This window comes from Gossypium arboreum, chromosome 11, assembly GCF_025698485.1.
Source record: "Gossypium arboreum isolate Shixiya-1 chromosome 11, ASM2569848v2, whole genome shotgun sequence".
Taxonomy (NCBI): Eukaryota; Viridiplantae; Streptophyta; class Magnoliopsida; order Malvales; family Malvaceae; genus Gossypium; species Gossypium arboreum.
Genome location: NC_069080.1, coordinates 122041929 through 122107617, shown reverse-complemented (window position 1 = coordinate 122107617; position 65689 = coordinate 122041929). Strand labels below are relative to the sequence as shown.

At 34.0% G+C, this 65689-nt stretch overlaps 2 protein-coding genes and 1 pseudogene across 5 annotated transcripts; 1 reads left to right on the top strand and 2 right to left on the bottom strand.

Annotated features, from left to right (window-relative positions):
• Positions 1 to 1169: 1169 nt before the first annotated feature.
• LOC108471798 (eukaryotic translation initiation factor 3 subunit A-like) lies at positions 1170 to 6603 on the bottom strand (annotated as a pseudogene).
• A 38055-nt stretch (positions 6604 to 44658) lies between these two features.
• LOC108471797 (uncharacterized protein At4g02000-like) lies at positions 44659 to 45339 on the bottom strand. Its single transcript, XM_017773366.1, has one exon. It carries the CDS (start codon positions 45337 to 45339, stop codon positions 44659 to 44661), a length of 681 nt encoding a protein of 226 aa, XP_017628855.1.
• Positions 45340 to 46156: 817 nt separating this feature from the next.
• Positions 46157 to 50035, top strand: LOC108472593 (CST complex subunit TEN1). Of its 4 annotated transcripts, none has more exons than XM_053022084.1 (4): positions 46157 to 46254; positions 46465 to 46610; positions 48843 to 48996; positions 49093 to 49551. In XM_053022084.1, the coding sequence occupies exons 2-4, from the start codon at positions 46507 to 46509 to the stop codon at positions 49210 to 49212; spliced, it is 378 nt and encodes a 125-aa protein (XP_052878044.1). In that variant the 5' UTR covers positions 46157 to 46254; positions 46465 to 46506; the 3' UTR covers positions 49213 to 49551. The 4 variants fall into 4 exon arrangements, with proteins under 4 accessions (XP_052878044.1, XP_052878046.1, XP_017629625.1 ...); XM_053022086.1 differs by adding an exon at positions 49719 to 50035 and having other exon boundaries at positions 46191 to 46610; positions 49093 to 49253; XM_017774136.2 differs by adding an exon at positions 49710 to 50035 and having other exon boundaries at positions 46191 to 46610; positions 49093 to 49253.
• Positions 50036 to 65689: the final 15654 nt, after the last annotated feature.

Genomic DNA, 65689 nt, shown 5'->3' with positions numbered 1-65689 from the left:
AACATGGAGGTCAAGTTTACAGGTTTTTGACGATGCGCCAAATGAAGTTTTGAATATTCTGCAATAAGATCAAGTTAGTGGAACTTTTGCTCAAATTAATTTAATGTAATTGTTTTATCTTGATTTTTTTTACCAAAAAAAAAGAACTAATTCATATGCTCAAATGGGATTGAATATCAACTTAATTTAAGAATAAGATAAATTATTTAGTTGTCACCGCCATTATAATAATTTATCGTTTTGATTATCCATCCGTTTTCTCATCAACGGAAACAAATGTGACATGACATGTAATTTTCTAATCAATTTTAGCCTCCAATCATTTTATTATATGGGTTAGAAAATTTTGTTAACGAAAACCCAATTGAGTGTTAAAAAAACAGGTTGTTGGGAAAATTTTAACCCAAAACCAAATAAACTAATGCATCAGAAATTTTAACCGAAAACCTCCAAAAGAAGTAAATTTTGGATTGAAAGCCGATTTCCATAAACAACAATCAGAAGACTTTTGTCTAATTAGGAGCAAACATTGAAACTTAAGGGAGAGGTGAAGAAAAGAGAAGCATAAACATCATCTATGTGCAGTTCATGAAGCTAGAAAATAAAACCTGGTTCAAACAAACCCTAGAGAGCTGTGTAGCGGAATATCAGTAAAAGAGCCTTTAATTATTAATTTTAAATTTATAAAATGTAAAAAAGTTATAAATTATAAATATTTAAGAATTTCTTAAAATAATTTAAATTTTAGAAAATAAAAAATATAAAACAATTTAAATTGTTCATAAAATTATAAAAGAAAAAATAAAACTTTGGGGAAAAACCCAAGACTAAATATGTTTTTGTTGAAATTTCATATCAAATCATAAACGAAGACTCACTTCATATTTAAAGCCCAAATTAAATTTGTAACTTTTAATTTGGTATTTTCAATTTTATTTTATCACGATTTTCTACTATTATTTTTGAGAAGTTTCACTTTTAAGCATTTGTTTTATGCTACTTTCTAATATCATATATTTCTATAAACAAAATTTAACAAATAATATTTTAATAAATTGTCATATTATATCCAAATTATTAGGTGTAAAGCAAAGCCTAACAAGCAGATAGGTAAGTGCAGTAATTTCACATTTGGAGGGCCGACCCTTTGTAGGATTCGCATTTGCTACTTCTTTTATGTTGGAAAAGATTGATTATAAATCTAAATAGTATTGTTTTAAGGTGCTTCAATTAAACTTTTCTACGGATAAATCCAGATATGTGTTGAGGAGTTTATTTTTCAATAATCATTCTCAGCAACTCTCTACATACATATGTACTGCCAAATCGATCAGAATCCTGCACTAGCGCTCTACTGCCACTACTCCAGCGATCAGATTGTGGTGGAGGGGCCCTGCTGCCAGCAGCCCGCAGATCAGGTTCTGAAGATGTAGGTGGACCAGAGCTTTCCTTTCTTTGTTGCCGAAACCTAGGGACATATTTCCTAGTAGCTGGAGCAGCATTCCCAGGCTCAGTTATCCGGGACCCAGCAAGTGGCTCAGAAGGTTGCCCCTCTGTTGACCTTCCCAAGAGAGCTTCTCGCCTCAGCCTCTCTTTCTCTGCCAATTCTCATTCTCTTTGCCTCTGCTTTTCAGCAATCTCATCCATTTTTGCTTTGTCTTCAGCTTCTTCTTTCCTTCGTCTCTCAGCCTCTGCAAATTTTGAAGTGCCAATAAATAATAAGTTCAGATGAAAGCATAAATTTATAGCTTCATAACCGTAGACAAAAACTTACAAAATATCCTTCCATTCAAAGGAACCTTTCAAAAGGAAAGGCAACCAAAATAGAAGGTAAGATGGTTATGACAAAAGGGAAATTTTGATAATCAACTAAATCAATTGTCCAGAGAAAAAAATATCTGAGGCAGTTCAAAATTAGAATATCATTTCAGGGTCAAGTAATTATTAAAAAAAATAATCAAATGAGTATATAAAATTACATACCTTCACGTTTGCGTGCTTCCTCTTATTCTCTCCTCTTCAGACCTCACATAGAATATTTTCTTCGTCTTGATATCCCTTTCCTGCTTCCGGGCCTGAATAATTTGCTTAATTCTCTCCTCTCTCTCTAATCTCTGTTGGTCAAACTCAGCTTGCCGACGACTTATTACTCTTTCCTGGAATATCATCTGTGGAAAAGCAGAAACCAAAATTTTCTATGTTAAATAGCCGATACTGTCTAAGAGACTGAGAGCAAGGGAAACTCTCTCATGAGCATAACGCCTCATATCCTGAAATTGAATTGGTACTGACCTTGTTTTCTAACATGCGTGCCAACCTACTCTTCTCTTTCAAGTCCCCATCATGGTGCTGCCTACTCAACTCAACTTCCAGCTACAACATAGAAAAACAGAATTATGAATGATTATATCAAAAAGGTTGACAATGGCAAAAATACAAAACAAAAAAAAACCTCTCATAAAGAAAGACTGTAACATATAAACACTTCCCTTCCTTTCAAGATATGGAAATGCAAATGAAGATAGAACATCTGTTGAGGCAGACTTAAGATAACAGATCAAAGTATTTGATATGTTTATAAAACATGAAAGGTCAATATGTTACAAGACCTCGAAAGAGGAGCACTCAAAACAAAGTACTTCTTTCAACTGCAAAACAGGGAATTAAAATTTTACCTGTTGTTCACGTTCATGAAGCACCTTCTCTTCTACCAGTCATCGTTGAAAAGCAGCTTCAATCAAAGGTGCTGCTTCCTCTCTCTTTGCTCTTTCCAGATGGTCCATTGTTTTGGCAACCTTCTGTAGTCTCTTCTCTTGTTCCTGCCTCTCCTTTAGCTGCAGACTCATCGCCTGCTCAAGCAAGGCTTGCTTTGTTAATTTCTCCTGGACACATGCATAGTCAGAACTCAAATAAAAATAAAGAACAGCTTATAGGAGTCGGAAACTTAATGAAAATAAATGGCTGTTCACCCCCTCTAAAATTGGCTTCCTTTTCCCTCTTTTCAAATGCTTTTCAGTTTCCTGTAGAAGCGCCTGTGCCTCTTCAAGCTCCCGCTCCTCTATTTCCTTATGGATTCTTTCAGCTCGCTGTTGCTCAAATACAGCAGCAAGCCTCTTTTTCTCAGCTTCTTCAGTCTTCTTCTGCAACATCTGCCTCTTTGACTCTTCCTCACATTCCTAGTTGATCAAAAATAAATAAATAAATAAAAGCAGTGGCACAAGTACACGAACTCAATTCCACTACTTTTATAATGAAACTTCACGCAAGCCACAAAACTAGTCACTTATACAGCAATACCAGTTGACGTTCTTGTTCTTCCTTTTCTAGATGATTGATTTCCGAGCAGGAAGTCTTTTGTCTTCCTTATCTACAATCTCTTCCAGACCTGGTAAAACCTCACTCAGCTTTGATGCCTTCTTGGTAGAGGGGTATATCATGGCTCTTGCTTTATTCAAAGATTCAGCAAAAAGAGTCAGGTGGTCATGAAGCTTGTCAGATTCAAGTCTCTGAAAAAACCAAAATAAGGAAAAGTAGATGCTATGCAGATTTGTTTTAATATGAAGAAAGCAAATTAATACTTAGCAGTGTCCACAAAGAAATAAGAATAAACAACCTACAGTCCTTACCATATTACCAAACAGCACAACACCCTTCACGCGGTCAACTTTCATGGCTATGAACTTATGTTTCACAGCATCAACAGAAATCTTCTCCACCATAAAAAATTAAAAGAAGGGGATTATCTGAGACATACTGTCAATTTTCATTGTCTGGTAAACATGGGACATCTGATGAAGAGGGAAGAGACATTGAGAAAATCAGGAATAAATAAACAATGAAAATAAGCACAAACACCTGCTTAAGCAACCTTAGGGTAAGCTTTTCAAGGGCAGGAACATATTTAGAGAGTTGAACTTCTGTTACAGATGAAGCTGAAGCCAACTTCCCACCAAGTTTTGATATTTTCAGCAACAGAGGCTGTATCTTCGACGCAGAATCCACAGGAAGAAAATCATGTTCTAAAAGATGGTAAAGATCTTTCACTTCTTGAGTCGCACAATTAAGTACACCCTTGGAGACCTAACGGAAGAGGAATAAGACAGACAGTTTGGTCAGAAAGATGAGGACATCAAAAGTTTATAGATACATAAACATAGAGCCAGTGCACCTGTAGTATCCCATAAGATTATACAAGAGAGAGACTCAATCAAGCCTAACTTGCAAAACTGGGTAGACTTAGTTCATGTTAAAGAAGATAGAAAAGAAAGACCAAGTCACTTCATGAATAGAAATATTATGGACCTCAAAGAGATCCAGGTACAGGACAGATTCTTCAGGCTACAATCACCTATAATAAAGTTAGGTCCACTTAGCAATTGGTTATATAGCCTTAGCTGACTGGAATGGAGAAACTAAGCCCTTTAGTCAACCACAACTATTTTGTGACTAAGGGCTTAGCGGGACTGATTTCCATTATACTAAAATGGGTTTAAGAAAACATCATTCTTAACACATATAAGCAACTAGAAATTAACAACATCATTCATGCCTTTTTTTTCTTTTTTCTTTTTTTTTCAAAAGGCCTCTTGATTCTTGAACTATTTAAACTTTGAGAATTCATTAGAAACAAGCAATCAAATCAGTAAAAGTTTAAAACAGGAAAGAAGAAAAAATATAAAAAGAACTCACAAAATTTGAACATACCAGTTCAGTGAGAAGTAATGACCTTGAAAACTGTAAAAAAGGCAACATGTCAGAATAGATAACATCAAGAAAACAAAAAATCAGAGCAAGTCAAATTAAATAGAACATACAACTTCTCTGTTCTCAAGTTTAGTTTCAAGATTAAATCCTATAAGATTTGCCATTCGAATATTGCGCTCTTTCTCATTTTCAAGTTCCAAATGTGATGTACCATGTATTTGATCAACGGGAGCACTGACAGTGCAGCCAAAATAACTGATGATGCTATCAACTGCAAATCCTTCTGGCTTAGATTTTTATTGAAGCTTTTATGAAGTGTAAATAGCTTCAACCATGCATAACCATGATAAACATGGCTGCCTGAAATCCAGAATATTTCAGTCAACTTGGCATAATAAACCACCATCAAGGAAGCCTTTGTTGTTTTCTTGACAATGGACATCAATCCGTGGATATCTTCAACAGAACGAAAAGCTTCCTGCAATGGAAATCACAAGCAACAATCATAAGCATGTAAGATCTACCCAGAAACGGCCTCAATCGTGCTAGCCCCTCTTGTGAACAAATGCCAGTTACAGCCCAGCTGTACGGCACTGGCACTGGCACCAACTGTTGGTACTGCATGAAGCCTACATGTCTACCGTAAAGGGCTGCTGGCCAATACCAAGATCAATTTTTGTAGTCATATTCTCGTTTTTCCAGCAACCTGGTGACCTTCGCAATTCACCTGATCACAACTTAAGTCCCATATTCCTTAAAATTTATCCTTTAAAGCGTATATGTTCCAATACAAAAAACAACAAACCATTGGTTCTTAATACTAAATCAATTAACTGTTCAGCTCATCCACCAGCGAAAGACTTTCTGAACAAATTCAGATAAACCACCAATAATCCTTAAGGTAAAGCAGTAAAGGGCCATGTACTTAAACTGAACTAGATAAACACGAAACTAGTGATCCAGCTATCTTGACGCCAAAAACGAGATCATCAACATCAAGAGCTTCTTCTAGGGCTTGTGCCTGAGTACGAGCCTGCTCAGCTTTCTCAGTAGAGAGGTGCATAAAGTGCTTGATCACCTCCTCCAAAGAAGAAACATTTACTTGCTGAAATACAATTCGGTATTGAATCAGACCATCCTTGGCAAACCGACCCTTTCGCATGTCAACACACAACTCTACATATTTGAACATTATCCTTTCGAGTGGCTTTTGCTAAGCTCTGTATCTCTTTGAAGTTATTAGATTGTGAAATGCCTGCAAAGCATCTTGCTTCTGCCCAACATTAATCAACTCTGCATCAATCAAATCACAAAGTCAGTGCAAACACATCTTTCATGAAAATAAATTATCAAAACTGAAGGCAATGCCTCCACAACCCAGATGCACATTAACAGCTGACAATTATTTTAAAGCAAAAAAGCAATTAGCAAAAACAACAAACAAAAAACCAAGCCTAAAAAATAAAAACTTTTATTTCTAACCTTCTGCTCGCTTCAAGGCATTCTCTGGTTTGGCAAAGTTCGCCATGTTTTCGATCAAATTCTTAACACCGCCTGGAACAAACAACGCAGAAGTTTTACCAATAACTTGGAAAGCTTAAAACCCTAGTTATCTTCAAGCACCGATTTCGTCTGGGTTAAGCCCAAATCAAGCTCGGATTGAGTTCGAATTTCATGACAATTAGTTTATTATTCTGTAGTAGTTTTATTGTTGTTTATTATATTTAAAATTGGGAGATGCCTTAGAATTTCGCTCTCCATCGAATCATGTAAAAAGATTTCGAATGGATTATGCTTAATCAAGTAAAAAGATTTTGAATTGATTATGTTGAGGAGTTTTATTTTATTATTTAACTTGATTTGAAAATAGTTTGAGGCCGAAGCTAAACATGTGCTCGGGAAATAGGTGTTCATATAAATAGGTGTTTATACCTTGACAAGGAATGTATGGATTATCGAGAAGAGAGAGTCGTGGTGGTTCCCTCAGACCGCCCAGATCACACAAGTGAATGGAAACTTATATCTACATTGGAACTCACTTGAATCGCCTCATCTATCATCCTGATGAGAACTTCAGTTTCAAACTCCGATTTGAACACGAGAAGTACGCCATGCTAATGTGCGCTGATGAGCACATTGAACTATCCATGTAGCTGAGAGCCCTCACAGCCCAGGCACAACAATGTAATTATTAGGTGTGCGCTCTACCACTGAGCTAATAACCCATTGTGCGGGCCTCTACTATGCTAAAAGCGAGAGAAACCCTATCACTCTCTTTCCTTTTTATGCCCCTATGTCGCCACATGGGAGGGACCTGAGGGCGTAAAAAGGGATTCTATCAATTTATTCGATCTAAGATAATAAGCTCATGGGCTTGGTTTTACTTTACCGTCGAGAAATGAAAGAAGGCTTCCATCTCCAAGTTTAATTCAGACGTAGCTCGTTTCTTTTTGGGTGTGAAGCAATGTCAAACCAAAATACCCAACAAACATTAGCTCTCCCTGAAAGAAGGTAATCCAGTCACACCTTCCAATACAGCTACCTTGTTACGACTTCACTCCAATCACTAGCCCTGCCTTTGGTATCTCTCCCCTTGCGGTTAAGATAACAACTTCGGGCATGGCCAAATCCCATAGTGTGATAAGTAGTGTGTATAAGGCCTGGGAATGAATTCACCACCATATGTCTAACTAGCGATTACTAGCGATTTTAGCTTCATACAGACGAGTTGCAGCCTGCAATCTGAACTGAGGATGGGGATTTGGAGTTAGCTTATCCTCACGGGATTACAACCCTTTGTCCCGTCCATTGTAGCAAGAGTGTCGCCTAAGGCATAAAGGGCATGATGACTTGACATCATCCTCACCTTCCTCTGGCTTATCACCGGTAGTCTGCTCAGGGTTCCAAACTCAACAATGGCAACTAAACACGAGGGTTGCACTCGTTGCGAGACTTAACCCAACACCTTATGACACAAGCTGATGACAGCCATGCACCACCTGTATTCGCATTTTCGAAGGCACTCCTCTCTTTTAAGAGGATTCGCGGAATGTCAAGCCCTGGTAAGGTTCTTCGCTTTGCATCGAATTAAACTACATGCTCCACTGCTTGCATAGGCCCCTCTCAATTCCTTTGAGTTTCATTCTTGCTAATGTACTCCCCAGGCGGGACACTTAATGCGTTATCTACAGCACTACACGGGTCGGTATGCACAACGCCTAGTATCCATCGTTTACGGCTAGGAACTATTGGGCTATCTGATCCTATTCGCTCTCCTAGCTTTCGTTTCTCAGTGTCAGTGTCGACCCAATAGAGTGCTTTCGCCGTTGGTGCTCTTTTCGATCTCTACATATTTCATCGCTCCATCGGAAATTCCCTTTTCCCCTACCGTACTCTAGCTTGGTAGTTTCCACTGCCTATTTAGGGTTGAGCTCTGGGATTTGACGGTGAACTTAAAAAGCCACCTACAAACGCTTTACGCCAATCATTCCGGATAAAACTTGCGTCCTCTGTATTACCACGGTTGCTGGCACAAATTTAGCCGATGCTTATTCCCTAGATATCGTCATTGCTTCTTCTCCAGGAAAAGAAATTCACCACTCGTGGGCCTTCTACCTGCATGCGGCATTACTCCGTCAGACTTTTGCCCATTGTGAAAAATTCCCCACTATTGCCTTCGGTAGGAGTTTAACCAATAACTAATTCTATGTTATAGCACATAAATTTGAAACATTATATATTTGAAAACTTTTTCAAAGTAAAACAAGATACTTTAATATGATAAATTTGAATCATTAATTAACTTATTTAGGTCTAAAATTATTATTTGAGAAATTTTTATTTTATATATATATTCTTTAGATTTTTTTAAATTTTTATATTTTTAAAAATATAAATTCTAGAATTTTATAAATATTTTAATTTTTTTTTGTAAATTTTGTTGAGAGAAATACCAATTTACTCATTTTCAAAATTGACAATGACCAATGAAGTATTTACACCAATTCGTTATTCGAATTATTAGAGTTATTTGAATTGTAAAATTCAACTTGACTCAAACTCGAAACTTGAAACTCGAATTATTTATTTGAGTTGACTCAAAAAAATCGAATAATTGCAATAACTCAATTTGATTAATTCGAAGTTCGATTTTTTTTAATGAAGCCGAGTTTTGTTGATAACTAATGTATTTGCTTATTTGTACATTGATTTTCTGTAACAGCCTAATTTTCAGTGGTATCGGGAATAGAGATTTGAGATCACTAAATCCGACGGGTGAGTTAAAAATTTAATAAATTAATACCTATGAGTCAAATGTGAATATAAAAGCATTTTTGAATTAGTGAATTTGGTGATTTAAAAGAATTAATTAGGTAAATTGGGTCGAGAATGAGGTATCGAGACCTCAACTTCATAAATCGAGCCATAAATATTTTTAGAAATATTTATGGAGTGTTGGTGAGGTAGTGTTAAAATTTAGTCAGAAAATTTTTACATTTGGGTGGTTAATTAAATAAAAAGGACTAAATTGAAAAGGGTGTAAAAGTTGCTAGAAGGATTAAATAGCTCAATTGTCAAATGAGGAAGGACCTAAAGTGAAAATAGTCCTAAAGGTGATATTTTGGGCGGCAATAGCTGAGAAAAATCAGGAAATGGATGAAATAAGGGCAAAATTGGAAAATTGCCAAAATTGGCTAAATAAAAATGGGACTAAATTGGAATATCTAGAATTCTCTTCATTTCTCTTCATATTCATCAGCTGAAAAACAGCCATGGAGGAGGGTTCAAGCTGATTTTCATACTCTAGCTTCATGTAAGTTTAATTCTTGCTTTCTCCTTGAAATTTTTATGTTTTTGTGACTTTTACAACTAGGTCCACTTGTTGAATTCATTAGTTTTGATTCTATGAAAGAAATTGAAAGTTGTTATGAATATGTGCTGGAAGTATATGATGATTTGGCATGGAATTAGAGCTTTAAATTATTTATATGCTGATTTTATTGAAAGAATTGAATAGAAAGTGAATGTTTGGGACCTAACTGTAAAAGAGGTTGAAGTTAAAGTTTCATATGGAAATTCTGAATTTCAAAATTATGAAATAACTTATAATGTCTAGAAAAGTGTTAATTGAGAAAATTATCTTAATTGAGGGGTTAATTGAGCAAGGACTGAATTGTATGAATTGTGAAATTTGGGGCAAAATGGAAATAAACATTTTGCACTAAAACTGTTTTAGACAGCAGCAGTAGTCTAACTTTGAAAAATCACTAAAAATTATAGAAATCGAATTAGAGGATGAATAAAATATGAAATTAAAGCTTATTGAGTGTAGTTTCTTATAAAAGAAATTATGTAAGCAATGAAATTGTAAATCATCAGATACAATAACTTTTGTGAGACAAGGTCAGAATGATTTCGAGTTCCCCTATTCTGACTTTGGAAAATCATAAAAAATTGGATAAAAATAATTATGGGCTTAAATTTATATGTTTAGAATCCTGAATGAGTCTATTTTCAAGAGAAACAAACGAGGACATTATTCGAATCCTGTACAAGAAGATAATTAATTTTTAGTGAAGAAGGGTCGGAACTGTCAGACAGCAGAACAGGGGAGACTTAAATGAATAAACTGTATTAATTGGCCCAACCAAAAATTATGAAATTTTTATGGTAAGAAGGTATATGAGTCTAGTTTCAGAAAAAATTAACGGATCTTAATTTGGAGTTCTATAGCTCAAGATGAAAATAATTTAGTGACTATGACACAGATGGATAGCTTGAATATTCACATAAGTAGATAATGAAAATTATGGATAATGTACTTACAAGTGTGTTGTTTATACTAAGGATGTGGATGGAGAGGAGGAGGAGGAAAAATATACATATATATGAATGACTCGTGTATAAATTGATCACATGCCCAGTTATAATCGATGAGTGTTGGATTAGAAATGATATAATGTTTTATTTGGAATATTTATTATGAAATTATGATTATCGTTATAATACAAAAATTGAACTTGTGAGTTTATATGGCTAAATTTTAGTGATTATTTGTTAATTTTATGAATTTTATGATGAGTTATTTCATATGTATTGATGATAAAATCGTGAATAATGTAAAAGCATGAAAATTGAATAAATGATCAAATTGAGCATTTCAGTTCAGTGACAAGATAAATTGAAGGAAAAGACCATGGTTGGACCATGGAAACAAGTGATAAGTGATAGCTTCGGCTACACTTATCTGATCAAGGACAAATGAAAGTGATAAGTAATAACTTCGGCTACACTTATCGATTAAGGACAAGTGAAAGTGATAAGTGATAGCTTGGCTACACTTATTTGATCAATGGCAAATGACAATGAAAAGTGGTAGCTTCACTACGATCGATGAAAAGTGGTAGTTTCACTACGATCGGTGAAAAGTGGTAGCTTCGCTACCTAATCGATGAAAAGTGGTAGCCGGCTACGATCGATGAAAAGTGGTAGCTCGGCCACGATCGATGAAAATGGTAGCACCAACTACGATCGATGAATAGTGGTAGCTTTGGCTACAAGTGACAAGTGACAAGTGACAAGTGATTTCAGATAAGACCATATCGGGATATGGCATCGGTGTGATATTGCTATCAGATAAGACCATATCGGGATATGACATCGATGAGATATGTGATTACGTGTAAGACCATAGTGGGCTATGGCATCATTATGTAAAGATGTGTAAGACCATAGTTGAACTATAGCATCGAAAAAATGAAGTACTCAATTCGTAAGATGTTCACTAATTTGAAGAAGTTTGGTAAGTATTACATGGAATTATGTGACATAAGGAAATACGAGTTGATGAGACATGAGCATAAAACTTGGTTGATGGATGAATTCATTTGTGATTATATATTTCTACGCCTTGAGTGTATTATCCGTATGAATTGGTACTCCAAATGAGTTAATGAGAAAACTTCTAGTATGAAATAATCTGAGTTCGAAATGAAATATCATGAAAACGCATACTTGAAATACATTGGTATGTATTGTATATGCTATTTGAATTCATAAATGTGGAAAGCAAATGTATGTGGAAATATAAGATGATGATATTTGTACATGGAATTTATTGATGAATACGTACATCAAAATTTATATGATAAATTTTAGTGAACATTGAAATTGGGCTCAATAAGTGATTTGGCAATTTAAATCGTAATTGGTAGGAAGAGTTAATGAATTGCATATTTATGAATTGTTACACGTATTTGTCTGAAATACGAGGAAGTGATGGTAATTGATACATGGAAATATGAAACTATGATATATATAAAAACATGGAATATGTTTGATAAATGTGTTCATTCATAATTATAGAATTATGTACCTCATGTGTGCTATTTGCATAAAGATGATATTTCAAATACTTTAGTGAATAAAGCTTAAATATGAAATAGTATGAAATCTAAACAAATTGTTATGAAAATGTATTTAAATTATCTGTAAGTGTTTCGTGCTTCTCGGTAATACCTCGTACTCTATTCCGGCGACAGATACGGGTAGGGGGTGTTACATTTTCAATAGATTTAAATCTTGCATTTCATTTGGTTCTTTATGATAGTTTCCAATTTATCAAAGTTGTGTTTAGGCATGTTCAAATGACTCACTTTTACAATTTAAAAGTAATAAAATATTAAAACATATATAATTTCATATTACTATTTATATATTTTTAATTAAATTTAAATAAAAGATTTTAAATTTGTGTAGATCCAAGGATAAAAATTCTAACTTAAAGCTAGGGTCGAGTAGAGATGCAACTTAACTCGTAGACAAATCTAATTTAAAGCACCTTTTATATTTAATATGTTATATGTATAATTATAATATTTAATTTAATTTAATTTATATTATTATTTAAGTCTTTTAGTGAGTTGGTGTCATGGATTAATTTGATTTCAATTCAATTATTATAAAATTAATATACTCTTTCTATTAAATGGTTTTTATTATTATTTTGATGGCGTTTTATCTTTTTATATTTTTACATAATTTTTAAATAAAAAACTAAAATTAACATATTCAAAGTTCGAACACCTATTTAATGAATTCATAAAGAAGTTCTATGCCACTATACCAATAATCGTTATTGAGAAAAAAATTGTGTAGACAAAATGATTTCTCTCACCCACATCGTGCATGTATGCTATTAGTTAAATCCTTAATCGAGTTGGTATCACGAGTTAACGAATGTCAACTAAATTAAGAAAAGACAAATATACCATTTTATTAAATGATTAATACTATTATTTTGATAGTGTTTTTGTCTTTTTATATTTTTATATAATATTTAAATAAAAGAATTAAAATTAACATATCTTAAGATCAAACACATTGTCAAATGATTTATAAACAAGTATTTTACCACTACACTAATAATCACTATTTTATCACTACATAGAAGATATTCTACATACTCTTAGATATTGTTCCACGATCAAAGAAATTTGGCTTAGCATTACTCATCCAAGTTGGCAAATCCAGTTCCTTTCAAATGATAATATTTTCGACTGGGTGGAGGAAAACTTAAAGCATAACGAGTGGCTCATATGGGCCAATACTTCATGGCCTACCCTTTTCGGGATAGTCGCATGGCGAATATGAAAAAATAGGAACTTATTTGTGCACCAAGGATTAACATGGAGCTTATCAGAAACTATCAAGACTTCTGTCTGCTGGGCGAGCCAGTATGCCAACTTACATTTGCGGGATCCAACTCAAGACTCAAGTAGAGAAATTGAGCAAACTTTAGGAACAGTTGATTGAATAAAGTATATTGATTTAGGTTTTATTTTTTTAATTTAATTTATTTTTTACACCAAAAAAATAATCATTATTGAGTAAAATTTTAAAAAATAAATTGTTTACGTAAAATGTTTCCTTTCACCCACATTTTGTACATAGATAACGTCGTTAATTGAGTTGGTGTCACAAGCCAACTCAATATCAATTCAATTAAAATGACAATACCATGATAAACAAATGGAATCCATTTAACATTCTTGACATGATGTATTTACATATTTAAATTTCTTTTTTACTCCCAATTTAAACATTAATATAAATTGGTTATGGATCTTAACATGGGAGAAGCTAAAAATTTTCTGAAGCGAAATTAAGTTGTATATTTTATGAGAGCTAAAGTGCAATTTCAAAATTTTAATAACTTATATCTTTATAAAATTTAAATGACTAAATTAAAATTTTATCATTTTTGAGATGTCAAAGTGTAATTTTACCTTTTATTCAAAAAATTTTATTAAATTGGATGGTGTGACATTTTGAAATAAAGAAAAATACTCATTTGATATCAATGTAACTAAAAAAATGACATTGCAATGAACTTAAACTTAACAAAGTAATTCCAATCATGCTAATGGTTGGACATGAACTTTAAAATATGACAACTAGAGAGATTAAATTCCTAAAAGTAAAAGTATATGGACTAAATTTTAAATTTACAAAGAGTATAAAAACTTATAATATATTTTTAATTTTGTTTAATAAAATAAGATCGAAAAAGAAAAGAGCCCAAGAACAACTTAGGAAACTCCATTTCCGTTGATCCACAATCCAAACAAAACCAATATATTATCTTTTTTAGCTTTTTTTAGCTTTTCTAATATGGCTAGTAAAGGATTAATTTCCACTTTAGACAGATAGGTCCTAATTTTAGAGATATGCTTTAGCTTTAACCTTTTCGTTTATCCTCCTCATTTCTAAATTACAAGGAAGTGACAAAACTCTTTTAAACTCAATCCACTTTCTATTTTCTTGTTACATTTTTTTTTCTTGATGATAATATGGTTGTTCATCCCAATATGACAGAAAAAACTCATGAAAATTTTGGGGTTTTTTTTCCACCAAAACTACACCATTCATATGTTGTCACCATCACTCTTCCTCAACCAACCATTAGAATCAAGATTCCAAGGGTATTCATTAAGGCTGTGCAAAGTAGAAGAAACCAAAGCGTGAGTGAAAATGGTAGTAAGAGCATGAAGAAACATTGGAAGAAGGTTGGTTCTATGTTTTCCAAGGTGTTTGGTAAGAAGAAGACTGTGGCAAAGTCAGATTCCAAGGCTGAAAGTGAAAGCTTTGAGCTCCATAGCAACGGAGATGATGGTGATGGTGATGATGATGATGGGGAGATGGAGAAGTTAAAGAATATGTTTGAAAGAGTTGAGAATGATAGTAGTATTGTTGATGATATTGATCCAAATGTTGCTTGTAATGTAGGTGAGAAAAGTGGGAATACCATCAATGGAAGGAAGGGGATTGTTTGCATGAAAAAGACAGGGGGCTTCAATGGTTCGGCTAGCTTTCGATCGAATACGAGGAGGAGCTTCCATGGGAAGCTTAAGACTGCTTGGTGGATGAAGAAGATGGGAAGGAAAACAGAGAAAATTGAGCTTTGCAAGAAAAGGATTTTAATGGGAGGAAAGTGCAGGCCCCTTGAATGATTTTTGGTATAATTCAATAAACAATAGGCTTTTGTCGCCAAAGAGAAACAGCAAATATGATACTGCCCCCCTTTAAAAAAGTCAGATATTTTGTTATAATTTTTAATGTTTTTTTACTCTCTTTTTTAATAATTTTCATTTAGATTATTTGCTTGGTGTTCAAACAAGTAATAAGAAGGATTATACAAGAACTGGGGCATTCATTCTAATCTACATTTGATACAATACAGACTTTTTCAATACTATATAAAAGGTGTGTCTCATCTTTGTAACTGATCAGGTGTGTGACTGCTTGTGGTAGATGATGATTTCGTTTTACCATTCAGTACACCATGATCCACCGGCGGACTCACTCCCCATTTCCCTTCGGATTCGGATGGTTCCATCACCTAACCTGATTGCGAATTGGTTTGCCTATATCGGATGTACGGCCACAACTAGTGGGTATACAGCTTGGAATGCCAAGAAGGTTGAAGCTAGAGTAGACATGAATGTTGTCATTACCTGCATTTATTAGCATGCCAAACATGAAATACATTCAATACACAAGTAAATGATACGTTCACATCTCAAAAATTGAGTTAAAAGGTTATGTTCGTGCGATTATAACAAGAATAAGTTTTAGCATAGTGGTTAAAATTTTTCTTGTGACTTGAGTTTGATTTCCCTTATTTGAGCTTTTTACCATCCATATTCTAGCTAATCTGTTCAGATTTCAATCTAACTGAAACACTTAAAATCTTTTAATTAACTTGAAAAAAAATATTTTATCTGATTTATCAAAAACACTATCAATTTTTTTATAAAAAGATTAAATTAATTTTTTGTTGAGGGCTTTTTATTATTTTATTTTTCCTCCCTTTGTTGTCCCTTTCACTTCCCCTCTCCATTCATATTGCAATCTAATTCAAACACTGAAAACCTTTTGATTAACTTGAATAAAAAAATATTTTATTTGATTTATCAAGAAAACTATCAATTTTTTTTAAAAAAAGATTAAACTAAATTTTTGTTAAGGGCTTTTTATTATTTTCTTTTTCATTCTTTTTCCTCTCTTTGCAGTCTCCCTTTCACTTCCCCTCTCCATTTCCCTCTTTTTTCTTCCATTTTTCACCATTGTTGAATCCCCTAGACACTAGTTTTTATTTTCTGTTTGTGCCGCCCCTTTGCCTATCACTTATCTACTTTATTTGGCTGAATCATTGCCTTTTTAACATCAATATTTTGTCTATAAGTTGCTGCCATTTTTTATTCTCCATTGTCGCCCAGTCCTCCTTCTTCTATTGTTGCACATTGACGCTTTTGTTGCTCTCATAATTTCTGCATGCCACACCATCTAAGTTTCATCTTGTCATCATTATTTCTCTTATTTTGCTCTTGATTTTGTACATATTCTTACTCCTTGACAAACTCTCTTAGTATGGTTAATGAGTATTCATTTTTGTTGATCTACTGTTAACACAGATCTTTAAACCGGTGTAATGTAAGTTGATCCAATCAATTAGATTTCATTGTTACAAGTGATGTAACACTCTCAAACCCGGCCTATACGTTATGACCGGATCTTGAAGGTCACATTAACATTTCCAAAACATTTGAACATAATATCATGTTTATTTAAAGTGTCATGCTATAGATTTTATTTATTTCTTTCATAAAAACTCATTTTCTCAATTAAAAATTTGCATCAAAAAAATCTTTAACTTGTTTAATTTGAGAACGATGTTCAAAATTTAGGTTACGAAAATCATTTAGTATATTGTTTAGCTTAATAAAACCAATAAACCAACCAAAAACCCATAATGTTAATAATGTCCAAAAACCTATCAACAGTCTTAAATAAAAGTCCATAAAGCTTAATTAAAAATAAAAATTTAACCAACTTATGAGAGAATGTTCAATCTGAACTTCCGAACGTTGCCCAAACCTAAGTCTAGGGACCACATGAGAAAATAGTTTAATTGGGTGAGATAGAAAGCTCAGTTTATGCCTTGGCCTATAAACAAAATCATATACAAAAACATGCTCATATGCACATATTAGAACAAACAAATTAGATATTATAACATGTTTAGCATAGCAAAGTCATTCAGAATAATCATACCCCCAATCGCTGCACACCAACTCCGTCCATCCAATCACACCAATTAGTGCTACTAGAACTCATTCATCCATCACACCAAGTTGTGGTCATATCTCACTCAAATGATATGCAGTTGTGCTGCCAAATATATTGCAAAAATATCGCCAGAATTATTTAACGCAGTATAACTACCAAAATCAAATTTTCTCCATAACATAACCATATCCTACCCCAATGCATGTGCAAAGTTATACTCTGTGATCATTCAATAACAATCAACATGCTATATATACTCATAACAAATCAAAAACATGTCATTCATATGTAAGAGCTAACATAACCAAAATTAGCTTACACAAAGTTTTACTGATCAGAAACATACTTATGTTGACGTACGTACGCACAAATTTATAGATTTACATAACCTAGCATGCTTACAGAATATTTACACCTAGTGTTATTTACAAGTTAGAATCCAAAATTTTACATTTAGCCTAGAACATAGCCCAATTAACCGTTCAAAAAGGACCCACACGCCCTACTTGGCTCAACCGTGTGTACCTATACGCCTTACTTGATTAGCCCATGTGACTCACATGCCCGTATGGCTCACACGAACTAGCACATGACTAGGCACATGCCCATGTGTCGTTAACTACCACGTTTGATTTTTCCTACAATTTCTAATTTTCCATGAATTTTCCAGAATTTTACGGGTTAAAACACACACTTGATTGTAACGAGATGCCGACACTACAACAACACTTCTTGTTCTTACATACGACATTCGGCCTTGACAAAAAAAATTAGTCCCTAACTAAGGCATACAGTCCCTTACCCTTAAAAAGAAAGTCAATGACAACCTCAATTCACCGAAGAAGTATTTGTCGCACGATCTTCACCTAATAGGATTAAAAAAACAATCAGACCATACACCAGTTTACCCACTAAAAATGCAACCTACCACTATGAGAACCGGAAGAATAAAACTACATCACTGAAATGTGTGCAACAAACACTTACCAATAGGTGTAACCCCAAGTCAGCCCTCCAATCACTCTCACACTGCCTGGACGAACAGAAATAAAATGTCAACCAGCAAAGGCCAAGGATGACAAAAGAGATGGAAGAAATAGCCAGAAGAAAAAGAGGAAAGAAAAATAAGAGTTGCTATTGAAAAGTTATGGAAACCGAAAAAAGGAAAGAAGAAAAAGAAAATAAGAAAACAAAAAAAAAAACAAAAGAACAAAGGAAGTGAACAATAAGGAAAATGTTTCAATCCAAAAATGGGAAAATAAAAAAAAAAGATGGAGAAAGTGGGGGAAAGGGGACGACAACCAAAAGATGATTTTTAGGAGACGATATATATTTTTAGTTAATTTTTTTAAAACAAAAATAAAGGTAAATCTAAACAAATCCTTTCTAATCTACTCAGAGTTTGAAATCTACCAACATACTGATAATTTGGGCAGCACAACAAAGAAGGAACAAAAACTAAATCAATTTTGAGCACCACGGGATTCAAACTTGGGAACACAATGAATGCTAAGTCTTAATCATTGAACCAACAAACTCATTCTTACTAATAACTCACAGAAAATTAACGATAACCTCAACGTGATCAGCTAGGTGTAAGAACAAAAATACTCAAAATTCAATGAAAAGGAATCGAACACAAAACTTCAAGCATATAACTAAAGCACTTAACCACTGACCCATATTGAATCACATGATACAAATACTTATCCAGAAATTAAACAATTTTGGGGAGTTACAAATTGTTAAACTAAGACTTATTTGATAATATGTTTTGATATAACAAATTAAAGTGTTTTTGAATAAAAGTTAAGTTGAATAAATTGATAAAATCAAGTTGAAATGGTTTCAATTAAATCAGCATTTTCTATTATATTTTAACTATTTTTAGACAAGTTAGTATTGCTTTAAGACAAAGGACAAAAAATATCGATACTTTTTGTCCAAGTATCGATAGTTTTGAAGATGTCGATACCCATTCTAAAATCGATACCAAATTGATATTTTGTTTTCAAATTACACAAAAAGTATTGATACCTTTACAAAAAGTATTGATAGCTTTTACCAGGTTTCGATAATTTTTCTTTGGTATCGTTATAAACTGATTTCAACAGTAACTAAATTAGACATTAAATGTTAATAGTACCGATACTCATAGAAAAAGTATCGATACCTTATGTTGTAGGTAAATTAAATGAACTGGTATTTTCATCCCAACGGCTATATTCACTTTCCCAACCAATCACAACGGTTGGAAATCAATTATAGGGTATAAATACCATCTTCCAAAGGTCCTGCAACAACAAGAGGTATATGCAAAGCTTAAAGATCAATCAAAACAACCTAAAAGCTTAATTTTTTCATACCTTTTCTTGTAAACACTTGTGAGCTTTCATTATATTCATTTAACTCAAGTGTTCTTCTTTGTATTAGTGCTTAATTAGCAAACATTCTAATCTTATAATGGTTACTTATGTAACAACCCTAACCCGTCGCTATTGCCAGAGTAGGGTTATGAAGTATTACCGTACAATTTCAAACAAGCAATATTAAATAACATCAAATTTGCACATTATTTATCGACATTCATAAATCATTTATATTGCAGTAAAACATACACTTATAGGCCTTAAATCTAGCCTACAAGGCCTTAAAAATAATTTAGAAACAATCAGGGACCAATTTGAAGCAAATCAAAAAGTTTAGGAAAAATTTAAAATAATTTTAGAATAGGGGTCACACAGACGTGTGTCTAGGCCGTGTGATAGAGCCCAAACTATGTGGCTCTTGACATGGCCGTGTGGCTACTTCACACACTCATGTAATTGCTTCACATGCCCTTGTATATAGACCATGTAACTCATTGTGCCTGTGTAATATAAATTCACGCGACCATGTCGCACCGTGTGGCTCTTGACGTGGCCGTGTGGCTGCTCCACACACCTATGTGACTGCTTCACATGCCCATGTACGTAAGCCATGTAACTCACTGTGCCCGTGTAATATAAAGTCATACGGCCGTGTCGCCAGGCCGTGTAACTCTCTGTGACCGTGTAGCTTAAGGTCACATAGTCGTGTCGTCAGGCTGTGTAACTCTCTGTGCCCATGTGGACCAATCTCATACCTAACACGCTAGTGGCACACGTCCATGTGGATTTGCCCGTACGTGTCACACGGTCATGTGGCAGCTCGTGCCCCAGGCTGTATGTGACCAAAAATGACCCAAATCATACCATTTTCACACCCAATTCCTAAGTACCTAAACATATTCAAGAGCACATGTTCTAAAGATTTTAAAGAGCTTTCAAAATCACTCAAAACTTTCCAAAACATCAACCTGAAGTCTAACCAATGTATCATCGATGATACCACAATTCAATCACTTAGCATATAACTACCTTAGCTACATTATACAAGCCACATAATATATACAAAACAAATTACTTTCAATTCGAACATACCATGCCTAAATAATTTCAAACTTACCATTTCATGCTTGCCTATTTGTGCTTAAACTTGGTATTAAACCATGCATGCCACATTTAGTTACTCATATCATAATATCAAATACACACAACACACATTATAAGTACTTAGGAACTTTTACATACATAACCAAATGCCCTTATTACACGCCATATAAGCCAAATGTAATTTAAAATCTACCAAAAGATCCTCGGATAGTGTGATTCTTCAACTTGATCTGATCTTCCGATTCCTATAAAATGCATCTACAAAGAAAAGATAAATAACACGAGTAAGCTTTCATGAAGCTTAGTAAGTTCGTCGATTAAACGATAAAGCTTATATAATTAAACTTAATAATTCAATTAACAAGATTAGTAAATAGAGTTCATGTCATTCACAGTTTACAACAGTTGAGTAATACTCAAACAACAATACAAATACATTTCCACATTTCAATGACATTCAAAAATCAATAAAACATCGCTCAATAAACAATATACGGATATGAGTACATGGTTAACCATCCAAAACACATCAAATGCTCATACGAGCCAGTCCAAGCGATAACACACCTTGACACTAAGCATTTAGACCGTAGGCAATCATCCTCCCCCGTAACACACTAGAAAAATACTGTAATATAACATGATAGTTCGCAACAAATGCAGGACCTCGGTATATTCAATGAATAGAAATATACAAAAGTCATCATCACATCTCATACAAATCTCACTGTGTGCAAAATAACCTATTGACATGGCAACCGTACTCTATCCTACATTCATTCGACTCAGGGCATTTCATCAACGATCAAACGATAATAACTTATTAAACTTTTTTTCCATGTATAAGCATTAATTCATTAATCAACATTCAATAACTGAGTCTATATAACAAGCATTTAAATTTGTATTACAATTAAACCGAATGAACTTACCAGACTAAACTACAGAGATGTCAAAAGTACATGGACTATTCTGTAATTTTCTCTTTTCCATGATTATCAACTCATTCTTAATCTAGAATAATAATTTTATTCAATTAACTAATTTTGACAACAAAATTAAATAATTTATACAATTAAGTTTAAAGTTAGTATAGAGAAGTAAAGACACCAATGATCTAGGTGAAAAGTTTTTGTGTAGTAATATTAAAATGTACTAAAAACTTAAAATAAAGTTTTAGTTGAAGTGGTGAAATTGAGATTTTATAAATGTTAGTGGCATGAGTTAAAATCTCTATATGTAAATTTTTATTTATTTTATTAAAAAATATAAAAAAGATAAAAGTACTCTCGTAGTAATATAACTTATCTTAAATATGGAAGTGTATTTTATAATTTCTCTAATTGAGTTGGTATCTTATTGACTTGTAACACCAGTTCTGTTAGGGGTTTAAAATTAGTAGAGAAGATATACAATCGATGTGGGTGAAAAAAATTGCATAATAATATTAAAATGTAAAAACAAAAAATAAAATAAAACTTTGGTTGAAGCAAAAGCGATAAAGTTGAAGTTTTATAAATGTTAGTGGCATGTGTTTAAATCTCATTATATGCAAAATTTTTATTTATTTTTAACTAAAACAAAGTACCCTCTAAATAATAAGCATATTTTAAATATAGAATAATTTTTGTAATTTCACAAACCGAGTTGATGCAACGATGTGGGTGAAATTGTTTTATGTAATAATATGAAAATTGTATAAAAATCAAAATAAAATTTTGGTTGAGGTGATAAATTTGAAGGTTTATAAATATTAGTTCCATCAGTTCAAATCTCTTTATATGCAATTTTTATTAGTTTGATTAGAAATATAAAAGATAAAAATATTATCATAATAAATAACTTATTTTAAATATGAAAGGATATTTTATAATTTTTTCAACAGAGCGGGTGTTTGGTTTATTCGTGACACTAACTTAGTTGGAAAGTTAAAAGCTAGTAAAAATGTTTGAGAAATAATACGAAAATATTAAAAAAAAACTTTGGTTAAAATGGCAATTTTGAGGTTTTATAAAAACTAATGACATGAGTTCAAATATATTTATATACAATTTTTTTATAATTAATTTTATTAGAAATATATAAAAAATAAAACATCTTTATAACAACATAATTATTTTTTTTTTGAACGTTTCAACTGATGCTCTTATTGATGGGATTTTAGCCAATGCCTTACACAAACAATAAATACTTCCTACAGCTGTCGTATTCTAATTAACAGCCTAATCGGTGTTTAGGGAAAATGAAAACAAGAAATAAATGAATCAGTCTTTACAATTGCCAATACAAATGAAACCAATTAAGCAAAAAAAAAATGAAAAGCCAATCCCCCGAGCCCCCTTTCTTGTTGCATCAGTTGCTACTAAGACTCTTCCTCTGAATCGTCATCAGCAAATAACTTTTCAATCCCAAGCCTCTAGTTATTTCACGGGTTCATCAAATCACATTCTCATTTCTCGATCCGGACTCGTCATGAACGCCTCATCCGCCATTGTTGCTATTTCGGTCCCTATTAACCAGATCCTCCATCTCGCTAGGAACCTCTTCCATCCAGTACTGTGGGTCATCGAATTTCCAGCCCTCCTTTGCCAGTCCGTGTGCTACTCTGTTAGCCTTGTAATAACCTAAATTTGCCCGGGCCTTAAACAAAAAGTAAAAAATAAATGAATGTTTACTGTTTTAAATAGTTCATATACAGAGCCTAAAAATTTAAGTCTACCCGAGGCCCAATTACAAGGTAATACCTAGCTAACCCAAAACCCAGTTACACCCAAGCCCAAAGCCCGTTACACTTGTGACCCAATTAGCCTAAAACCTTATGCCCGGTTACAACCCCGTAAGCCTACCACTACCCTATACCCATTACACCATTGACCCAACTCAACGACCTAAAATTAACAAGGCCCAACGCCTAAACAGAATCTGGAAACCCTAGGGTTTCCAGAAGCTTCGCGCCGCAAGCACCCCAAGAGTCGTGCCTCTTCAAATTCCGTCGTTTCAGCTACCCTTTGTCAATGCTGTGATTCTAAGCCCTGTCTTATGCCGTAATCGACGCGCAAATCAACGTCGGTGGTCTACTCTCCTTGAAGACCTGCAAAAATGGAAAGAAAACGACAGAAACGAAACAAATATGGCAGGAAATAAATCAAAGATTGTAAATATTTTTCTTTTTCTTTTTCAGTGGCTATAAAAAGCCCGAATCGAAAGGATGTAAGGGACGGTTTTTTTGGGGGAATACACACACAGATTTAATAAAAAGTTTATTTCTACATATATATACAGAAAAAGTACCACAGTCGATCGAGATACACAAAGGTGAATATTTTTTAAATATATATATTGCGAACAATAAAAAAGAAAAGGAAAACGTACCATTCTGATTCGCGTCGGAAAAAGGAAATTTTTCGGTTTCCGACCACCGTATGTGGCGGCGTAGACAGGGGAGCGTGAGCGCGTGCAAACCCCTGGACGGAGGCACGACTGTACTCCGAGACCAGCCCCAAGTCTTCTTTTAGAGGATTTCTTTACTTTTTTTTTACTAACCGGGTGCAAAAATAATTTTAAAGCTCAGAATTTGGCTTATATAGCCCAAATGAAACGATGTCGCTTTAGTTTAACTCAATAAGCATAAAACGGCGTTGTTTCAAGGCTCAGGATCCGCGCGTTGACCTGATTACCCGGGGAGGATCCGCGTGTTTTCGTAAAGTGGGTTAATTGTCCAATTGGTCCTCTCGCCTTTTTAATTTTTTTTAAATTTCGTCTTATATTTTTTTTAATTTAACTCTAATGTTCTAATTTCGTTTCAATTTAATCCTCATAGTAACTTTAAAATTGTATTTGGAGAAACGGTGTCGTTTTGGGATTAGGGCAAATTGCCCAGTGAGTCCTTCGGCTTTAGTCTGTATTCTAATTTGGCCCAGTTTTCTTTATTTATTTGTGATTAACCCTAAATTCCTTAATTAAATTTAATTTTAATCCTTATATACCTTTAATTTAATTTATTTAAAATACTTTATATATATTTTTAATAAACATTAGTTATGTATATAATAATATATTATTTTATTTATATTATTTGTAACATTATATATATAAATTTTATTATATGTTATATATTTTATTATATTATTGATTTTATTATATTTTTATATGTAAAATATTTGTTACATTATTATTATTGTTATTATACACATTTCATATTATATTTCATTATATTTATTTAAGTTTTTATTACATATATATTATCTATATTATTATCATGCATTAGTAAATATTGTATTTTAATTATATATGTATATTTTTTAAATAATTACTCACCTTATTTTGTATTTTAATATGTATTAAATCTTTTATATATTGTTATATTTTATATCATTTATATATTAAATGCTAGTTTCATAATATTATTAAGTGTTGTTTGTTTGATATATATATGTTACTACATTATTATTATTTTTTATATATTATCACATTTGTTTTGTATATGTATTTATATGTTTAATTGTACATCATGCACAGTTTTTAAATTAATTATTACTTTGTATGTTCGTATATTTTGCTTATTCATCTTCAATATATGCTATGTATATCTTAATATGTATGTTGTTATGTAACTAAAATTTGCTATATTTATGTATGTATCTAGTATAGGACCTTTATATTATTGCTATCATATTATTTAAATGCATGTTTTAGCTACCTATTATTGTAATATGCTATCTTACATGTTATAATGTATATATATGGTTCTTCATGCATTAATTAAAAGCGAGATTCAAAAGTTTTCAAAAATAAAAAGGCAATGCTTGGTATTTGGAAACTTCAAGAAAGGTAATGCCCTAACTTACTGGGTTGCGACTTTTCTCGTTGAGTTCGAATAGTCAAGCACCCTTCTAAGTTTTTAAGGTTTTCAAAATACGAGCAACTGTCTTGGAATTTCAAAGCATTGTGTCCTAACTTACTGGATATGACGTTTTGTCATTTTGAGATAAGGATTTTCAAAAAGGGCTAGCTTAGCTTCGAATGTCTTAAAAATATTGCTTCCTAACTTATTGGATGTAATATTTTGATTCATTTGATACAAGTGAACCCTAATTTTCAAAATTAAAATATTCTAATGAGGATTGCATCTTAAGAATTTTAAACTTCTGACATTAAAGACATTTGATAGTCAATTAGGTACCAATTTTTAGGCGTTACGAGGGTGCTTAACCCTTCCTCGTTCTTAACTGACTCCCGAACCCGTTTTCTTGATTTCGTAGACCAAAACTAATGATTTTAAAACAAAATGTTTTAGAGGTAATCCAATCACACCTAAAAAGATTAGTGGCGACTCTCGTTTTGTTTCTCTTAAAGACGATTCCCATTTTCCAAAACTCGATTTAAAAATGGTCTCGACAGCTTGGCGACTCCGCTGGGGACTAATAAGAGAGTCAAGCCGTGTAATTGATTATTTCTTGTCTTAATGTCGGAAATTAAAAATTTTAAAATTTAATCCTCTTTGCATTACATGTGTTTGTATTATTACATATGTTGCTATATTCTGATACGCACTGTATTTGCACGACCGTTGTGGTCACACCCTTAAGTGGGAGTGAGAAACTACGCCTTCGTGAGGTTTTCACCTCCGTGCAGGATAGTGGATCACTTTCAGGATACATCCATACCTGTGGTTTCGTGAGATTTTCATCTCCGTGTAGCCATAGGGAAATGTATTCCCCTGAACTGAACTTGATTCAAATGAGCCTATAATGGGTGAGGATTGAGGAATCTGCTGGTTCGGGTACCTTAAACTTTAGAACTAAAACCTCATATAGAAAAACCGTAGGAGCTCAATTTGGATAGTGGTACTCTAGATTATTACCCTTATAAGTTATTTATCATATGATACTGACAATTTGTTTTTCTTTATTTTGTTGCATGTCATATTACATCTAAAAAGTATCGATTCACGGTTAGTTTCTAAGTTAGGAAATTTTATTATGGAAAACAGACTTCTTGATAGAGTGGAAGGCAACGCTAACGTCCATAGATGGTCTGAGCAAACTCAGCTAGGAAAAAGGGTAGCATAACTGTGGGATATATGTCGAAGCTGTCAGACTACACTCGCATCAGTGTCACACAGAATAATCTGGAGGAGCTTAAGGCGATTTGGGTTCAGTAAGGCAATGAGACCAAGCAATCATTCTACGGTAAGTACGGAGATTTGCCCTATTTGTTTGATATTCAGGTTGATGAGAACTTGTTTCGAGCTCTCGCCCAGTTTTGGAACCCAGCATATAGTTGTTTTACCTTTGGGGAGGTAGATTTAGTGCCTACTGTGGAGGAGTACACAGCCTTACTTCGGTGTCCTAGATTTCAATGTGATAGGATTTATTCTCGAGCTGTTTGTGTCCCAACCTTTGGTAAGAAGTTGATGACCATTACGGGGATGAACGAGCAGTGGATCATGGCTAGAATTAAGGAAAAGGGTGAGAGTAAGTGCATTCCGTGGGGAGCTTTGAAAGATCTGATCCAGACACATCCAGACGAGGCGAAGAGGGTAGACATCTTTGCCTTAAGCTTATACGGATTGATGGTTTTCTCTAGGGCCTTGGGATATGTGGACGAGGCAACCACGGATCTCTTTCATAGATTTAGCAAATGGGTCACTCCTGTTCTTGCGATTTTGGCGGAGACATTCAGGTCCTTGAATGCATGTAGGAGGGCCAATGCGGGCAGGTTTGTTGGTTGTGCTCAGTTACTTTTAGCTTGGTTCTACAGTCACTTCCGATTGATAGATAGGGTGGTTTGTAGGGTCTTCTTTGAGGATTACCCCCCGTTGAAGGACATAGCAGCTTCAACTAGGAAAGTTGATGTTCCTAAAAAAATTGGATAGCACTACTTCAAAATCTGCAGTCAATAGACGTAGAGTGGAAGGCTCCATGGATGATTCCTGGTGAGATTCTTTACCGATGCGGCAGTTTTGATTGGGTCCCTCTATTGAGAATTCGGGGTGCCATTGGTTATGCCCCTTTACTTGTGCTGAGGCAACATGGATTGAGGCAGTTCATACCGGTAACTTACGGTTTGGTTCAGAGTGAGTTCATGTATAGAGGAGCTGACTACAAGAGGAAGGTCAGTGAGATCTCTAGTGCTTGGAACAAGACTTGTCGATTAAAATGAGTAGTTATTAAGCCTGCTACGACTTCAGAGTACGTCGAGTGGAGAGATAGAAGGATTAATGATAACATCCCTAAGCCAAGTGTGGAAAGAGCTCGACCGATAAAGGAATATTTGCAAGTGACACCCTCGGAGTTAGAAATTATAAAGTAAGAGTTCGAGAGAAAGAACTTGGAGTTCGAGAAGAAGATAGCAAAGCTCGAAGAAGATAGCAAAGCTCGAAGAAGAAAAGATGTATTTGAGCCTAAACGTCGACGTTTAAAAGATAGAGGTCGAGAAAGAGAAGAAAGAAAAAAGGAAGATCGAGGAGGACCGAGACGATTTAAAGGAGCACTATAAAAGGGCACAAATAACTTTGAAGAGAGTAAGACTAGGAAGGTTTTCGGATCAGGGGCAGAAAGAGGTCCAAGAGGAAAAAGCTAAAGTCGAATATTGGGAGAAGAAGTTTCAAGAGATGCAATCGCAAAATTTGACCTTAGAAAAAGAAAATCAAGGTTTAAAGACTAAAGTAACCGAGCTCGAGCGATCCCTTCATCTGCATCGAAGTCGTGATTCTACAGTTGAGGTAAAGAAATTAAAAGGCAAAGTTGAGGAGTTCGAATCAGCATTGCAGGATAGTAAGCTCCTAATCGAGCAACTTGGGGTACGAGAAGATCATTTGAAGGGAGAGCTTCATCAGTCTAGAGGACAGGTCAGAGAAAGGGATCACGTCATTGGAGAAGCCGTAGCCCAGATTCGAGAGGTCGCTGAACACGTACAAGACTTGGCAATACGGGCTGATGTATTGAGTTTGATGTATGAGTCATCATCGGATATAGGACGAGAGTTAGCCCTTTTATTAGATAGAGTTAAAACTTTGGGCATTAGGGCGAAAGCGTATTTGTAATCCTTTTATATGTAAAGATATTCTTTTTCTAAATAAAGTTTTCTAAATGAGATTGAATCAGAATTGATGTCCTTTTGGCATTCATGCATTTACATCTCATAACATTTCATCGCATCATTTGCATTCAAAGTTATAAAAAGACCGTAATTAGTTAAAATTACCACAGAAGTAGAAAAGAAAATCTGGAAACCACGCATCAGTACGGAACTCGTGCAAAATTTAGGAATATGGATCAAAGATTTGAACAGCTACAAAAGGACATGCAGGACCAATTGCAAGAACAATTGGCCAAGATGCAAAGCGACATGAGGGAGCAAATGCTAGAGGCTCAGAGGAATATGATGACTGAGATGGCTCAATTGCTGAGGGCCACTAATAAGGGAAAAGCCCCTATGGCAATCACTGGTAAGGAGGAAGAGGATTATCCTCCAAGCTTTACTCTACCCCACGGGCCTACACAAACCGAGGTACTTCGTAAGAGGTCGTCTATCACTATAAGGCCTCAACATGGACCGGTTGATGCTGGGATCCACATGAATAACCCAACTGGTTCGGGATTCAATTTGGGTGAAAACCCTACCAATCCTCTCATTCTTGACTTGGACGTGGCTGAAAAGGAAAATTTAAGAGCTGAAGCTGCAAAATAGTTGGAGGAACATTGTAGATGGTTGGAGGAGAAATTTAAGGATCTAAAGAGTGCTGATGGGCATCATGGAGTTGATGCCAAAGGCTTGAGTTTGGTCCCAGACCTGGTGCTTCCCTATAAATTCAAAATGCCGGAGTTTGAAAAGTACAACGGGACTACTTGCCCAGAGGCCCACATTACGATGGTCTGTAGGAGGATGACCGGATATGTAAACAATGATCAACAGTTGACTCATTGTTTTCAAGATAGCATAGTGGGAGCAGCAGCCAGGTGGTACAATCAGTTGAGCCGGGCCAGAATAAATTCATGGAGGGATCTTGCACAAGCCTTCATGTAACAGTACAATCATGTGACTGACATGACGCCGGATAGGATCACGCTGCAAAACATGGAGAAAAAGCCTAATGAAAATTTTAGGCAATATGGTCAAAGATGGAGAGAGGTTACCATGCAAGTTCAACCACTATTGATGGAGAATGAGATCATCATGTTGTTCATCAACACTCTGAAGGCTCCATTCATTACTCACATGATTGGAAGCACTGCCAAAAGTTTTGCGGACATAGTCATGGCGGAAGAGATGATTGAGAACGCCATAAGAGGTGGCAAAATTGAGGGGGAAACGGTCAAAAGATCAGCCCCAAGGAGAAAAGACAATGAGGTGAACAACACAAGTAGCTTCAACTCGAAGGCAGTCACAGTTGGTCAACCCGAAGTAGCTGCGGTTAGGCAACAGGGTTCTCAAAGACAGGAATCAGGCACAAGGCACGAGAGGATGCAATTCACACCTATCCCTGTGACATATCGTAAGCTTTATTAAAACTTATACGATGCACATGCTATTACTCCTTTCCACTTGAAACCATTACAGCCTCCATATCCTAAATGGTATGATGCAAACGCCAGATGCGAGTACCACGCTGGAATATCGGGGCACTTAATTGAAAATTGTACTGGATTCAAGAAGGTCATGGAGAGGTTGATCAAGATGGGGGTTGTGAAATTTGATAGTACCCCAAATACTGAAAACCCTTTGCCAAATCACGACAATCAAGAAGTGAATACCATTGGCGAAGCTAGTGAGAGAAGGATGAAGGAAAATGTTGCTGAGGTGAGGATGCCTATGAAGGTGATTTGGGAGGAGATGATGAAGAGAGAGATGATAACCTCTAGGAGAGAAAGAGAAAAAACGGGGAACTACTGTGAGTTCCATGAGAAAGAAGGATATGAAACTCAGGACTGTGAAGAATTCAAGGCCTTGGTGTAAGGCTTTATAGACAATAAAGAGCTACAGATTTTTGAAGGTAGCTCTAGTGAAAAACAAGTATGTGTGCTGGACGATGAACAGCAAAGAATCAGTCGGCCAAGGATTATTATTTCCTTACAGGGGAGTAATGAAGTAGGGGCACAAACGGTGCCTAAGGTCATAATCCATAAACCTGTGTCCTTTCATTATAAGGATAACAAGAGGGTACCATGGAGTTATAACTGTCAAGTGTCAATACCGGAGAAGGAGGATATAGCCAGTACGTCTAAGGATGTACAAGTTGAGGGTTCCCATACACGGAGTGGGAAGCGGTATGATACGGTGAACGTCATAGAGGAGGCTACAAAAGCAAAGGGTGTTAGTACTGAGAAGGAGAAAGTGGCTGAAATGCCTGTCAAGGTGCCAGTAAAGGAAGAGGAGGCTAAGAAATTTCTAAAGTCCCTTAAGCATAGCAAGTATAGCGTGGTTGAGCAGTTGCATAAGCAGTCGGCTTACATATCAGTTTGGCTCTACTTTTGAGTTCTGAGGCGCATAGGGAGGCATTGATGAAGGTGCTTAACGAAACATATGTCACCCATGACATATTCGTTAATAAGCTGGACCGATTGGTGAGCAACATTAGTGCAGATAATTTTATCTACTTTAATGATGATGAAATCCCACCGAGGGGCAGAGGGTCAACTAAGGCCTTACACATTACCACTCAATGCAAGGGGTACACATTTCTAAGCGTGCTCGTTGATAATGGATCGGCTTTAAATATTCTACCATTGTCTACATTAAACAGATTACCTATTGACGATTCTCATATGAACACATGTCAAAAAGTGGTAAGAGCCTTCGAAGGTACAGAAAGGAATGTGATGGGAAGAATTGACATTAACATGTATGAAGTAGACTTCTTGGTAATGGATGTCAAGCCTTCCTACAATTGCTTATTAGGCAGGCCATGGATACACTCAGCAGGAGCGGTGCCATCGTCATTGCACCAGAAATTGAAATTAGTAACCGATGGACGGTTAATAACCGTCAATGCGGAGGAGGACATTATAGCCGCAGTCACTAGCAAGGCCCCTTATGTCGAGATGAACGAAGAGTCTATTGAGTGCTCCTTCCACTCTTTAGAATTCGTAAATGTAACCTTCATTTCAGAAGGGAGTGAGCTATCGGTGCCAAAGATAGTAAGAGCTACGAGGATGGCTCTACAAATGATGGCGGGGAAGGGAGCCTTACCAAGAAAAGGGTTAGGAAGGTACCTGCAATGAGGGACTCAAATCCCAGAACTTAAAGAGAAGAGAGATTGTTTTGGTCTGGGATTTAAACCAAACTATAAGCAAAGGATGAAGGAAATTGAGAAGTGTCAAGAAGGAAGAAGGGCGCGCCTCAATAGAAGAGAAGTAGAGTGGGAGCCGATGACATTCCCTCCAATATCCCGAACCTTCATATCGAGAGGGTTACTCATAGAAAGAAGTCATCAAGTTAATACTATACAAGATGAAGAATCAAAGCAAGGAAACCTTGTGGCCATTCGCCCTTACGAATCAGGAAGCTCTCTGAACAATTAGACTGCGGAGGAACTTTCTGTATTCTTTAGGAATTTTTCAGAGTAATTCTCGAAACATTCTTGTTACTCTAGAGCCTAGGAGTAATAGAATTACATTTGTGAAATAGGTTTATGATCATCTATTATCTTTTTAATAAAACATAACTTTTATCAATTCAACGAGTATTGTTTCATTTTTATCAACCAATATTTCGTTAAAATTTTGACAATTCTTATTCTTTCATTCATAGTACATAAATAATCATTCTTAAATTCATTCATTCTTTGTATATTATTTTATACTTCACAGGTCTCTAGATATCAATGACATGAGCATTGATATTACAAATCCTGATTTCTCTCGCAAGCAAAACATATGTTTAGAGGAACCTCAGGATTTTGAAGATGTCCAGGATAGTGATGTGTCTCCAGATCTGTTGAGAATGGTAAAATAGGAGGAGAAATAAATTATGGCCCATGAGAAAGAGACAATAGAGAATGTAGCCCTTGAGGAAGGAAAAGAGGTGAAAATTGGGACACTTATTACCAAGGACACAAGGCAAGGACTGATTGAGTTGTTACGTGAATTCAAGGATATCTTCGCATGGTCCTATCAAGATATGCCAGGGTTGAGTACAGATATTGTAGTACATCGTCTTCTAATAAGACAGGATTGCAAGCCAGTCCAACAAAAGTTGCAAAGAATGAGGCCAAATATTGTACTGAAAATAAAGGACGAGGTTAAGAAGCAGTTTAATGCAGGATTCTTACAAGAGGTCAAGTACTCTGAATGGGTAGCTAATATTGTACCAGTCCCTAAGAAGGATGGGAAGGTACGAATGTGTGTTGATTACAGAAATCTGAACAAAGCTAGCCCGAAGGATAATTTTCCTTTGCCACACATCGACACTTTGGTGGACAACACCGCAGGATATTCATTGTTCTCTTTCATGGATGGTTTCTCGAGGTACAACTAGATAAAGATGCGTCTTGAGGACATGGATAAAACTACTTGCATAACTTTGTGGGGTACCTTCTGCTACAAAGTAATGCCATTTGGATTGAAGAATGCAGGGGCAACATACCAACGGGCCATGGTGAACTTATTCCACGTATGATGCACAAGGAAATTGAGGTGTATGTTGATGATATGATTGTCAAATCTCGATCAGAGGAGGAACATATTGAAGTTTTAAGGAAACTATTCTTGAGATTAAGGAAGTTTCAGTTAAAACTTAATCCGGCAAAGTGTACTTTCAGAGCTAGGTCAGGGAAATTACTAGGCTTTATGGTCAGTGAAAAGGGAATAGAAGTTGACTCAGAGAAAGTTAGAGCCATACGAGATTTGCCTCCGCCACGCACTCAGAAAGAAGTTCGAGGTTTTCTTAGAAGGTTAAATTATATTGCTTGGTTTATTTCACAATTAACTGAGAAATGTGACCCTATATTTCGCCTCCTTAGAAAACACAACCAAGGTACTTGGAATGAAGAGTGCCAGAATGCCTTCGATAGAGTTAAGCAATACTTGTTAAACGCTCCAGTACTATCTCCACCTAGTCTAGATAAACCATTAATTCTATACTTGTCGGTGTTTATTAATTCCATGGGATGTGTGATTGGTCAACATAATGAGTCGGGAAGAAAGGAGAAAGCGATATACTACCTCAGTAAGAAATTTACAGAGTGTGAGATGAGATATTCGCCGATTGAGAAATTGTGTTGCGCTTTAATCTGGACGACTCGAAGGCTAAGACAGTACATGCTATATCATACTACCTGGCTTATTTCAAAACTTGACCTTTTGAAGTATATGATGGAGTCAATAGCGTTGAATGGGATAATGGCGAGATGGAAAATTCTGCTTTCAGAGTTTGACATAGTCTATGTGAGTCAGAAAGCTATAAAAGGAAGCGCGATAGAGGAATTTCTGGCTAGTAGAGCTCTAGAGGATTATGAACCGTTGAATTTTGATTTCCCAAATGAGGAATTGATGTGTGTAGCAACTACAGAGGATTATTCTTGGAGGATGAGCTTTGATGGGGCATCCAATGTAGTAGGAAATGGAATTAGGGCAGTCCTAGTATCCCCGAATGGCAATTATCATCCATTCATATGCAAGTTGGATTTTGATTGCACAAACAATATGGCTGAGTATGAAGCATGCATTATGGGACTCCGAGTGGCTATAGAACGAAGAATAAGAACCTTAGAAGTATATGGAGACTTTGCATTGGTGATTTACCAGCTTAGAGAAGAATAGGAGACAAGGGATCCTAAATTGATTAATTATCGAAAGGTAGTTTTGGGGTTACTTGAGGAGTTCGATGACGTCACTTTCAACTATATCCCACGAGATGAAAACCAAATGGCAGATGCTCTAGCAACCTTGGCTTCAATGATTAAAGTGAATAAAGAGGAAGAGATGAGACCCATTCAGATGAGTATCTTTGAGGCTCTAACTCACTGTTGTAACATTAAGGAAGAAGAAAAGGATGATAACCCTTGGTATCAGGATATATTACGATATGTGAGAGATTGTAAATACCTAGAACAAGCAACTGAAAATGATAAACGAACTCTAAGGAGATTAGCTTGCGATTATGTTTTGGACGGGGACATTTTGTACAAAAGAAGAAAGGACCAAGTACTGTTGAGATGTGTTGACGCTGTGGAAGCTAAGTTAATCTTGAAAGAAGTTCACGAGGGTGTTTGTGGGACACACGCTAACGATTTCAGGATGGCTAGACAAATCATGAGGTTTGGATATTATTGGTCTACTATGGAAGGGGATTGTATCAATTACGCCAAAAAATGCCATAAATGTCAGATTTATAGAGACAAGATTCATGTACCACCTTCACCTCTACATGTTATGGCTTCTCCATGGCCTTTTTCTATGTGGGGCATGGATGTCATTGGGCCAATATCACCAAAAGCTTTAAATGGACATCGCTTTATTTTCGTGGTCATTGATTACTTCACGAAGTGGGTAGAGGCTGCTTCTTATGCAAATGTTACTAAATCAGCTGTAAATCAGTTTTTGAAAAAAGAGATCATTTGTCGGTATAGGATGCCTGAAAGGATCATATCAGACAATGCATTGAACTTGAACAATAAAACGATAGCAGAAGTTTGTAGTCAGTTCAAGATTAAGCATCATAATTCCTCTCCATATTGCCCAAAGATGAATGGGGCAGTAGAAGCTGCTAACAAAAACATCAAGAAGATAGTGGGGAAAATGACTGAAACCTACAGAGATTGGCATGAGAAGTTACCATTTGCACTCTTAGCTTATCGAACGTCCATCAGAACTTCTACTGGGGCAACCTCTTTCTCGTTGGTATATGAAATGGAGACAGTGTTACCCATTGAAGTTGAAATACCTTCTCTTCGAGTTTTATAGGAGATAAAGTTGGATGAAGCAGAGTGGATTCAATCGCGATATAACCAGTTGAACTTGATTGAGGAAAAGAGGCTAAGGGCCATTCGTCATGGTCAGATGTATCAGAAGCGAATGATGCTGGCTTATGACAAGAAAGTGCGACCAATAGAATTCCATGAGGGGGATCTTGTGTTAAAAAATATTCTTCCCATTCAGAAGGATTTTAGAGGAAAATGGATGCCAAATTGGAAAGGGCCGTATGTCGTGAAAAAAGGCCTTCTCTGGGGGTGCATTGATCTTGACAGAAATGGATGGGAAAAGTTTACCCAATCCAGTGAATTCAGACTCAGTCAAAAAGTAATTTGTCTAAAGGAGAGAGGAATTTAGGGTGAAAACCTGCAAAGGGCGCCTTGAGTTTTCAAAAAAAAAAATGGAGAGGCCAAGGTGAAAACCCGCAAAGGTCGCCTTGTGACCAAAGGGGTTTTTAAGTTGAAAACCCGAAAGGGCAGCTCAAATTTTGAAGAGCACAAAGTAATCTTGCTATATCTGATTCAACGAAGAGTGAAGCGCGTTGCATATTGGAGCATCGACAAAGTACTTTGGGTCTTTTAAACACATGTTGAACTCAAGAAAGTCTTCAAGGAGCTGGCATATAAACGCTCAAACGGCGATATCTAGGGCATCTAACTTTTGTCCTGTTTGCTATCTTTAGATTCTTATTCTTCTTAAAGATAGGCTTTCAGATTAATTTCCTTTGTATTTTTGACAAATTTATTCAAATCTAATTATTCTCAAGAATAAATTTATCTTCCATTATTCTTAAAGTGTGTTGCATTAAATAATGATAGATGAACTAAATAATTTTCACAAATGAAGTTTTGTTCATTACTCTGGAAATTTCTAGATAATACAAGAAACTAAAATAGGACAATTGTTCGAGAAATTCGCGTAAGGGAGGGTTGAAAGAACTTGAGGAATTTCTTTCTTCCAGTCTGAAATGATGATTGAAAAAAAAAGATTATCTTACAGATATTCTCAGCGGGTCGTAGCATTTGAAGAATGATACAAGCCTACAGGCTGAGCAAGAATAATACTTTGAGAGAAGTAAAGATAAACGAAGGAATGAGTGGTGACGTCTGGAATAGGAGTCATATTCATAACATTTTGCATCATAACATGTCTAGTTAGGAGCATTTAACTCACTTCGATTATAGCATCCTAATCATCAGGCATGAGCACATATGCATTCTACAGGTTATGTAAATCAAAGATGATGCGCCTTAACCCCCTAAGTAGTAGGGTAACAGACCAAAACATAGCAGATCTGACCTTCACATGTTTACACTGAAGCAGATCCAAGATAACAAGATTTGGTTTCTCTATCTTCGACGAGAAGCAAATTGAAGACATAGCAGATCTGACTTTTAGATGTTTTCACATCAAAGCAGATCCAAGATAACAGATCTGGCATCTCCATTTTGACGGAGAGCAGGTACATAGCAGGTCTAACCTTCAGATGTTTATACTGAAGCAGATCAAAAATGATTTGGGCATTCTTGTGTTTACAAGGAACAAATCGAAGACATAGCAGATTTGACTTTTGGATGTTCTCACACCAAAGCAGATCCAAGATAACAGATCTGGCATCTCTATTTCTACGGAGAGCAGAGACATAGCAGATCTAACATTCAGATAATTTTACTGAAGCAGATCCAAGATGATTTGGCATCCTTGTGTTCACAAGGAGCAAATCGAAGACACAACAGATTTGGATTTCACGTGTTTATGCTGAAGCAAATCTAAGATGATTTGGCATCTTTGTATTATCAGGGAACAAATCGAAGAAGCAGATTTGGCGTCTCTGTGTTCGAAGGAGAGCAGATCGAAGATATCAACATGACAGTCATGAGTTTGCAAGGAGCAAATTGAGGAATCCTGATCTGATAAAGTCGGGCAAATTTGGCCTTTTATAGTCTTTGCTCGATTCCTATTATATATAAATGAGCAAAGAGGGGCAGCTGTAATAACCTAAATTTGCCCGGGCCTTAAACAAAAAATAAAAAATAAATGAATGTTTACTGTTTTAAATAGTCCATATACAGAGCCTAAAAATTTAAGTCTACCTGAGGCCCAATTACAAGGTAATACCCAGCTAACCCAGAACCCGATTACACCCAAGCCCAAAGCCCATTACACTTGTGACCCAATTAGCCTAAAACCTTATTCCCAATTACAACCCCGTAAGCCTACCACTACCCTATACCCATTACACCCTTGACCCAACTCAACGGCCTAAAATTAACAACGCCCAACGCCTAAACAGAATTTGGAAACCCTAGGGTTTCCAGAAGCTTCGCGCCTCAAGCACCCCAAGAGTCGTGCCTCTTCAAATTCCGTCGTTTCAGCTACCCTTCGTCGGTGCCGTGATTCTAGGCCTCATCTTATGCCGTAATCGATGCGCAAATCAAAGCCAGTGGTATACTCTCCTTGAACACCTGTAAAAATGGAAAGAAAACGACAGAAACGAAACAAATTTGGCAGGAAATAAATCAAAGATTATAAATATTTTTCTTTTTCTTTTTCAGTGGCTATAAAAAGCCCGAATTGAAAGGATGTAAGGGACGGTTTTTTGGGGGGAATACATACACAGATTCAATAAAAATTTTATTTCTACATATATATACAGAAAAAGTACCACAGTCGATCAAGATACACAAAGGTGAATATTTTTAATTATATATTACGAACAATAAAAAAGAAAAGGAAAACGTACCATTCTAATTCGCGTCGAAAAAAGGAAATTTTTCAGTTTTCGACCACCGTATGTGGCGGTGTAGACAGGGGCACGTGAGCGCGTGCAAACCCCTGGACGGAGGCACGACGGTACTCCGAGACCGGTCCCAAGTCTTCTTTCAAAGGATTTCTCTTTTTTTTTTCTAACGAGGTGCAAAAATGATTTTAAAGCTCAAAATTTGGCTTATATAGCCCAAATGAAACGATGTCGTTTTAGTTTAACTCAATAAGCATAAAACGGCGACGTTTCAAGGCTCAGGATCCGCGTGTTGACCCTATTACAAGGGAGGATCCGCATGTTTTCGTAAAGTGGGTTAATTGCCCAATTGGTCCTCTCGTCTTTTTAATTTTTTTTAAATTTCATCTTATATATTTTTTTAATTTAGCTCTAATGTTCTAATTTTGTTTCAATTTAATCCTCATAGTAACTTTAAAATTGTATTTGGAGAAACGGTGTCGTTTTGGAATTAGGGCAAATTGCCCAGTGAGTCCTTCGGCTTTAGTCCGTGTTCCAATTTGGCCCAGTTTTCTTTATTTATTTGTGATTAACCCTAAATTCCTTAATTAAATTTAATTTTAATCCTTATATACCTTTAATTTAATTTATTTAAAATACTTTATATATATTTTAATAAACATTAGTTATGTATATAATAATATATTATTTTATTTATATTATTTGTAACATTATATATATAAATTTTATGTTATGTTATATATTTTTATTATATTTTATATGTAAAATATTTGTTACATTATTATTATTATTATACACATTTCATATTATATTTCATTATATTTATTTAAGTTTTTATTACATATATATTATCTATATTATTATCATGCATTAGTAAATATTGTATTTTAATTATTTATGTATATTTTTTAAATAATTACTCACCTTATTTTATATTTTAATATGTATTAAATCTTTTATATATTGTTATATTTTATATCATTTATATATTAAATGCTAGTTTCATAATATTATTAAGTGTTGTTTGTTTGATATATATATGTTACTACATTATTATTATTATTTATATATTATCACATTTGTTTTGTATATGTATTTATATGTTTAATTGTACATCATGCACCGCTTTTTAAATTAATTATTACTTTGTATGTTCGTATATTTTGCTTATTCATCTTCAATATATGCTATGTATATCTTAATATGTATGTTGTTATGTAACTAAAATTTGTTATATTTATGTATGTATCTAGTATAGGACCTTTATATTATTGCTATCATATTATTTAAATGCATGTTTTAGCTACCTATTATTGTAATATGCTATCTTACATGTTATAATGTATATAAATGGTTCTTCATGCATTAATTAAAAGCGAGATTCAAAAGTTTTCAAAAATAAAAAGGCAATGCTTGGTATTTGGAAACTTCAAGAAATGTAATGCCCTAACTTACTGGGTTGCGACTTTTCTCGTTGAGTTCGAATAGTCAAACACCCTTCTAAGTTTTTAAGGTTTTCAAAATACGAGCAACTGTCTTGGAATTTCAAAGCATTGTATCCTAACTTACTGGATATGGTGTTTTGCCGTTTTGAGATAAGGATTTTCAAAAAGGGCTAGCTTAGCTTCAAATGTCTTAAAAGTATTGCTTCCTAACTTATTGGATGTAATATTTTGATTCATTTGATACAAGTGAACCCTAATTTTCAAAATTAAAATATTCTAAAGAGGATTGCATCTTAAAAATTTTAAACTTCTGACATTAAAGACATTTGATAGTCAATTAGGTACCAATTTTTGGGCGTTACGAGGGTGCTAACCCTTCCTCATTCGTAACCGACTCCCGAACCCGTTTTCTTGATTTCGTAGACCAAAACTAATGATTTTAAAACAAAATGTTTCAGAGGTAATCCAATCACACCTAAAAAGATTGGTGGCGACTCTCGTTTTTGTTTCTCTTAAAGACGATTCCCATTTTCCAAAACTCGATTTAAAAATGGTCTTGACAACCCTCTCTCTGTATGTGCAAAAACTTTATGCTTCTAAAACTACCTGCTTTTCTTTTTATTTCTTGGATATAACCTCGGATATAAGATCTGTCCTCTGATTCCAGGTTTATTTTCTGAATAACTGTCAACGCGTCGCCCTCAACATCTACCTCTTGAAATCCCAGTTCTTCTGCCATGTTGACTGCCTGTAAACACCCTCTAGCCTCGGCCGTAGTCGGATCTACCATATTCACACCTGGGTAAGTGCATGAATCCATAACCTCTCCATCATTGTTTCTCGCGGTGATTCTAGAAACCAATTTATGTTAACTCTTATTGAAAGCTGTATCAAAATTGATTTTTATTCTGTCTCCTCTGGGTGGCTGCCATGTTTTATTGCAAATCTCATTTCTGCTTTTCAACACTTCACTCATGTGTACAATTTCGGCATAATATGCATTAATAAATCACACGGTTTCATACACTTGAGCCCTACATCCCTCATGATACACTTTGTTTCTATTATGCCAAATAGCCCATAAAAGAATAGTTCTTTTTGTACACTCCTCTTCGGTAAGATGTTCAAATACCTACGCTAACCAAAAGTTCCAATTTGTTTCCTTGTTGCATGTTGAGGAACTACATCCTAGCTCCCACGAGACTTGTCGAGTAAAAGAACAATCCTGGAAGATATGGCTCACTGTCTCCTCCTCTCTTTTGCACACTGGGCACAATGTGTTATTCACCAGTTTGCAGATTCTCAGATTATACAGAACCGGCACATACTCCTTGGCACCTTAATGACCCAAAGTCTTTTGTAAAACTTAGCCAAAGGATTTTGCTGTGTATTGGAAACTTCTATTGTATTGCTCCATTTGTATCCATTTTTTGCTGTATATACCCCTATATTATCCCTCTCCAAACTAAGGCATCTTGTGACTCGCTATTCCCAGTGGAATTACGATAATTCTCTGCGTTTGTTCTTCCCCAAATAAAGATCGGATTTCCTTTTGTTTCCAGGTAACAGAATCTCTATCAATTAAATCTGACACCTTAGAATACCTTATATCGATTTGCTGACATTGAACTCTGCCATTTCCAGCTCCCAGGATCCATGCATCATTCCATATATTGATGCCCTGACCATTCCCGATTCTCCAGCCAATCCCCTCTTCCAGTAGTCGTCGGGCTCCCCAGATGCTACGCCAGGTAAACGAAGGGTAAGAACCTATTCTTGCACTCAAAAACTCCCCTTGTAGGAAGTACTTCGCTTTCATTACTTGTGCAAATAAACAATCCGGTTGCATAATGATCTTCCAGCCCTGCTTTGCTAAAAGGGTCGTATTAAACATAGATAGGTTTTTAAAACCCAACCTACCCTTTGATTTAGGAATGCACATATCACTCTACTTACACCAATGAATGCCTCTATTATTCTTAGAGTTGCGCCACCAAAATTTGCTTATAATATTTTTAAGATCTTGGCAAAATGAAACCGGTAATTTAAAGCATTGCATCATATATATTGGAATAGCCTGTAAAACGAATTTGATAAATACCTCATTTCTTTCAGACGACAAAACCCAAACACCCCAATTGTTGATCAATTTGACAAAACGATCTTTCATCTCAGAGAACGCCTATTTTTTCCTTCTGCCCACTATTGTAGGGAGCCTCAAATATCTCTCCGGATTATTAGAAATTTGCACTCCCAAAATGCCCCAACCCGTTCCTGGACTTCTTGTTCGACATTTCCACTAAAATAAATCAATGTTTTGTCAAAATTATCCTATTGTCCAGATACTGCTTCGTACTCATTAATTATAATTTTCATTTGATTAGCACCCTCAGTTGATACCTCCCCGAACAGCACGCTATCATCAGCAAAGAATAGATACGTTATTGAAATATTACTTCTACCAATCCTAGCCCCAAAAATCCTCCCATCGCGCTTCGCTTTATCAAGTATTCGTGAAAATCCTTTCGCACAAATAAGGAATAAGTACGGGCTCAGCGGGTCTCCTTGCCTTAATCCTCTTGCAGGTCGAAATTCTTCCCCATTTTCCCATTAGTCACCACTGTGTACTTGACACTAGTTATACACCTCATTATAAGTGTAATCCATTCTCTACAAAATCCTAGTCGCTGCATCATTCTTTCAACAAAGCACCATTCAATCTGGTCGTTTGTTTTACTCATGTCGAGTTTTAAAGCAAAACTTTTATTCGAACCTCCTCTTCTTTTCTTGAATGGGTGTAGAATCTCATACGCCACCAATATATTATCTGTGATCTGCCTTCCTGGCACAAATGCCCCTTAACTCTCATCGATACAACAGTGCAGAATAAGACGAAATCTGTTGACTATCACCTTTGGAATTATCTTATAAATCACCTTACAAATACTAATGGGACGAAACTGACCCATAGTTTTCGGTAAAGTCACCTTTGGAATTCGGACTATACTCGTCTGATTCACCTCCTCCATACTCCTTTGACCATTGAGGACCTGCAAACAGTACCTAGTAACATCCTCCCCCACGATATTCTAATATTTTTAAAAGAAGACCGCAGGAAACCCATCGATCCCTGAAGCTTTTAGCGGGGTAATAGATTTTATTACTTCCAAAATCTCTTATGCTTGAAATTCCTTTATCAAATTTTCATTGATTTCCTCCATAATACAAGGAAGTATTTCCGCGCTTAAATTATCACTTCTACTAACTGCACTTGATGAAAATAGATTTTTAAAATAATCTGTTGCTGTTTTAGAGATTTCATTAGCCTCAGTCACCCATCTACCAGAGTTATCCTCAAGCCCTTTAATTCTATTTTTTCTGCCGATACGAAGCCCATCTGTGAAAGAAAGCAGTATTTTTATCTTTCATGTGTAACCAATTCACTCTCACCCTTTGTTCCCAGAAAAGCTCTTCCCTATCAGCTTCCAGATTCATCTCCAATCCAATCTCTATCATCTCTGCTAATACTTCATCGTTGATGTCTTTGGCACTCAAATTTAGCAATCTACTGTTCAACACCTTTGAACGATGTTCCCTAACCCCTCTTTCTTTCTTTGCCCAATTACTTAAACGTACCCCCAATTCTTTGAGCTTCATCAAAATGTCCTCATCGTTTGACAACCACCCCTATTTGACTTGCTCCTCTATTTCTCCACTCAACAACCAATCGGTGTTAAATCTAAATTGCCTTTGCCCATCAATTGCTTGTAGGCTCGCATCCCTTCTCGTATCAACTAACACCGGGCAATGATCTGATAAGCCATGTTGTAAATGTTGTACCGAATAAGTATTGAAAAGACTCCACCATTCTTGGTTAGCAACCCCTCTGTCCAACTGTTCCTTAATATTATTCCCAGCCACTCTACTTCTTGCCTAAGTGTACCACTGCCAAGAAAACCCCATATCATTCAAATCACATTCTTCAAGAGCTGTTCTAAAAGCATTCATCTATCTTTCCTCTCTTATACGCCCCCTTGTTTTTCGTGTGCAAATAGAATTTTGTTGAAGTCCCCCAATACTAGCCACGCCTTATCGTTCCTATGCTTCAGCTGTAGCAACAAATTCCATGACTCTTTTCAATTTCTCCATAAGCACTCCGTAAAACCCTGTAAATCTTCACACTATTGATTCATCATCTTCCTCCACTTCTACATCTATGTGAGATTTTGAATAACTTTTCAACGTTAAATTCATTCCATCTCTTCACTCTAATGAAAAACCTCCTTTAGTCCCCTCCGCATCAATATCAATACCATGCTCAAAACCGCATTTCTTCCTTATTATCTCCATACACTTCCTATTAACCTTTGTTTCCATTAGAAATAAAATTTGGGGCTGAATGCATCTCAATTTATTTTTGAGATGATTTATAGCTCGTGGCTGCCCCAAACCACGAACATTCCAACTGAGGATTTTCATTGTGCTCGGTCGGCTTACTTAAAAACGACCGCCGATAATGCATTATTTAATCATTCCTCCACCGATCCCCAACTAATGTCAATACAACTTCCTTCTGTGTTGTGTCTTTGCCTTTTCTTTCCGTCCACATAATCCATAGCCATGTCTTTCAATTCGGCATCCACCCCCCTCTCCTCAAGCATTCCCATCTCATCGTCCCTCCTCTACTCTATTGATTTCTTTGTATGACTCCTAGCTCGCCCCTCTACCCCCAAACCCTCCCAATTATCTTTCTAGTTCGTCACATCATCTTCGAATCTTCTTGTCCTCGGTTCCCCCTCTAACTCCATACGTGTCCATCTTCCTTCATTAGTATCATCCCTTAGCCATCTACTTACCACTTGCCCTCCCCTCATTGGTGTTGCCCTTAGTGAAATATCCCATCCAAACTCCACTTGTTGATCACTCAAAGCTAGTCGAATAGGACAAAAATTCTCCCCATGCCCAAGCCGCCCACATAAGAAACAAAACAATGGTAATTTTTCGTACTGGAATAACACATATATGCATTGATTTCTCCCTATACTTATCTTTTTCTTCCTTTTGAGTGGGCTCCGCACATCCAATAGAACATGTATCCGCATGTATTTAGTCACCCCCTTCGTAATCAATGCTGCATCATACTCATAAAATATCCCAATAAAATTCCCCAGTTGTCGCGCCATGCCTTCTGTAAAGAATCCCGGCGGTAAATTATGAACCTGCACCCAGAATATCGTGGTCCACAATGGAACCGCTGATGGAATCTCCCCCTTTTGTACTCTATGGAATACTATTAAATGTCGGTTAAAAAACCATGGCATGCCATCCACCACCCGTTTCAAATCAACTTTACTATAAAATCTAAAAAGAATTCGCCTGTCCTCCATCTCTGTAATCGAAACCCCTTGTAAAGGATGCCACAGATCTGCCATCGTATTTTTTAACGATGGAAAATTAAAAATACTTTCGGTAAATACCCTCCCTACCAGACATAACTCATAGTTTAAATCGGTAGAAACCGCATCTCCGTTCAATACCAAAGGCTCATCTTCCTCTTCCATAATCTGGAGATTTGCTAGATCTGTCCCCACCACGTTCACTTCATTTATATTCTCCCCCAGATCCGAAACCTAATTTTTAATGTCACTGAACCCTAGAAAATCCCTGAAAACTATACTCGTGCCACAATGCAGACAAACCTTAAAACGTGCCACAACAATATAATTATTTTAAATATGAAGGAATATTTGTTTTTGAGGAGTCCTCCAACCTAATCACTGCCCACACCTTATTTTTAATCCATCAATTAAAATTCAACTTTTAACTTAATAAAAGAAAACTTTTAAATAAACTACACCATTCTTTTAAATAATAAAATAGGAAGTTGAACCTTTAGAATTCTACTGAACTTGAAATAAAATTTAGTTATTAGATTTTTACTTTGAATTTAAAGATAATTTTGTTAAAAAGAACATTCACGAATCCTAAAATAAATCGTAAAAACTTAAACTATAAATAAAAAATAAAAACACAGAAAAAAGGGTATATTATTAATAAAATTCTTGTGTTGGTGTCACTAAATTATGGAAATTTCATATTGATATTTTTATAAAAAATTTAATATGGTAAATTTACTATTTTCACCGGTTGAAAGAGATGTTCTTCTCTTGTTGTTGGGTGTACCGTTAAAAAGAAAAGAGAAAAAGAAAAAGGGATTCACTTGATTAATAATTGGAAACTTGTTTTTTTTTTTTTTTTTCAGAAATTGGGTGGGCTTCAAAGATTATTTTGTGGGCAAGAATAAGCAAACAATACTGGGCTCAAGTTCCTAGGCTAGGTTGGTTTAGGTTCGTAAATTTAGTTTCTTTGTTATTACCGGGCTGCATGCACATACATTGTTCGATCATTTGCCCCGGAGAACTTTGATATTTTTTTTTTTGTTCGTCCGTTTACACAAATTTTCCTCCAGTTGTTTAAGCAGCAAAGAAAAAAGAAAAGCCCGCCATTATTTATTTTGGGTTTTGCTCAACGATCATAGAATTTTATTGATCTTACAGGATTCAAATTTGTTTCAATAGAGTGGAGGTGGTAGTAGTTTAATGGCGTCCAATGCAATTAAATCAGGGGCATTGGTTACTTTACCAGAGCTTCAACCATCATCTGAGTTTTTTAAGGAAGGAGCTTCACTTAGAGTAACCGGAAAGTAAGGATTCCGCTCTACAAACTTTTATCTGTCTTTTTTTACTCTACATTTCTCTAAAATTTTATTATCTGTTCCAATTTTCTCTTAGTTGGCAAAATAATACTAGTAACCTTTCACGTTGTTTTGTTCTATTGTCGTTATAATTGAATTAGCTGTTGTTACCTAGTTGAGAGAATTAAGGACCAAGGTAACAGAAAGGAGGAAGGTTGAGGGTGGGTAGACTAGAATCACTAGATGTTGACGATGATTAGTTGTTAAACTGGTTGAATCATGTGATAGTGCGATGAAGGTGCTCCTGGAGGTCTAAATATAGTGACAATGCTGGCTTGGTAACACTTTGGTTGTCAGAGCGGTGTGGGTTGCATGCTTTTTGCTGATTTGGTTGTGGCTGTGGAAATGGTGGTTTGAGGTGTTGTCTTCTTAACCAATAGGTTGCTTACCATTGTGGCTTTAATTTCATTATTGAAGCATTGAGTAAGGAAGGAGTTCCAGTGCTGGCAAAGTGGCAATGCATCAATGGACTGACCAAGGCACTAATGCAAAGCATGGAGGGAATATTTGGGGAATTGGAATTAGAGTTTGTCCTAATGAGAAAGGTTTTATAAGAAGAGAGATATTAAGGATTTATTAACAGGAGAAAAAGGCAAAGAGATTAAAAATAATTAAATCAATTGGAAGAATTTGGCTAAAAAAGGCTGTTGATGAAGGTGGGGATTCAGATGAAAACACGGGTGAATTTATTGCTAAAGCACTTTGAGATTAGGATGTATCATTTTTGAATGATTAAGTTAGAATTTATGATCACTAGTTGCATATCAGCTGCAAATCAAATCTGCACTTGCTGCATGGTTTCATGAATAAGCGTTGCTGAAAATACAATGCATGAGAAACTGAGAATCAATAAAGACAAACTAATTGTGCAGGAGATGCAGTGACGGGATTCCAAATGATACTGGACCTTTGATTTTTTTCACTGGTTAGTGGAGGTGGAGGTGGTAAAGTATGGTGGTGTTAGAGACACAGAATCTCAGCATGAACATGTAAGGCAGCTGGATATTGGTGGTGACTATGGTGCAGTATTTGTTGGTTGGAAATGTCAATTGAGTCAGTATGATGTTGGTGGAAGTTGTGGCCTTGGTTGTTTGGAAATAACAATTGAAAGGATGGGAAATGATAAAGTTCATGATGGATTTTAGTTAAAAGAATTGATGCAAGAATGCCTCTAGTTGTGCACCCCAGATAAAAGAAAAAGATTACCTATGAAAGGCTGGTAAAAGGAAAGAAAAGAATAAAACAGGAAATGAACATGTACAGAGAATATTTAATAAGGTTTTCTAGTAGCATGCTGTGTGTTATGGCCCATTATTTGTTTTAAGTACTTGCTTGTCGGGTGTTATTGGCTGTGATTTCTTAAATAGTATTATTCTCTGGTTCTTTTATCATACCATCTGCCTGAAATTAGTTGTGATCTTGGATGATAATCCTTATATCCAAAAGGTTTATTTCAGATCATTCAAACGTCTGGTTTGGAGATTGTCCTTTTAAAAAAGAAAATTATTGGAAGCAAACTCTAATTATACACTATGCAGCTTAACAGAAAAGATTGATGCCCCATGAGTAAGCATATTCATGTGTTATGTTATAACTCAAGACTTTCTTCTCTACGAAATTAATGCCTAAAACCAAAGCTTGAAAGAGCTGACATGCTTCAGTATTACTCTTATTGAGATATCAAATCAAATGATGTTCTTTCTCTCAACTGTTATTGCTGTAAAATATTCTCAAGTTTGGAGATCATCTTGCATGGGGATATGAAGGGATGAGTGGGGAATAGTAATGCTAGAAAAAGCATTGGTTACTTTTTTCTTAAAGGGTGGTAAAATGGGTAATATCTAATTTCTTTTTGTCCAGCTAGATTGCCCTTTGGCCCAGGAGATGTCTATGGCTGATGCCAATGATTTGGGGTAAAACGGTGTCTTTTTTGTTAATTTTTAGCATTGGAGATGGTTTAGGTACAACTGAGATTAATTGCCAGAAATATATCAATGATTTTAAACAATTATTTAACGCCTTACCAATTATGTACTGGTTTTCTTGATTTATTTGCTGGATTATTGCACCACCAGTGTATTATTTTTATTTGTTAGTTGGTTGATCTTTATGATGTCATGTCATATCCATATTAAGAAAGGAATGTCACAAGAGAACTTACATATCTTCATTTGTCCCTAGGCTGCAAGAGTATTCCGTGGAGACTGCCATAGCTGTTATTGCTGATCAAGGTGCCACCCTAAAGGTAGATACTCAGCACTTGAGGGAACTTAGCTTCCGAATTGGCTCCATATTCCAATTCATTGGTGAACTCAATATTCAACCCAACTATGAGGTAAATTCCTATACGCTCAGGTTAAATTCGTTTTTCTTTGCTCGTTGTCTCCCCCATCTAAGGCTAATAATATGTCCTGGTTATGATTTATTTCAGGCAATCCTGCAAGCACGTACTGGTAGGAATGTTGATGGTATTGACCTTGATCTCTATTATCAGTCTTTGCAGCAATTAAGACAGTTCCAAGCCAAACACATGAAAAATGCAACTACTTAAATGAAGTTTTAGATTTGAATGGACTAGCTAGTGATTTCAAGGTACTGAAGTAAACTACTTCTGAACTTACTATGTCTGTCAGAAATAGGAGAAAAATTTTATTTTTGGTTCTTCTAATTGTTATGCCATCGAATTGAATAACATTTTCATCAACCGCCCAACAAAGTAATTCATCTGAAGTCTTATTTTAGCTTTATACTATGTCTCTAGGCGTCTTTTCTTCATATCCTTCAATGCTTGTTTGTGACGGATTACTTTGGTAAACCTATGTACAGCACGGATAATTTTGTTATCCAGTTGAACTTTAGAGCTATTCTAGCACTATTCCAATTGTCCAAAGCATCTTATTAGGTTGACTTTCCTCAAGTAACCCTTTTTTAATGGACTAGCACTTGAGAGTTAAATAGCATTTCACTGTAGCACAGAGGCTAGCATAGTGTGGTGCACTAATCTTGTTCTTTTGTTGCTTCTTTGGAACAAACATGATCATATTTTAGTACAACCAGGTAAGCTGGCACATCAAATTTGGGTTGCTCTTACAGTAGTGATGCTGTCAGGATCTATCGATGATTGATGCAAAACATGGTTTTTCTTTGTTGGCCACACAACACATGGATTGGTTTTATTCTGCATTTTTATAGAGAAAATATCTTCTGTCATCTTGTTTGTTGTCATATGGCCTTTAGTGATGTATTCTAGTAGATAAAGCAATCAAAAGCATGACTTATGTGCTTATTTTGATGATTTCAGAACTGAATTAAACCTTGGTTAAATCTTCTTAGGTCAAATCTTAGAGATTGCCATGAGAGTGTGGTTTTTTGCTCGCCCCGACTCGACTTTTATGCCTCCTGCCTTGACTCGACTTTTATGCCTCCTGCTTTAACCATGTCGTGAATCTATTCGTATCTAAAGCTTTAACACCCGAACCCAACTCCGAGAAATGGAAAACTCTCCTGCAACTTGACCTATCCCGAAATATTACATAATTTCTTTATGTTATATTAATTATCACAAGATTAAATAAGATATTTATTATAAAATCTTATAAAAAATTTCTCTTTAGAATATATAAAAAATAGTTAAGATGCTATAACAAAAAAAGTTTATCCAATTGTACAAAAATATGTTCATGTGCATCTTGACATTTTTTATACAGTTTAACAAAAAAAAGTTTGTCCAATTGTACAAAAATATCAAAGGTGATAAGGTGTATGTATGATGGGATTAGTATTTTAGTCTCGCAACCCATGCGGTCTTAAGCGATTTCTTGATTTCAAATCCGTCTAAGTTAGTTTAAATCAGCCTTAGGCACCAAAAATTAAAACGGATGCAACTCAAAACAAAATAGCAATGAAAGAACAAAAAAATAGAAAGAAAGTAAAAACACATCAAGTGTTTGAGTAAATGCTCTCAATAGTATTCAATTACTATAAAGAATTACAATCGAGTATCCTAGGATGATTACAAATAAAGAGGAAGGCTTCTATTTATAGTTAAGCTTTCCCAAAATCAACGATACAAATTGAGTTACATTGATGGTCGAGGTTAAAACCTATCTACAACTAAGATTCTTAAGGGATTGGCTGAAGATTACAAAATTAAATCTTATTAGATTACAAATTTTCTAATATTACTTTCCATATTTACCAAGATAACCCTAATTTTCTGTAAATACTTCACTGGGCCACCAAGATTTTAAGTAAATGGGTTTCTTTACATGTTTCATAAGTTGTGTCAGTTCAATTGGATTGAATGAGGGTCAATTTAATATTGCTTCTAAGAAGCACTTTTAGGACAAAAAACACTTTTGAGCTAAAAGCATTGCTAAACAATATGCTTTTGAGTTTTTCAAAAGTACTTTGGGGACAAAAAAATGCTTTGCAAAATCACTTTTGAGAAGTAAGGCTAAACTAAGCTTGAGTCTCATTTCATCAATTAATATCTATGGGTCTTTCTTTGCGTATTCATCATGGACTTTGATCTGTGGTTCGTGACATATGTTACATCATCACAAATTTTAAAAAATAAATCACCTGAAGATATTTGACAAAATTAGTGGAAAATAAGTTATCTCATGATTAAAAATAAGCTTAAAGATAAATTTAGCCACTAACGTTTGCATATTTTGTCAAAATTACCCTAATTGTATTTTTTTAGCATTTTTTGGCCATTAGCGTTTGATTTCTTTTCAAATTACTTTTCTAATAGGTTTAATGAATAAATCCAAGATTTCAATATTTAATACGTTTGTTTACTGAGAGGTTTTTCTATTGAGTTAAATGTTTTTAGATAATTATATTTATTTTCTTTAAATTAAGAGTTATTTTTTAATTGCATGTATTATTTATTTTTTCATTATTTTTCACATGTAATTTTCTTATAGGATTATTTAAGTAATAAATTACATCTCATTAAAAACATTCCACATATAAAATTTTATATCATCTCGTTAACTTTTTCAATAATACTTTGATCAAATATGTTAAAAGAAACAATTTGAAAAAAGAGCAAAATTGATGGTAAAAAAAGGCTTAAAAATACTATTAAGACCATATTAACAAACCATACAAATGTTAGTGGTTAAATTTATCATTAAACCTTAAAAATATAAATATAGATGGTTCAAATTATAGTAAAAAGTTTGTCAAAATGTGTACTATAAGGACTTGAAGCGTTAAAAGAGAGAAATTTTGGTAAAGTTTTAGGGGTAGGAGGGTAGATTTAATCTAAACCCACCCGACCTAGTTTTCACAAAGAAAAAATCCGCCCTTATATAGTAGGGTCAGACTAATACCCATTGGGTTGGACTTATTTTGTGATTCCTAACAGCATCTTGAGTTTCCATTTACTAGAGTGACCCAAAAGGGCATTTTGATGCATTCTAGACATTTATCCTATGAACATTTTTTCCCCTCTGTTGATAATTGTTTTGAGTTAGTAACTTAACTAGCTGCCGAATTGGGATTTGTCAGTCTCCTAGATTTTACATGGTCACTATTAGGGTCCACTCTCACATGTCATATTAGACAGCGATGTGGAGATTACCTTGTCATTCGCTTTCATACAGATTTTTGTATCTTAACAAAATGGGGTGAACACAATTTTGGGCATTTTCAATACAAATATATATATTGAAATTTTTTGTATTCAATAGTCATATTGAATTCAACCATTTTTTAAGTTGAGCTGAGTTTTTAAATTCGTAGGTGAGCTGATATAAGTTTATTTAAAGGGGCTTATTTAGTGAAAACCCGAAGTCTCTTTTGCCTATAGTTTTTTCCTTTCGAGGGTTTTCCATATAAAATATATGTATTCGTTATTCTTTATTTTTACTAATATTATTTTGTCGGTAGTATTATTGAGTGATATTTGCAGATCTAATTTGTAGATTATCTTTTAACCTTTAATCTAAAATTTATTTTATTTAATTAAACAAATTTAGAATAATTTTATTCAAACAAAGAATAATTATTTGATACACTGTAAAACTTAAAATGATAATACATAAGAAAGTCTGATAAAAATTATATAAATATAATAATATTAAAACTCTATTTATGATATTAAAAAAATATTGAGAAAAAAGACTTTTTAAAGTAGTGGTTTTAAGTCCACAAATGTGATTCGTGGAAATGTTTTGACTTTTGAGTGGGGGAAGGGTAAAAAGTGGGAAAAAGCCAAGCTGTGCCGTTTGCATGTCGCAATCCAGTGCGGCGCCCACCACAGGAGATTGTTGAGATAATTAGGTGTCGATTTGTGATTAGTTGGATAGGTGGTCGGACCATGATCCGTTAATGATAGAACGGCTTTACCATTTGCCACCGACTTCAGCCTGGTGTCTTATAGTGGGTCCTCGCCACGTTTGATTTAGTTTATATTATTTATCAATAGGATTTTAATTTAGTTTTGAAATTTTTAAAAAAATTATTATTTTTATAAAATAATAAATATTATTTTAAAAATATTTTTATTTTATATAAAATTTTAAAAAATATACCTAATGAGTTTCTTATAACATCTTATTATAAATTATGATAATATTTATTCTTTTTGACATAATGCCTAAAACTATCCGTAGTCTCTTCTTAACACATAAATAAAAGGATAATGCACTTTAGAACACTCGAACCCACGTTTTCTTATATTGACAACAATACCAATACTAATTAAGTTAAGACTCAACCGACATACACATTATGAATTTTAAATCTTTTTACTATTTCAATTTTATTATTTCAACTAAAATTACATTTATATTTCATATGTTTTTTTATAATTTTGTTTTATCTACAAAATGCGTGTGCAATAATTATATATATATATATAATATGCACTTTGTTAGATAAAACTAATCAAAGTTTGAACAGTTGAATTTTGGTTTTTTTTAAATCAATTAATTATTTTATAAAGAAAATAAATTGATTGAATTGGTAATAAAATTATATTAAAAATAATATAAATGAATAATTATTAAAAACCATAAAAAATAAGAAGTTAGACAAAATAATTAAAAAATGAAAATAAAACAAAACATGATTTTTAAAGATATGGAATTATTTAAAATAAAGAAAATCATTTTATCAGTTTTAATACGATTTTTGAGTTCTAGATTTTTAATATGATTTGATGAATAAAATTATAGGATTTTTATAAAATTAATGACATGCATATATACTTAAATTAAGGGTGGGTTATGAAGATTTAATGATAATGATGATGATTATTTTCCTTGAATATTGTGACATAATGAGGATGATTATTTTGTTTGAATCATAATTAATCATGATTATCATTAGCCGTGCTTATAATCTTGATGGACCAAAATCCCATCATCATCATCATCATTCACCCAAAACCAATGGTTGGGAAGGATTGATTTCTTTTCAAGTTATCCAATTTTTAGTTATATTCTATATAAAGCAACACATTTAATTTATATCATTTAAAACTTATATATAATATCACTTTCAATATCATGAGTTGAATCATACCCACTCCATGATTCACGACAACAAATCTGCAGATAAAAATACAATAAAACCAATAAAATCTTAAAAGAAAATTAACTTAGGATAATTATGTTTTTTTTTCTAAATTTTCATAAAAAAGAATTACTAATTTTAAACCTTATTTAGTTAAAAATTCAATTCTTAATTAAATTATCACTATTAATTAGTTACATAATATATATATATATATATATATAAATTACGAGTTTGGAAAAACTTTTAAACTATCAAGGTATTATTTATTTTTCATCATATTACTAAATTAACATATAAAAATTATTATAATCTAATAAAAGTTATGATAATTACACATTTAAAAATAACTATTAGTTAAAAAGTTGTGATAATGTTAAATTAAAGTTATTACTTGAATAGAACTTAGACTTGTCCATGGGTCAAGCCACCGACTCGATTCAAAAGCGCTTGAAAAGTTAGAGTTTGAGCAAAAATATAGGCTCCTAAATGGGTTTGAATAAAAAAATAAGACATATTTTCTAAATAGGCCAAGCCTCGGACAAACTTTTTTTGGTCCGGCTCAACTTAACCCGAATTTTTAAAAATGTTTTTTCATTGTTTTGCTATAATTTCGCTATCATATTGCTATTATTTTTATTGTTATTGTTTAAATATTGTGTAACTATTGTTTTATTATTAATTTTGTTATTATTTTAAATGTATTTGCTTGTTAAATTGCATTTATCTTAGTGTTATTTAAAATATTTTTAAATTTTTTCCATTTGTTGGAAAATATTTATTTTAATGTTTTTAGTGTATTTGATGTATTATATTTTTAAAATTTATTTTATATAAAAATAATATAAATTTTTTAATACAAGTAAATTTGAGTCAAGCTCGGTTTTAACATATTTATCCAAGTCATACTTAGACAAAATTTTAGACCTATTTTTTGGGTCAAGCCAAACCCATGCATATAAAACAGGCTTAATTTTTTTTACTTGGCTTGACCCCGGCCCATGGACAACTCTAAATAGAACTCTATATTAAATATTATTATTTTGAAGAATATTACTTTGTATTAACTGCATAAAATGAAACTCTATTATTTAGATTGATAAATTAATATATTTTAATTATATTCAATAGTTCAAATAAGAAATATTATTTTATGCTAATTATTGTAAATAGAAAATAAAAGATTTAATTAAACACATAAAATCAAATGCAACGCATGTAACATAACAACTAGTCAATTAAAATTATCAATGCTTTTTTCTTGAAGTTTCTTTAGAAAAACTCAATTATTTTTAAAAATTAAATTCAATTGTAAAAACATTTCAAAGCTCTTAAATTGATACAATATTTAAAACTACTCATAACTCATTTCAACTCTTATATAAGATGATATATGCGCTTTAACAAACTTAAATCTACATTCTTTCGTACTAACAATAATATTAATACTAACATGAATTATCAAATTTTAATCTTATACTCACCTCGTAGAGTCGAATAACAGTATAACTATATATATGGCAATAATTTACTTCTATAGCATAAATTGTAGTTAAAAAAAACCGATGAAAAAGGCAATTAAATTGATATATATTTGATAGAGACTGTTGTAACATGAATGTCAATCGTTATTTCTTTGTCACAAAAACTCCATTATTCCAACAGGACGAGGATTCAATTATTAAAACCTTCTGTTTCCCATATGTCGGATCAGAGAGGTTTTAGTGCATTTTACCGACATGTATCCAACGTCATATGTGACTTCATAGTAGACTAGGGTGGTCTATTTCATCCTATTTGAACCCAATTTGGATAAAAATTTTATTTTTGAATTTATTTGGCTTGATTTAAATTTAAATTGAATGGTGTTAAATATTTTATTTAAATTTAATTATAAAAATATATAAATATTAATATAAGAGTATATATTTCAATATTTTATTATTTACTCACAATCATGTGAATTTTTGGGTGATTTGGATCAGATTAGATTCAAGTTTACGTTTGAATTTTTTGAAATTAAATTTTAGTCTGACTCAACTCATAAACACTTCTAATCGTGGATGAGGAAAAAAATTATTTTAAAAATATATAAAATCAACACCAACATAAAGGATTAAGCATACGATCAAAGGTTTTAAATCTCTCAATTTAACCATTCATCCGTTTGAAGATATTTTTAAAAAAATTATAGTTTATGTTATTTAATTTTAAAAAATATATAAAATTATTGAAAAACATAAATATTCTTATAATTTTTTTCAAATTTGATTTTTATTCTCTTTTAATTGATTTGGTGTTTAAGCTGAATTGTGACACCAACTCAATTAAAACTTAAATGTAATATAAACAAGTAATATTACAAGAAAAGAAGTGGTATTTTATTATTTATTTTAAAATTTATGGTTTGAAAAATATTCACTTAGCTCTTGGATTTGATGAAAAATATATTAACTCTTAGAAGAAGTAGGACCTCTCAAATTATGCAAAATTTTGGTAACGGTGGTGATGGTGATCCTCGTCTTGATTGGGATCAGAACACTAAGAAGGTGAGATTTAATGAAGGATTTGACGGGGAGGTTGCTGCTATGGCTGTAGACTCAAATCCAACTCCGAATTTGTCATGGAATGACAAGCTTTTAGGGGAGAAGAGCATTTATTTCTGGCTTGGATTGTAATGTCTCTAACGAGGGAAGTGAAAGTGAATTTGAGTTACTGGAAGGAGATGTGAGTATGACCATGGTTAGCGGGATCCCAACTGTTGCCTTCTCAGGCCGTATTAAAGAAATCCTCTTCAAAGAGATGGAATTGACGATCGTTCTCAAGCTCTTACGGTGAAGCATTGGCTATAATTCTCTTCACAATCGTATCCTTAGTGGAAACCTGCAAAACCATTCCATCTCATAGACATAGCAAATGGTTATTTTTTGGTTAAGTTTCAGGACAATGAAGATTACAATAGGGTTTTGACTCAAGGACCATAGATAATTGGATTCCAAGTGTATGGCCATTGTTTAGGCATATCTCTGCTAAAGTTAATTTTGATTCAAATTGTTTTCTTAATGAGATGATCGCTAAGGAAGGTTCATGGAATCTTAATTTATTCTGGGTTTGGTTATCGGATGATATGATTTAGCGTATTAAGGACATTCCACCTCCACATCCTTCTAAGGGGCTTGTTAAAATCTCTTGGTGCCACACTTCATCAGGAGTTTTCTCAGTTAAAACTGCCTATAAAGTTTTGAAGGGAGGTGATTGGAACCTGAGAAATGAGAAACGGAAAAGTGTATGGAAGATTCTAGGTCCTTAAAGAGTTCATTTCTTTATCTAGACTGTTTTACAAAAAAAGACTTCTCAGTAAAATGGAAAAGGTCAGAAGAGGCCTAGCGGTTGATCCCTTCTGTCCTATTTATGGATATCACTCGGAATACATTTTGCATATTCTTAGGGATTGTACATTAGCTAAGGAAGTTTGGAACCAGGTTATCCCATGTAATCGCCTGACGAATTTTTTCTCTAATAGTATACAAGATTGGATTGTTTCTAATGTGCAGGATAATAATACGACTTCTAACGGATAGGCATGCTTTTTTGGGATACTTGTAACGACCCGATAGTTAGGGGTGTCGGAAAGTGTATTTTCGAGACTCTATTTTCGTAAAAAAGAATTATGTTTTGGTTAAGTGAATTTGCATGAATTAAGAGTAATTAGGTATAAGGACTAAATTGCATATAGTGTGAAAGTTAAATTATAGATTAAAGAATAATTAAAGGGACTAAAGAAGCAATTATGCCATTGTTCTTTAATGAGGTGACATTAGGTAAGATATTTGTAAATTTAATATATTATAATATAAAATCTTAAGTATATATATTATATAATTATAATAAAACAAGTAATAAAAAAAAGAAAAAGAAAGAAGCCAAATGAAACAAAAAGAAAGGAAGAAAAAGAAAAAGGAAAAGAAAGAAGAAACGTAAGGCTTAGGGGTTTCAAAGTTTCCAAGTTCAATTGGTTAGTCAATTTAATCCATTTTTCTTGTAATTTTTATATTTTTTGAATCCCGGCGTTAAGTACTACCCGACCCATGTTAAAATTTTAGCAATTATTGAGTTTTTAAGTGTTGTTAATGTTGAATAATTTTAGTATTAAGGATTAAATTGATAGATTTTAAGTTAGAAATGAAAAATGACTAAATTGTAGAATGAATTGTAAATTTTGAGTAATAAGGACTAAATTATGAAAAACTCAAAATTTAGGGATTTAAGTGAAAATAGGAAATTAAATTTAGTTTAAAGTGGAAATTGTATGAAAATATATAATTAATTGTGAATAATAAAAATTAGTCTCGGTTTAGGGACTAATTTGGAATTTAGGCAAATATTGAATAAAAAATTATTCAATATTAGTCTCGATTTAGAAACTGGGTGCCAATTAACTTTGGTGTAACCAATGAGACACTGGGTGTCAAATTTATATAGCACTGGGTGTAGTTATTAGTTTAGATTTATTCGATAAAGTACTGGGTGCCAAACTGATGTATTGGTTGGATTCGTGTATCCGTCCAAGTCCGAGTTGTGTTAATAGGGGTAATTAAATAAATTAGTACTATGATTGATATTGGATGATATTGTATGTGAATGAAAATGGGATAGTGAATTGAAACATAAAAATGAGACACATGAATTACGTATTCATGAATTGGATATAGATTGAATAATATTATTGTTTAAATGATATATATATTAAATTGTGAAAAGCTATTATATAGCAAGTGATGAGTTTTGAGAATGGTATGAAATAATGTATTTATGAATTGAATTTTGAATGGCTAATGCTATTGTATGAATAAGTGTGGTCTTAAATATTCAAATATGCTTATAATTAAAATATGTATATTATATTATCTTGTTTTTAAATATTCGGATTATAGAAATACCACTGAGTTTTACTCAGCGTACAGTTTTGTTTTCCGTGCACAGATTAAGTACTTCAATTTTGATCGCCGATTCAACATCCAACAACGCTCCCGAACTCAAACGTGGTGATGATTACTCTTTTGTGTTGGCATGTATCTAGGGTGTCTAAATAATAGTTATTTTGTGGATTGAATGTAAATGAGATTATAAGTTTAATATTGGTTGGTTTTATACATATAAATATGTGTTTGTTTTTGAAGTCATATTATGGCATGGTAAATTGAACTAAATCTAGATGGGTGCATGTGAATTTAATTCTATGTTTAAGTGCTCATGAACTAGGCAAATTGATTTGGATTTGGTATGTTCATAATTCTGATTAAAAAGATGTTTCGATGACTTGTTTTGATGATATGAAATGTTTGAGAATTCTACCTGATTGATCGATAAACTTTGGTAATGATTTGAAACTCTATTCTGACGATGGATATGGGTTAGGGGTGTTACATTTAGTGGTATCAGAGCTTTGCAAGTTTAGCCGATTCTTAGACTAAATCGAGCTCGAAATTGAGTCCAGAGGTACATACCATAATTGAGTCTAATTGAGTTGGGATTTGGATGCTGATATATTTATTTTTGTTTTATAGTTGAAAATTTCGGATGATTATAATGATGATGTTGATCAAGAGATTTATACCGGAGATGATGTCTCTAATGAGTTAGATGGAACCGAATCGGAAACACCAAGTGTTAATCCAGTTAATACTCAACAACCTAACATTGAACGAGGTAATATTGAGGAAATAGATGATTCACAGTTACTCAGAGCTATTGCTGATGCTCTTCAGCGAGTGGCAGGAACCATATCCGCTACAATATCTGCACCTACTATTTGTCAAGCTCCAATTAAAGAATTGTGTAAATACGGTGCAACTGAATTCTTAAGATTGAAAAGAGTTGATCTTTTCGCAACTGAAGTTTGGACTAAACGCACTAAACGCATCTTGCAGTAACTTGAATGCAACCCGCATGAAAGTGTAATATGTTTTGTTTCTCTACTGCAAGGAGAAGCATATACCTGGTGGCAGTTAGTGACGCGTCATGTATCTGCAGATCAGGTAAATTGAGAATTCTTCCAAAAGGAATTTCAAAAGAAATAGGTGGGTGAATTGTATATTGAAAACAAAAAACAAGTGTTTTTGATGCTAAAACAAGGTGAAATGTCTTTGGTTAATTATGAACGAGAGTTTTCGCGACTTAGTAGGTATGCTGTTGAATTTGTGCCGACTGAAATTGACAGTTGCAAATGATTTCTGCGTGGTTTACGTGATGAGTTGTGAGTACAGTTGGTATCACACAAAATTACTGAGTTTGCAGATTTAGTTGAATGGGCAAGAATGGTAGAGCAATCTTGGGTTTTGACAAAAAGACTGAGAATACTCTTACTGTTCGAAAGCATCCTAGAGCTGCAAGTTAAAATTCACAACCGAAGAGATCAAAAGAATTTCGTGGTAGCTGGAGATCAAATTTTAAATCAAATAGAACTGCTAGAAATTGTGATAGACAACCGACTGTGTCTACGAGTAGTGTACGAGGTCCATCTAGGGATACTGATATTCTGAATTGTAAGCACTATGGGAAAAAGCACCGTGGTGAATGCTGGAAATTAACTCGAGGTTGTTTTCATTGTGGATCTACAGAACATTTTGTTAGAGAGTGTCCAAAGAATGAGAAAGTTACACCTATTACTTCTCAGAGATTTATACCTGCTCCTAAAGGCCGCGGTCAAGTCGAAGTGGTTCATTTTCGAGAGGTGGTGCTAGAAAGGGAAATGATGTTGTTACTCAACAATCGGAGGCCAGAACGCTAGCTTGATCTTATGTTGTATGGACTCGTGAGGATGGTGATGCTAATGATGTTGTGACAGATATATTTTTATTACATTCAAAACCTGTTTATACTTTGATAGATCCGGGATCTTTGCATTGATATGTTAATACTAAATTGGTTGAGTCCGGAAGTTTAAAACCTGAGACGTCTATAGTATCAATAGTGGTGTCTAGTTCATTGGGACAATCTGTATTGTAGAAGATGTTTGTCAGTGATGCAGAATATAACATTCCCTGTTGATTTATTAATAATGCTATTTGGTGATTTTTATATGATTTTGAGTATGGATTGGCTTACATAGCACGGGGTGATTTTGGATTGCTGTAACAAGAAGTTTATTGTTCAGAGTGAAAGCGGTGATAAGATTGAGGTGAATGGTATTCGAACAAGTGGTTCAATTCGTATCATTTTAGCAATTCGAGCTAATAAACTTCTTAATCAAGGTTGTAAAGCTTTTCTAGCCTATGTTATCAATTCGAATTCTGTTGATAGCCAGTGCAGTAAAATTTAAACTATTTGTGAATTTTCTAATGTGTTTTCTGATGAATTACCAATATTACCACCAGATCGAGAGGTTGAGTTTTCAATTGAAGTGTTTCCTGGTACGGCTCCAGTGTCAATGTCCCCTATTGTATGTCACCTATGGAGTTAAAAGAATTAAAAGTACAGTTGCAAGGCTTATTGGATCGTGATTTTATACGCCTTAGTATATCGCTTTGGAGAGCTCCAGTACTTTTTGTTAAAAAGAAAGATGGTTCGATGCGGCTTTGTATTGACTATTAGCAATTGAATAAGTTGACGATTAAGAATCGATATCCTCTACTCCGTATTAATGAATTATTTGATCAACTAAAAGAAGCTTCTATCTTTTCAAAGATCGACTTGAGATTACTATCAATTGAAAGTGAAAGAAAATGATGTATCGAATTCGGCATTTCATACACGACATGGTCATTATTATTTTTGGTGATGCCTTTTGGCTTAACGAACGCTCTGGTAGCATTTATGGATCTCATGAACCGTATTTTTCAACCTTATTTGGATCAATTTGTGGTAGTTTTTCTTGATGATATTTTGATTTATTCGAAATCTGAATCCAAGCATAAGCAACACCTCAGAATTGTTTTGCAAGTGTTACAAGAAAAATAGTTATACGAAAAACTTAGTAGGTGTGAATTTTGGTTATTAGAGGTTGTATTTTTGGGTCATATTATCTCGGTAGATGGAATTAGAGTTAATTCAAAAAATATCGAGGCAATTGTTCACTGGAAAGCACCGAGGAATGTGTCAGAGGTTCACAATTTTCTTGGACTAGCTGATTATTATTAAAGATTTGTAAATGGATTTTCGAAGATAGCTTTGTCGATGACAAAGTTGCTGTATGAGAATGTTCAATTTGTTTGGGATGACCAATGTAAAAAAAAGTTTTGAGAAACTGAAACAGATGTTAACTGAAGTGCTGGTTTTGACTTTACCAGAATCGAAAAAAGATTTTGTCATTTATAGTGATGCTTCCTTAAGTGGCATTGGTTGTGTTTTGATGCAAGATGGGAAAGTGATTGCTTATGCATCTTGTCAGCTAAAAATGCATGAACACAATTATCCAACATATGATTTAGAGCTAGCTGCTATGGTTTTTGCTCTAAAGATCTAGAGACACTGTCTGTACGGCGAAAAATGTTATATTTATACCAATTATAAGAGTCTCAAATACCTTCTATATCAAAAGGATTTGAATTTGAGACAGCGTCGTTGGGTAGAGTTTCTGAAAGATTTTGATTGTGTTATTGATTATCACCCTGGTAAACCTAATGTTGTAGCTGATGCGTTGAGTAGAAAAGCAACAATTGAATTGTGAGCAATGTTTGCTCAGCTCAATATCAATGACGGTCAAAGCCTATTACCTAAACTAAAAATCAAACCGGTGATGTTTGATCGGATCAAGTTAGCGCATTTAAATGATGACAAGTTGGCGAAGAAAAGAGAAATGGTTCAAAACGATATATTAGAAAATTTCAGCATTGATAATTGTGGTTGCTTGAGATTTCATAACTGAATCCGCATTTCGGATGTTTCTGAATTAAAAGAGTTAATACTTCGCGAAGCTCACGATAGTCCTTTTGCTTTGCATCTTGGAAGAACAAAAATGTATCACGATTTTTGAGAATCTTATTGGTGTTTAGAAATGAAAAGAGGTGTGGTCGAGTATGTGGCTAAATGTTTAACTTGTCAGTGAGTTAAGGCAGAACATCAGGTTCCCACCGGATTACTTCAGCCTATTTCTATTCCTGAATAGAAATGAGATTGTATTACAATGGATTTTGTAACGGGGTTACCTTTATTAGTAAGTAAGAAAAATACTGTATGAGTGATTGTTGATCGACTTATGAAATTGGATTATTTCATTGCAGTTAAGACAAATTGGTCACTTCAAAAGCTTACTGAAGTTTATATTCAAGAAATAGTAAGATTGTAAGGTGTCCCTATGTCGATAATTTCTGATTAAGATCCGCAGTTCATTTCGAGATTTTGGAAACAGTTACACGAATCTCTTGGTACGTGATTTAATTTTAGCACAGCTTTCACCCGTAGACTGACAGACAATCTGAGTGTGTTATTCAGATTTTGGAAGACATGCTTCGTACTTGTGTTATTGATTTTGAATCAAGTTGGGAGCGTTACTTACTTTTGGCTGAATTTTTATACAACAATAGTTTTCAATCGAGTATTCAAATGGTTCTATATGAAGCCTTATATGGTCGTAAGTGTCAATCACCTATTTCTTTGATGGAATTGAGTGAAAGAAGAATGATCGGTCGAAATTAATTCAAGAAACAGAAGACATTGTTAAGAAAATTCGAGATAGATTAAAGACAAGAAATCATATGCAGATTTGAAATGTCAAGATATTAAATATTCTGTTGACGATAAGGAATTTCTTAGAGTTTCGCCTTGGAAGAAAATTTTGAAATTTGGTCGAAAAGGGAAATTGAATCATCGTTTTATTGGACTATATGAAATCATGAAAAGAGTGGGACCAGTTGTGTATCGTTTAGTTTTGCCTGCGGAACAATAGAAAATTCATGATGTTTTTTCACGTTTCAATGCTTAAAAGATATCGATCAAATCCATCTCATGTTATTTCGATAGAAAATTCAACTTGATTTGTCATACGAAGAAGAACCTATTGAGATTTTGGCATGTGAGGTGAAATAATTGCGTAATAAGCGAGTTGTGTTAGTGAAAGTGTTGTAGCGTAGTCATAGTGTTGAAGAAGCGACTTGGGAACTGGAAGAGTATGAGATCTCAGTACCCCCACCTTTTTTCAGTTAAATTTCGGGGACAAAATTTAATTAGAGGGGAGAATTGTAACGACCCGATAGTTAGGGGTGTCAGAAAGTGCATTTTCGGGACTCCGTTTTCGTAAATCAGATTCGTACATATTTATTAAAAATATTTATGAAGTTAGTTGTGTAGTTTGGTTAAGTGAATTTGCATGAATTAAGAGTAATTAGGTATAAGGACTAAATTGCATATAGGGTGAAAGTTAAATTATAGATTAAAGAATAATTAAAGGGACTAAAAAAACAATTATGCTATTGTTCTTTAATGAGGCGGCATTAGGTAAGATATTTGCAAATTTAATAAATATATACTATAATATAAAATCTTCAGTATTAAGTATAGATATTATATAATTATAATAAACAATAATTAAAAAAAGAAAGAAAGAAGCCAAACGAAAAGAAAGAAAAAACACAAGGCTTAGAGGTTTCAAAGTTTCCAAGTTCAATTGGTTAGTCAATTCAGTCCATTTTTCTTTTAATTTTTATGTTTTTGGAATCTCGGTGTTAAATACTACCCGACCCATGTCAAAATTTTAGCAATTATTGAGTTTTAAGTGTTGTTAATGTTGAATAATTTTAGTATTAGGGTTAAATTGATAAATTTTTAAGTTAGAAATGAAAAAAGATTAATAGAATGAATTGTAAATTTTGAGTAATAGGGATTAAATTGTGAAAATTTTAAAATTTAGAGATTTAAGTGAAAATAAGGAGTTAAATTTAGTTTAAAGTAGAAATTGTATGAAAATATAGAGTTAATTGTGAAGAATAAAAATTAGTCTTGGTTTAGGGACTAAATTGGAATTTAGGCAAATAATGAATAAAAATTGAAATATTCAATATGAAATTGAATTGTGTTGTATTGATGAATTTTAATTGTTTTAATTCCGTAGCTAACGCCGTACCGGAATCCTCAACTAAAAAAGAGAAAGATAAAGTTAACGTGGAATAGCTCAGAATTTCTGGTTTGTATTTCTATAATCCGAAACTAGTTATTAATTATTGTATTTTTGATTTAATGCATATCGTAAGTGCTGAGATGAGTATTTGGCACTTTGACATTAAATTGAAATAAAAGTTGATTGAATGAATTGAATTGATATATATATATATATATATATATATATATATATATATTATGAATATATTGATTATTTGAATTGAAATGATAATATATGTGCAAATATGATAATTGAATATTGGTTGTATTTGAAAAGTGAAATTAAACTTTATTAACTGTATCAGGCTGAGTCAGATATAGATGACATGCCATAGGATCAGAAGAGTTCAGAGATTAGAGATTTTTCCGACTTCGAGTTGATGAGGCACTGGGTGCCACTT

Coding starts and splice junctions, on each gene's coding strand:
- LOC108471797 (XM_017773366.1), bottom strand. CDS start 45,339: ATGGCAGATCTGTGGCATCCTTTACAAGGGGTTTCGATTACAGAGATG.
- LOC108472593 (XM_053022086.1), top strand. CDS start 46,507: ATGGCGTCCAATGCAATTAAATCAGGGGCATTGGTTACTTTACCAGAG. Junction 46,611..48,842: donor TCACTTAGAGTAACCGGAAA/GTAAGGATTCCG, acceptor ATTTGTCCCTAG/GCTGCAAGAGTATTCCGTGG. Junction 48,997..49,092: donor ATATTCAACCCAACTATGAG/GTAAATTCCTAT, acceptor GATTTATTTCAG/GCAATCCTGCAAGCACGTAC.